This window comes from Cryptomeria japonica, chromosome 7 (assembly GCF_030272615.1).
Source record: "Cryptomeria japonica chromosome 7, Sugi_1.0, whole genome shotgun sequence".
NCBI lineage: Eukaryota > Viridiplantae > Streptophyta > Pinopsida > Cupressales > Cupressaceae > Cryptomeria > Cryptomeria japonica.
The window spans coordinates 195781482-195853570 of NC_081411.1; the positions used below are offsets into that span (position 1 = coordinate 195781482).

The 72089-nt window shown below is 33.0% G+C and overlaps 1 protein-coding gene across 2 annotated transcripts; it reads right to left on the reverse strand.

Moving 5' to 3' along the window:
- Positions 1 to 33815: 33815 nt before the first annotated feature.
- On the reverse strand, positions 33816 to 41211 carry LOC131056350 (uncharacterized). 2 transcript variants are annotated; one of them, XR_009108615.2, is made up of 3 exons: positions 40057 to 41211; positions 34775 to 35676; positions 33816 to 34640 (listed from the first exon to the last, which is right to left on the reverse strand). XR_009108615.2 is itself a non-coding variant. In XM_057990703.2 (2 exons), exons 1-2 carry the CDS (start codon positions 41047 to 41049, stop codon positions 34915 to 34917), a joined length of 1755 nt encoding a protein of 584 aa, XP_057846686.2. In that variant the 5' UTR covers positions 41050 to 41211; the 3' UTR covers positions 33816 to 34914. The 2 variants fall into 2 exon arrangements, 1 of the variants encoding a protein (XP_057846686.2); XM_057990703.2 differs by having other exon boundaries at positions 33816 to 35676.
- Between the last annotated feature and the right edge of the window lie 30878 nt (positions 41212 to 72089).

Consider the following 72089-nt stretch of genomic DNA (forward strand, 5'->3'; position numbering starts at 1 on the left):
TTCTCTATTGGATTGAGTTGGGTAAATGTTGCTTCTTTCCTGTGGGTGAGTTTTTTTTGGGTTTCCTTATTGAATTTCTAGCTCAGGAGAAGCATGTGAGCATGCCTAAGTATGAGAGGTGAGCTTCTCTATTAAAATTAGAAAACTTTGTGCCTTGTGCAAGTTTCAAATAAATCACGCGACCTTGCAATCCATGGGAATGACCTTCTCGCTTACGTTTTTATAGGAGAAGTGTTGGAAGAGTGGCTGAAAAATATGCGTTCTCAATATTTTGCAAGTATCTCATCAAAGATAAAATTAAAATAAAACCATGAGTTAGATTATTAGGTTTTCTTTTAAAAATGGGAGTAAGGTAGGGGTAGGGGTAGGGGTAGGGGTAGGTGAATGTTTCTTGATTCTCAATGTTCTATTAGATGAGTATGGGTATATGATTTCAAGAAAGTAATTTATAAATAAATTTCATACAATTATTTTGTGGTCTGTTGTTTATTAGATTAGATAACTCGACAGATTGTTAAATGATAAATATAAGTTTTAATTCTAATGTTTACATTACTTAGTATTTTGTATGTGTTAATTTTGAGGCATTATCTTAATGTTACAAAAGGAAGAACTTGTTATTGTTGTTCTACTTATAATTGCTCAAATTTAAGATTCAATTTATTGTTACAAACTAGCTTATATATATTTAATAATATATATAGAATTAGCTGAGAGATATCCTAGCTTGTATATATATAATAATATATATAAAATAAGCTAAGAGATATCCTTCTCAAGGTGTCTATTTTAATCAAATTATAATTTGGTTTAGTATTTTTCTTCAATTGGGTATAGATTTAAGGTCCAATTAAATACAATGTTCAATTAGATTAAGAGTTAGGATTTATTTTATTTTAATGCTTAATTTGGTTTATTATTGGAGTTAGGGTTCAATTAGGTTTACCATCAAGGTTCAATCAAGTGTTAGGGTTAGGATTTCAATTTGGTTTAGGGTTGGAGTTAGGGTTAATTTTTATTTTGTGTTCAATTAGATTTAGGGTTATGGTCCAATTTGGTTTATGCTAATTGAAACCTACCCTTAGTTAAAATTTAACCCTAACCCTAAATTTCAATTTATTTCTTTTAAGAGTATTTCATCTTTCCTTTCTTTAAGTACGAATGTTGATAAATTTATATAAAATATAATTGATTAAAAAAATAATAATTTGTATTGATGAGCATAAAATAATTTATAAACCACATTTATTTAACTCTAGATATATGAATAGAACTTTTCCATATCTAATTAAAATTATACATTGTTTCCATCCATGTCAAATTCACAATCCTTTAATTCAACCAAATCTGAAGAGAGGGTTGAGCATAAAATAATTTATAAACCACATTTATTTAACTCTAGATATATGAATAGAACTTTTCCATATCTAATTAAAATTATACATTGTTTCCATCCATGTCAAATTCACAATCCTTTAATTCAACCAAATCTGAAGAGAGGGTTTGTCAATAAAACCCTAAAATAAGAAATTACAGAAAAAGCTTAATAAGAAACAAAGATAATTCATCTCCTTCTAGAACAAATATATTTTTGTTCATTTTGACATTAGGGTTATGCCTAAAGAAACAAAGATAATGCATAAATAATGGAGGCGTGGCCAAGCTGCAACATTTATAAGATTATGGAAAAACTACAATAGTGGTTGAATTATATACTAATAGTAGCAATTCATTAGTTACAAAACACAACTACAAACTCAACATACAAAATAATATATGTCAAATTTACTCAAAACTCTTAGCTTAATAATAATTGTATTATTACACTAAAATCTCCTTTAATAAAAATTAGCTTTGAACTCATTAAAGTTTTATTTATCTTTTTGTGTACATAATTTTTGGTCTATTGAATAAGGGTATTGAATAATATTTTTTTATTTTTCTTTGTTTAGCATATTTTGTTTAAGTTATCTTTGAAGAGTATCATAAGTTGGACATTCATACTTTATTTATTTTTGAATGTTTGTATAAATTAGATGTTCAAGTTTCAAAACAAAAGATTTAACAAATATCAATTTACTTAAATATTAAGTCATGCAATAGTAAATTTATATTTATTTATGTATTTTAATAAATAATTGTCTTATTTTTATTGGTAATTATTTATTTTAAATGGTTAAGTTATTATTTTTTAAAGTATCTTGAAATATTATCACATACATAACACTTGAATAATTGATATTCTAACACCCTAAAAAGATTGAATACCTCTTAATATATCTTTATTGTGTTCTCTAATAAAAGCATAATTATATTACTATACTCAAAATAATTATAATGATAACAAAAAATGAAATGTAAAAATTATTAACTAAATAAAATAATTCAATATTGATATGTATAAATGTTCATTAGATATCTACACATTAACAAAAATAATTACTTTTGACTATTGTTACATTCAATAACCATCTAGAAATATTAGAATGCATAAACATTTGAAAAATTATAATGATAACAAAAGACTAAATATAAATTTTTCAACTAAATAAAATAATTCAATATTAATATCTATAAATGCACTTAAGATATCTATACATTAAAAAAAAAAAAATTGACTTTTGACTATTAAATTGTTGACATTAAAGAACAATAATTTGCATCACCATTTGAAAAATTAATATTCATTTTAACACATTGAAAAAATCCTACATGTGTAACCTTCATTACAAAGGGCTGAAGTTTTATCAAATTACAAATAGTTTCTAGAAGGTTGAATTTGATATAGTTTTATTATGGAGGAGAAGAAAACATGTTTGCCTAACATTGTATACTAAGTTCCTTGCAACATAGAGTAGTGCACGCAAACTAAGTAATACCTTAGTTTGTCAAACATGTGAGCTCGTTTCCTTCATTATCTAATTTAACTGTCGCTTAGGTCTTTAGTTGAGGCCATTCAAGCTTTTCTTTCCTCTGGTTCTTATCTACAATATATGCCAAGTCTCCTGCAACATACAGTAATGCACGCAAACTAAGCAACAACGCAGTTTGTCAAACATATGACCTGGTTTTGTTCACCATTTAATACCCATTCAACTACACCTTAGGTCTTTATATTTGTGGGAATCATCATTCACCATCGTCCATCTCCTTCACACATATTGATCTGTAATCAAGGCTTACAAATTCAATTCAAATTACATATTTATCTCAATTGCAAACAGAATTGCATGGCTATGTTCGTTAACCATTGAAATTACAGAGTTAGGTCCACTTAATCAGTTATCAACTTAATGACATACTAATTAACAATTCATGAAGTGAAATCGACATACTGAAATCAACAAAAATAAGTAGAAAGTAACAGAAACCAATTTGATAACGGAGTTCACCCCATGTTCGGGCTAGTCTCCGAGCTCGCTTAATTGCGACGCGGCTTATGCGAAGCTCAAAATCTTTGTTACGTCACAATCTGATCTTCAATTTGTAGATTAATCCTTTGCCATTTTATGGAAGGATTGTAGCATAACCGATACACTTTCCAATCCAGATTATTACAAAGAATCTCTAATTTGCATATACATAAACCAACATAATAATAAATGGAGAAAAAACATAATCCATTCGCAAACCTTTAATCTGCACACAGGTCCAAGACGCTTTCAACTTGCTTCTCCATTTCTTTTCAATCCTAAAGAATAGATAAAACTGTTGGGTATATGAAGCCCAACAGTCACATGGTCGTTTGTCTTCCCCAGAAGACTCTTCATTTCATATTTGATATATTTATATAAATGGCTGTGTGTGGACGTAGCCACTTAGTGGTGAACCACGTTAATCTTGTGTCTTGAGTTATTTGTTGTGTCTATTATTCTTTCTGCTGTTTTTTGTTCATTATTATGTGTTTTCTCTGCTCGTTTTTAAACTAACAATTGGTATCAGAGCTTAGGTGAAGTGATTGAGCAGAGATGGAAAGGTAGATAGATAAAGGATTGAAAATTCTTGAGAAGATGCAGAAGTTCGAAGTTAGAGAAATTAGTTGCTGGTATTGTGGCAAGCGAGGCCATGTCAAAAGAAATTGTTGGTTTCTCGAGAAGGCTAAAAGGAAGCCAAAAGATGAAGACATTGATCCAGTCATCGAAGATTTTCTTGCAAATTTAGACTCAGTGGAAAGTAAAATTGTACAAGCAAAAGTTAAAACAAAACGCCATGTTCATTGGTGGGATGGCTGGAAAAATGAGGAGACTTCGGCTGAAGAAGAAGAGGGTTTGAAGTATTCGTTGTTTGAAGATTTTCTTCATTTGACTAAAAAAGAGGATGCTGAAGCAAGTGAGGATGAAGTTGATGAGGTTGAGACCAAGACTTCGGAGGATTATGAAAAAAAAAAATTTATGAGGTTGAAGGAAGAGAATCTCCTACTCACCGACAAACTGATTTGTATGGAATAGAAGTTGATGGTTTTGTGTCGCATCATGAATATTGGAAAAGATAACTTTGAGAAAGAATGGGATTTTTCTGAAGAGACCGTATTTCAGCAAGAGGAAAGTGATGGGAAGCTCCTAACTGAGGACTCTTTCCTCACAAAAATGTATGCCTTGTTGATAGGAAAGCCTTTCTTTGGTGGAAAGAATCTACAAGAGGATTTAGGGTGCCTGGAGATTGAATATCCCAGGAGCACATGGATTATAGAGCTCACAGAGGCGGGAGAGAGCCTCTGGCTCAAGGCTGTGCAAGATCCAAAAGACTTCGGAAAGGTTGAGGATAAGGTCTTTAAGGAAAATGAATTTCAAAAAGAACAAAAGAGTGATGATTTATTGCTCCAGATTGCAGAAATAGAGGCGGAGTGGAATGCATTGATTGTAGGTACTGCACAAGTATCTGCACAAAATACAACAAATTCATTCAGTGAGGCAACCATGAGAATTGGGAGTGATGTTTGTAGGCTATTCACACCTGTACGAGAGTTTTATATTTGGGTATTAAAATTTGATAATGGTGATCTTCTAGATATTCTATTACGGGGGAGCACAAGAACAAGAGACTTTGATGGAGGAGTGTATTATGCATCTGTTGATAGTAGTGTTCCTGATTATGGATTACCGGATGAAGTAGTTAGAGAATATGTTTTTAACTCTGATCTGACTTGAGAAGATTAATTCGCACTATTCATGAACAGAGTTTGGCGATATTAAAATCTTCTCAAGAGCTGGTTGTAGTATGAGCCTTGGAATGGAGATGCAGGGAATGTTACAGGCTGTGCCAGTTGGACTTCACGGGGGAGATTGTTGGGTATATGAAGCCCAACAGTCACATGGTCGTTTGTCTTCCCCAGAAGACTCGTCATTTCATATTTGATATGTTTATATAAATGGCTGTGTGCAGCCCATACATGATGTACTGTGAAATTGGATATTGGTTAATAACAATCCTCCTTGCGTTTCTGGTGGACGTAGCCACTTAGTGGTGAACCACGTTAATCTTGTGTCTTGAGTTCTTTGTTGTGTCTATTATTCTTTCTGCTGTTTTCTGTTCATTATTATGTGTTTTCTTTGCTCGTTTTTAAACTAACAAAAATGACCTCTGTGAACAATACTTGGTATGCTGGATTACAACACTTGACTCATTTTGTTGAGTTTAGCTCAACGCTCAAGAATTTCGCTTAATTCTCTTTCCCTGAGAATGAATTGGCTTTTTACAAAACAATAAGACCCCCTTATATACATTTAAAAATGCTATTTAGAGATTACAACAATAATATTCCCGAAATCCCCAATATCGCCTAATTTTAAATCCTTTTAGATTTTAAATGAAATAAAAATCTTTTGAAAATCGGACTTATAGGTTTGTAATTATGGGGTTTGTTTTGTATTTCTCTTTCCCTTTTTCTTTCCTCTCCTTTTGTATAAATGAAATCCACCACCTCATTTTGTATAAATGAAATCCGCCTGGATCACATATTCTCTTTTGCTTTTCTTTCCTCTCCCTGTTATCTGCAATGGCTTCAAAATCATCAATTCTGCTTTTCTATCTGATACCCATCTTTCTCATAATATCTTCTTCATTAGCTGATCAGGAAAAGAACATGGTGTTTTACGTGCAAGAAACTACTGGGGGACCCAATGCTACGGTGGTTATAGTTGCTGGAGTTAATGGGTTTTCTTTAGCTTATGGATTCCGAACAATAATAGTTGTAGATGACATTTTGACAGAAAAACCTGAGCGCTCCTCCATGGGTTTGGGGAGAGTCCAGGGAATTTTTGTGGCCACTGGCTCCACCGCCTTTCATTTGGAGATTTCTGTTGTATTTGAGAAGGGGACATACAATGGCAGCAGCCTTCAAGTCCAAGGAGCAGGTAACTCGTTTGTTGGCCCAAGAGAATATGCAATCGTTGGAGGGACTGGATTGTTTCGATATGCCCATGGATTTGTTGTCGTCACCATTGTTGCATCCAGTGGCTTTGATATGACTTTCAAGTATAATGCTACTTTTCGACTAGATTAGAATATTTGGGATACAAAATATTAGGGTTTTGATCAATTATTGAATAAATTAGAGTGAATGTTTTAAGCTAGTATTTGGATTAAGTTATTTGATAAATGCAATGATATATGGCATCCTCATTCAACTATTCATTATATACAAATAAAGATTGTGCATTGGCGTTGTTCTTTATGTATATTCTATGGCATTGATTTGTATTTTCTTATGTGTTTATTTTCAGTCAATCGTCTCAGTCGCATGTTCTTCCTGCTGTGTCTGGTTTGTATTTTCAACAGCAAAAATGTTGCTTCTTAATAGACCCTTCAGTGTTTGGTTTTGTTCCAGCATATATGCTGTTGTAGCAGCCTCCTGATCTCTTGGTTTTTGGCTTTTTTAATTAAATTTGTTTCCTCCAATAAAAGAAAAGATTGAAAGATAATAGCTCTAAATAATTTTTTTATCATATTGTAATAGTATTGACTAATTATAAACAAAACTTTTTATTATTTTTACTTTCAAACTTTATAAAATAATATGCTCATAAATAATATGTTCATCAATTTAAACAATGCTTATTAAATAATAATATTAGTAAAATAAAAATTAATAATAATATGTTAATATCTCTTCTTGAAGTTGTCTCTTTATTAAGAATGATTGTACACCATTATATAGCTAAAGTAGAAAGAGTGAAATGTGATTGCACACCATACATAGCCCTAATGCACCTATTTTCCATGGTGTGTTTTTTTCAATCATTTAATACAAGTTTGTTTTGAAATCCTTAAAGATTTAATCTTTTTTTTTTCTTAATCTACATAAAATTTGGTGTTTAGGATAGGTGTGTTTTATGTAATTCTAGACAGCATTTGCAAATGTAGGATCATGATGATAGTTTAAAAAAGAAAATTAATGTGATGAATATCTCATAAATCAGACATAGTTCTAATGCACTTATTTTCTAAGTTTTGTAGTTATATAATTGATCAATCATTTAACACAAATCATCTTTGAACTCTTCTAATATTTATTTTTTATGTACATAAGTTTGACCTTTTGGATATGAAAATTATATGTAATGCTAGATAGTGTTTATGTATTTTTTTTGTTTAACATTGTGAAAATTAAATATCTAGAACTCTTTTCCTTCTTTTTGGATTCATTTTAATCATGGTGTTCTTTATGCAATGATTTGAATACAATTTGATTGTTTATGCACTTACAATTGACATATCTTATTATCCTATTTTGATTCACCTCCACACATCTAGAAACTAGTTCTAAATTTTCTATTTTTACCTATTTTCCTACTTATATTGAAATTATAGCATAGAATTATTGACTCTTTTTTTATACAAACATCCATTCTAAAATTCAAAAACTTAAATGTCATCTCCATCCTACAATCCATTATATAAAATCTTTGGTACACCCATTCTTTTAAAAAATCAAAATCCAAATTAAGTGTATATGACATCCTCACCCAACTATCCACTATCCATTATATACAAATTATAGTTTTCATTGTATACTTTTTTTATTGCTAAAGAATTTGAATGTTAATAGTTCTAAATAATTTGTTTATCACATTGTAATGACATTCACTAACTATTAAAAACACTCGTTATTATTTGTACTTTAAAAAATTATAAAATAATATGCTTGTCAATTTAAACAATTCTTATTAATAAAATATAAATTATTATAATTATTAATTTGTTATTATTTTTACTTTAAAAAATTATAAAATAATATGTTTGTCAATTTAAACAATGCTTATTAAATAATAATATAAATAAAATATAAACTATTAAAAATTATTAATTTGTTACTTAGGCGATTATCTATTAACAACACTATTATTTTTACTTTTAAAATTTATAAAATAATATGCTCATCAATTTAAGCAATGCTTATTAAATAATAATATTAGTAAAATATAAATTATGAATAATGTGTTAATATTTGATTTGGTATACTCATATTCTTTTTGAAGATGTCTCTTTATTAAGAATAAATGTGAAGCATAATGATAGCTACAAAAAGAAGAATGTACTCCTTAAAGATTTTATTTTATTTTTCTTAATCTACATAAGGTTTGGTGTTTAGGATAGGTTAGTTATATGTAATTCTAAATAGCATTTCCAAATATAGGACCATGATGATGTTTAAAAAGGAAAGAAACAATATTAATGTGATGAATATCTTATAAACTAGACATAGTTATGACACACCTATTTTCTATGATGTGTAGATATACAATTGGTTGATCACTTAATATTGAACTCATTAAACATTTATTTTTTATGTGCATAAGTTTGACATTTGGAATATGAAAATTATATGCAATTCTAGATAGTGTTTATGTAAATTATTTTTGTTTATCATACTTTTCAAAGTAAAAATAAAATTATTAAAATAATAAATAGTATATTTTTAAATGTAAAATTAAAATTTACATCTAAAAGTAAAATGATTCTTGAAATAAGTAATCTAATAAAATTAACTTAAAACTAAAATAAAATAAAAAATAAAGTAAACAATGTAAAGATGAATAAAATTTGAATAGATAAAATCAATTTTCTTTATATAAATAAAAATATAATCAACAATATGAATAAAATAATTTGTAACTGATTTAATAAAGTAAAATAAAATAACTCATAAGTAATTCTAAAATAAACAAATATTTTTTGACTAATTCTCTCCACATTTTGACATATAGTTATATTTAAGATATCTATACGTGTTCACATTAACAAAAAAATACATTTGAGTATTAAATTGTTGATATTCAAGATATTTTGGGGTTAACCCCGCAGTGCAACAGCAAGTTGCATCCCACTATTGATATTGGGTGTTCGATTCAAATCTTTGCCCAAACGTTGGTTTGTGCCCCCCACGTTGGTGTCCCTCTATTTGTGCCTTGTTGTGTGCTTGGACCGTCGTGTTGCTTCCTACCCTTGTGATTGGTGCTTCTCCTGCTAATGGCATTAATTCCTCATGATGTTTATTGACCTTGGACTACGACGCTGATACTAAGTTGGCAAACCTGACCCATGACAGAAGGATGACGGTCGTCCGGTGATTGGTATTCCTCGGTGCAAAGGTGTTGATGCCTTTGCCAGGTGTTCAACTGCCTGTTCATACCCCAAATAGATGGAATGATAATGTGTTCAAGTGGAGTGATAAGGAGTATATATGGAGTGATAAGGTGGATTGTTGAGAGATAAGGAGTGGGAGATATAAGGTGAATGGAGATAAGCGGGAGGCATAAGGAGTCTTGTGGAGTGATAAGGAGCAAGGAGGTATAAGGAGTAATATGGATATGAAGGATTGATATAAGTTGCATGAGACAAATATTGGGAGGCGTTAGTGCCTCAGCATGTTCACCATGGGTATGGGGTCCCCCATTGTGACCCCACTTGTTTATAGCTCCAATCAAAAGCGATTACCGATTAAAAAAAAGATATTCAAGATATTTTGATACTTATATTTCAACGTCTTGAAAAATAATTCCTTTCAACACTAACCTATTTATTAATCAAAAATCAGAATATAACATATATTTTTTTATTTTCAGTTAATTAATAAATTCAATCAAATTTATAGTTTGATGAGCGCATAAACATTGCCCAACATCATGGATTGAAGTTATATAAAATTACAAAGAGTTTCTAAAAACTTGAATTTGATATAATTAAGACTATTATGGAGTGAAAAAATAGCATGCCTAACACTATATATGCCAAGTCTCCTGCAACATAGAGTGGTTCACACAAACTAAAGAAACCTGGACTTTGTCAAACATGTGACCTGGTGTTGTTCATTATCTAATTCAAAACTACAATTTGTCAAAAATATGAGATTGTTTTGTTCATTAACCAATTCAACTATAGCTTAGGTCTTTATATTTGAAGGGATCAACATTCACCATTGTCCATCATTCCCTTCTCTTTCTTGTGGTTGTTATCTGCAATGGCTTTGAAATCATCAATTATACTTTTCTACCTGATGTCCATCTTTCATATAACATATTCATCATCTAATCAAGAAAAGTAATTAGTGTTTTACGTGCAAGAAACTACATAGGGGATAAATGCTAAGCTATTTGTAGGCGTTGGAGTTAATGGATCAGCTTCAAGTTTCTAGGGTATATTGAATTGAACAAATATAACTAGTATATTGAAATTATCTATTGTGAGTTTTTTATTTAGGGCAAATAGGTTTTGAGGGGACCCAAAACCCCTTACAACAAGTTTTGAAGGGACCTGAAATCCTTTGGAAATAACAGGATAGCATCCCATAAGAAAAATATTGCAAGAAGATATAATCAAAGATAAATAGTAGCCCACCGTCAATCAACCATCAACAAGGTAGCTAAGAACAAGAAAAGTCACCCAACAAACCTAAGCCATTAGATAAAGGATATCAACAACACAAGAGATAAGGGTTTTACAAGGCTCTCTTAACCTAAAACATGGGTTTTGGAAAGGATCCCATAACCTGATAAGGGTTTTACAAGGCTCCCTTAACCTAAAACATGGGTTTTGGCAAGGCTTCCATAACTGTATTACAAAGGATTAAACCATGAAACCCACAAACATCCTGCACCCAGCAATGAAGGCATCCAAAGAGCAAGAATCCACCTCTTCTAAAGAACTCTCTGCTTCAATAGGAGAGGATCCCACCTTAATAGGAATAGTAGAGGAGGAAACAATGAAAAGAGAAACCATAAGGCCTTCTCCAAAACTAAGCATCCAAGGTAGAGACCAACCACCAATGCACCACTTCCAACCTCTTCCCCAAGGCATATACCACCTCTATATGACCAATAGAAGAGGAAGAAGATAACACAAAGGAGCCAACCCCTAACCATGGCCACAAAAAACTACCCCACCTCAAGAAAAGAAGACTTCAACTCCAAGGGAAACAATTGAAGAAGGAACAAGGGTAGAGCAACATAAACCCTCAACCATAGGGCATAAGAAAACACAAGCATGACCCCAGAAACAAAGAGATCCCACAACCAGAAACAGAAAGAAGGGTCATCACAAACCCTGAGAGGAGAAGCCCTCAGAAGAACATGGGAAAAAAGACAGGCCCCCACAACCCCCGAAAAGGCCAGGATATAAACTCCAAACCAGACCAATGGTAAAAGCAAGAACACCTTATGGCTAAAGAAGCAAAGCTAGGCAAGCACAGTGCATGACTGAAGAACTCCCACCCACCACACAAGACCAAAGCTTTGAACCAAACCACCCCATAGCAACCACAATAGAGAAAGTGCTACCATCAATCGCTTGAATAGAAGGCAAAGAAATCCCCACAACCATAGGGAAGAAAAAAATAGCTTCATCCATGTAGCACACATCAAGACCAACACCGAGATCATAGGCGAGAGGAGCTAAAACTGCTGCAACAGAACCAAAAGAAGGGTGCCATAACAACATAAACCCCAAAAATATGGGGTTGCCCTCAACATGGGTCCAAAACAGGACCACAGGAACCATGACAACAACCAAAAACACAAGATAGATACTGTCAGAAGCCTTGCCATCATCCACTTCATCATCATCTGCATCTTCTCCCACATCATTGTCTCCTTTGATGCTACCTACAGAAACCATCGTTCGCACTCCTCTGGGCACCTTCCTCGTTTCAAAAGCTCTTAATTAGCTTCTCTTTGTTCCCAACACTTGTTACAATTAAGAAATTAGCTATTGTGAGTTAAAGCTTATGTTATTAAGAATTTTCTAATTAGAGATTTCTAGTTAGAGTGAAAGAGATTTATACTATGTAAGGAATCAATGGTTGTGAGTTATCAATGCATGAAACATGTTAAAATATATAATTCTATTAAATATAACTAGTATATTGAATTGAACAGGTGCTAGTAATATTCAAATTAGCTTTCTTATGGATAGATTGGGAAGGTAAACAAAGTTTTAGAATTGCCTCTTGGTTACATTGTATTCAGCCTAAGAACAAAGGTGGATTGGGTCTTCTAGACCCAAAGACACGGGGAATCTATTTAGCTACAACATGGATTGTGAGGGTGGTGTCAGGGGATGAACAATGGAAAATATTCATTCATCACCACATTGACAAGGCTTCTATGAAGAATAAATGGCAAGGTGTGGGGTGGCTTGATAAGATCTTGATGACTCCTTTCTTTCATGTTAAAGCTTTATTTCCTTTACATTCTATTTGGAAAGCTTCACAACAATGTTGCAATTTTTTAAGCTAGAAGAAGGATTCTTTACAACATGGTTTTAGTTTTGGGACCTCCTCCATATGGTAGAATAGGCTCGTGCAATATCATGGCCAGACGCTTGGTGTTAGCTTTCCTAAACAAGTTCATTGTTTATTCATGAAAGGATTGCAGCACTTTGGTGCTATTTGAGATTTTAAATCTCTTGATTGGGAAGATTGGCAAAATACTAAAAGTAACTTTTGTCTGAACAATAGATATAAGGGATTTGTGACCTTTGTTAAAGCCCTTGTCCCTTTAGATATCCTAATGAAAATGTGTACTCCATTGAAGTGTAATTTCTTTAAAGATTGGGTGTGGCTGGATCAATGCCAATTTTATTGCTTCCCTCTTAAGAAAATATATCTGAAACTCCTTCCTAATATGGCTCTTAATCCAAGACTTAATCTGAAATGGAGCTATAAGTTCCATGAAAGAAAGTGGAAAAAACTAAGTGCCCAAATTTGGAATTCTAAAGCAGATGCTAGTGCTCAAATTTTGTCTTAGAAACTTCATCATTTTAAACTTCCAGTTGGTGATAGATTGAAATGCTTAAGGATTATGCCTGCCAAATGCCCTTTTTGTCATCACACGGAAAGTTTGAAGCATTTTTTTTGGGACTATTGTGGCCAAGAAAAAATGGAAGGTTAGTTGTTCTCAGTTTCCAGCTATATTTGGTCATAGATTAGGTTGGAAAATGGATTTATTGGGTCATGGATTGTTTAATAATGTTATTGTTGATTCTATGAGACACACTATTTTGCTTTATGTTTGGAATAGTAGATGTACTGCTATGTTTTCTAATCATATTTTGCATCAGGAGAATGAAATATTGAAGTTTTACTCTGACATCTTTCTTAAGTTTGTGTCTCTTTGTTCTCAACTGAAAGATAATGACAAGTACGATAGGAAGTTGGAGGTGATCAAATGTCAGCTTGTGCGTCTACATGACAAATATATTTGGTGTGCCAAACAACTTGAATGTAATGATTTGTCATATGTATTTGTGCTCTTAGTCTTGGCCCTTTTATGTAAGTCTTCATCAGCCATGTTTTGGGTTGCCTATGTTAGTGGATCTTGTTGTTTAGATTAGTTGTTTTATTTTTATTTGTGGCTCCTTCTGTGGGCTGCTATTCTTTATGTACTTTTTTATTCAACTTCCTTCAATATAAAAAAAAAACTTACAATGTTAATAATTTTCTTATTACTTATAAAAAAAAATTCAACTTCCATTATCAACCTCATTATGTGACCTCTCCTTATTTTATCTTGTACAATGCCCATTCAAAAATTTCAACCTTATCTAATTTTATTTTTTTGGGTGTGTATGATATTAATTAACATAACTAATGAACACACATTTATCATTAAAGAGATGATGGATGGTTTGTTAGATCCTCTAATTAAGGCTTGGAAGAATTCAATCTCCTTGCAATCTTAAGTTCTTTAAAGTTAAAGGGTTAATTCTTAGGTTTCTATTTATTTTATTTGGTTATTAAATTTTATATTCCTATTCTTGAAATCAATAAAATGTAACGATTGATTTAGTAAATATGTCATTTTTTCAATCATATTAAAAATATTTGTATAGTTTATCAACATTTCTCTAAATCAAGTTCAAAACAAATGTATTTGAATTAGAAAGTATTATCAAGTCCAATAATGTATGTGTGCCTAAAATATCAATATGAATAGACTAAATATATGTTATCCTTTTTAAACCAAAAAGAAATTACCTTCAAATGTTATATCCTAATATTTTTTATTAAAGATGTGGGTATGATTTAAAGGTTAGCATATAATTTATTGATGTTAAGTGAATTAGTTTCTTGTTCATAATTTTTCTTATTTGTAACATCACTTTCCACCTATTTTTCTTGGTACTAATAGTTTACACTATAATAAGCTATTTTTTCTTGATACTAGTAATTTTATCTATTAACAACACTTTCTATTGCTTTTACTTTAAAATATTATAAAATAATATTCTTATCAATTTAAGCAATGTATTAGATAATAATATTGGTGAAATGTAAATTATTAATAATAGTCTCATGAATTTAAGCAATGCTTTTTAGATAATAATAATATTGGTGAAATGTAAATTATAATAATATTCTCATCATTTTAAGCAATGCTTATTAGATAATAGTATTGTTGAAATATAAATTATTAATAATGTGGTAATATCTGATTTGGTATACTCATATTCATTTCGAAGATGTCTCTTTATTGACAATGAATGTGAAGCAGGATGATAGCTATAATTCAATATTAATATCTTTTCATATTTTAAGATATTTATATGTGTTCATATTAACCAAAAAATACATTTAACTATTAAATTGTTGATATTCAAGAATGTTTTAGATACTTAAATTTCAGCACCTTGAAAAATAATTACTACTTGTAATATTCAACACTAACCTATTTATCAATTGAAAATCTAAATTTAACATACATACATACATACATACATACATACATACATACATACATACATACATACATACATACATACATACATACATATATATATATATATATATATATATATATATATATATATATATATATAAAGCCTGGCATATATGCACATGAATGATCAATAATTATATATATATACAAGAGTCTGATGAGTGCATAAACGTTTCCCAACACAATTTGAACTAAAGTTGTATAAAATTATAGAGAGTTTCTAAACACTTGAAATTGATATAATTAAGATTATTATGGAGTTGAAAAAAAGCTTGCCTAACACAAAATGCCAAGTCCCCTGCAACATAGAGTAGTGCACACAAACTAAGTAATACCTAATTCAACAGCAGCTTAGGTTTTTATATTTGAAGGGATCAACTTTCACCATCGTCCATCTTTTCCTTTTCTTTCCTCTAGTCGTCACAAAAATGTAGTCGGTATATAGTTCGTAGGAAAACTAAAATTTGTATATCAGAACGGGTTTTTGTGCAATTTTTATTGTTTCAATTTTCTTAATTCACCTCCTCAATACTTTAAAAACTTAAAAAATTTATCAAAAACAATTTTTATTGTTTCAATTTTCTTAATTCATTTCCATAATTTAAAAACTTTTTAAATTTATCAAAAAACAATTGTATAATACAAATTTGATGAAGATTTGTGTTTTTCAAGCAGTACATTTTTTCTGTGGAGAATAGCCCAAGTTCTTGCATACAGTGGCTCTAATAGTACTTTGAAGTATGATATTACTCTTCAGCTAGATTAGAATATTTGAGATAAAAAATATTATCATCTAAGATTATGATCACAGTCTATCAATTAGGTTTCTGATTTTGGTTAGTCGTCATTATACATGATAAAATTTGATCAGAGTGAAAAAGATTTCTAGAATGCAAATATTCAATGGTTGTGAATCAGTTTAAGGAACAGGCTCAAATATATATATAATTCTATTAAATATAACTGATATATTGAATCCAAGAAATACTAATAATGTTCAAATTAGTTATTATAAGCTAACACTTATGAGTTTGAAAATACACCTACATTTTAATAATTTTCTTATTAATTAAGAAAACAAATTCAACTTCCATTGTCAACCTTGTTATGTTATTTTATCATGAAGAGTGCCCATTCTACAAAGTCAACCTTCTCTAATTTTATTTTATTTACCTGGTGTGTATGATATTAATTAACATAACTAATAACACATGCTTATTATTAGAGATGATGGAGGCTCTCTTAGATCCTCTAATTTAGACATAAGAATTCAATCTCCTTACCATCTTAATTTTTCTAAAGATAAGATTAATCTTAGGTTTATAATTATATTAGATCTAATTTTTCTATTCTTAGATTCAATAAAAATGTAATGATTGATTTTGTAAATATGTCATTTTTTCACTCCAAATCTGATTCAAAACATATGCATTTGAATTAGAAAGGATTATCAAGTGCAAAAATGTATGTGTACCTAAAAGGTATCTTCAACATGAATAGACTAAAAATATGTTATCCTTTTTAAACCCAAGAGAGATTAACTTTAAAGCCTATATCTTGATATTATTTATTAAAGATGTGGGTATGGTTTAAAGGTTAGCATATAATTTATCGATGTTAAGTGAATTAGTTTCTAGTTCATCATTCTTCTTATTTATAACATCATTATCCACCTATTTTTCTTGGTACTAGCAATTTTACACTATAATAAGCCAGTTGAGTGGATGTGATTGGTTAAGTAAAGTTTAGATCATTATTTAATATTAGAGCAACATTTAGTTGTTTCTAGATCTATTGTTTGATTTATCAAATATAACATTAATAAACCCTATCCAAATAAGTCAATTATACAAATAGTGAATGGTTTTATTATAGTATAAATTACAACTTGATTGTAAGTACATACTAATATTGTTTTATATATTTAGTTGTATATCTTATGATGCCTTACACACCCCACCATTTTTTTTGTATAAAAATATGCAGAACTCTTCTTCTTTTTCCCTTTTTTTTCTTGCTTTATTTTCCTTAGAAGCTTGCTCTTAAGTCTTTTCCTTCATTTTCAAAATAATATTTTAGGGCTTTCAAGTTCCCTATAAAACTTTTGGTTTCTACCATGCTATGAGTCCTATTTGGAACCTAGAACTTGATTCCAACTCTATGTATGCATCATCTTTCTATTCATTATTTATCCCCAAGCCATGGGTTTTGCTTGGAATTTGGAACCCATTTCTAAGTTCAAATTTTTCTTAGCCCTCAACTCCAACATTCCCCATTCCTCCCCTACCACATCAGTTGTACATTTATGGTTCTCAAACATACTCTGTGAGAACTATTTATTTTCTTGAAGTTTTTCATTTCTTCAATTTGCATTCCTCAACTCTTTTTATGTCCTTGTGATCAATAACTTCCTCCAATTTATCATTTTCTCAGGATTTCCTTTAGTTGTTGTTTATTTGATACCTAGCTATTATTCATGCTCATTCTCCCACATTCAATTTTTTCTTTACAGATTCTTCGAGTTGTTTTGATTGCAAGATATGTCTTCTATTTTCTTCTTTTTTAATTCCTCTCTTCTTTTACTTGTTTGGTTACCACCCCCAAAGAATAATTCTTGTTGTGCCTTAATAGCCAACCCAAAATTTAGGTTTTTGGATAATCCCTTCCCTTGTTTGGTTTGTTCTTTTTTGTGGCTTTATTTTTCCTCTTGTTCTATGTTTTAGATTAGGCTTTATTTTTTCCTTTTTTGCATTATTTTCCTTTTGATGTCATGAGGTTTCAATATTACAACCTTGTGCTCTTCATCTTAGGTCCTAGAAGTCAAGTGGAACAAAGAACTTGGAACTTAGTTCCAAGTCTGAATTTCCTTCCAACTCCCATTACTCAACCATAATAAAAGCATGATCTTATCTCCTTCCGAGTCTTGAAAGTCGAGTGCAACCAAGAACATGGGACTTAGTTCCAAGTTTGAAGTCGATTCCAACTCTTGTGACTTGGGCTTAGTTATTCATTTCCCTTCATATTCTCACTAGGTCGATTGACTAGATTGGAACCTAGAATCAGGTTCTAGGTTCCTAATTTCATCCTCTTTGTTTCTATGATGTTTCATTTTGGTTCCTAGAACTTGATAGAAACTAAGGAGTTGGTTTTGGGTTTCAAGTTTCTCCTGTGACCTGAACCCTAATATTTGCAAAAAAAAAAATATTAGATTGTTTCCTAATAAAAAGATCTAACCACTTGAACTTTGTGATTACTTATGGGTAGTTTTTTAGTATTTGGAACCCCTTAAAGATAGTATAGCTCATGCCTTGATATAAGAAATTTATTAGGGTTTTTGGGTCTTTTCAATCTTGAATGCACAAGAAAGTTGGTAATAAATTTGATAGCAAGGCTACTCAGGCAATTGCTAAGAAATTTAAAAGGGTGCCTAACACCATGAAATACATGTTCCAAGGAGTAACTAAATTATCAAATATTAATTCAATAATGTTGGATATCTCAAAGATTGGTATAGATCACATTGACCTAGAGGATTTCCACAAAAGGACTTTTGGAGGAGGAGCTATTGCTCATTCCTAAATTATTGTCAATTCCATATTGGCTCACATAGCTAGATTCTTAACTACCTCCAATATCTTGATTTAATATTAGTTTGTGCGACACATTATCAACCAAACACTAACACTTCTAGGGATTCAAATGGAAACATCTTAGGCATTAGCCTAGACTTGATACCACATGTCTTTGCTTTATCCTTCAAGGCTATGCTCAAGAATTTCATGAAAGATAAATTTGTGGAGGTATTTGAGGAAAAAGAAGAACCAAATTATATTAGATTGTAATGCCCCGCCAGGAAACCCCGAAGGGATTAAGCCAAAACACAAGAATAGAGTGCAATAAATTTTTTTTTTTAAGTTACAACACATAAGATGCAACAAGATATCAAAGATTCAGATTACATAGCGGAAGACATCAACTAACACCTAAAGAGTTTCCCAACGAGATTACTTAAATTTCACAATTCACTTAACTCACACAATTAATCCAAAAGCTGAATATCTTAATAACGAGATAATTCATATTCAGGATAATTCCTTTCAAAAGAGGGAAATATAAATCACAAGCGAAGATTCATCATTAAGATCCATTCATAATCTTCATTCAAGCTTTTCATTTAAAATTACAAACCATACATCTAACATTCTAATACACTAGGATTTCATCATAACATAAGAGATCTTTCCAAGCATATTTAAATTCCTTAACAACAACTGAGTATAATTCATTACTCTAAGTTACATTCTTTCATATTCCAACTTATTGCATTTAAAAAGATGATTGCATACTAGCATCTACGATAAATCTCATCTAAACCACTTACGCATTCGATCAACATGGCATTCAAGAAAGAACTGAATATAAGCATTTATAGTTAATTCCAATTATCCACTTAACCATTCTAACATAAGCTAATCATACATGATAAAGCTGAATAAAGGAAACATAAGAGAATACATTCCATAACACCATAATGATCTCGGAGTTCACCCCTAAAGGGCTACATCTCCGGGTCTGCTCAACTGCAAGACCCCTCTGATAAATAATAAAGTTAAGAATACAATAGGTTACACCATTACAATCCGGCCATCAAGGCGAAATATAAACAATATACAAACGACCGCATCGGTCAATAATACATAAACGATCCCTGAAAAGAACAGGATCCAGCTGAACAAAATCAAGCTAATACAAAGGTCCAGAAGAGCATCCATAAAACTGAGCCATCACCACCCAAGGTCTAACATGAAACCAACACTCACAAGGGCAGAGACAAAAGAACGACCCACAAAGGTACTCCTAACAGGACAATACGACAACACTAGCGAACGTAGGGACAAGTGTCATCACACAACCTGGTATGGTTACCATGGCAAGTCTTCATAGGTCCCGGCCCCATACACTGGGTTACCCAGGCAACCTAATCCGAGCTTCCGGCCCATCCAAGCCTCATGTGGACCCACACATCCTCTTGTGAAGACAAGGATGGTGGTTTGCCATTTCAGGCCTTCTCACAGCATGTCGAATCTATGATAGCACTCGTCCCATGTGTGAGGCACATTATCTTATTTAGAGATTACATTCTAATCTATTTAAAGGTTATCACTTATTAGACTCACTTTCGACGGGTTACCCAGCAGCCACTTTGGGCGCGGCCCCCAATCGAAAGCCACTTTCCCATACGACACTAGACTAAACTCAGACGAACTCAAAACCAAGGAATACACATGGTCAGACGAACGGAGTTCAAGAAGGGAGAGACAACCATCAGTTCAAACACGACTCAAGGATGATCACTTACTGAACGTACTCTAACTAGAGACCTGACCAACAATGGTCAACCACAAATCATCATTCGACTCACACAAAGAGGATATGATCAAAACGACACTACCACAATACAACAGTCAACTCAAAAATCGAGGACTGAAATAGGTACCCCAAGTCAATCCATACGACAGGGTCCTACTAAACAAAGCAAAACATGCCATTTCATAATTAAAGGCGAATACAGAAATTAAACTCGCAAGGCAATAATCAGAAAAGACAATATTTCCTCAAATTGATTTAATCATTACAAGTCGATCAAGTTTTCTACAAGATCTAAATCAGCTTACAGTTATCCACCTTATCTAGGGATAGGTTGTTCTTGGTTTTCTAACTCTTGAAGGTTCAAAGCATCGAACAGACATATAAAGCCATAAAGAGTTTTTAAACCAAATTCATATTAATAAAACTCAAACAACCATTAATCTATCAATTAAGATATTTAATCTCCAACAAACATCATTAACATACTGGTCTAAAACCGACCTCTACAGTTTCGTATTATTTCTCAAGCCCAGATGCATTATACGGATCACGGAATATAAAAATATAGAAAGAGAATCTAAATGGAGATAATCATTTCCAAAGCATATCGTTTAAATTTCTAATGCCCAACGATAAATATTTCACTACTTTTTCAATTACTCAAATGATATGTTCTAAGATAATATTTAACAACATCAATTAGTAATTACATCGTATTTCAACAATCTTCCAATAACATATTATTCTCTATTTTGTTTTTAAACAATACTACCTTAATTAGCCAAATGCTCTAATCAGCTAGAAGGTAAGATCTAGATTTATTAATCCAAGATCAATCAGCATATAATCGATAATATCCAATTGCGAAATTACATTGTAGAACTTAATTAGAAGGGGTGCATAAATCATGAAATGAAATTGAATAATGATCAACTTATAAGCTCCGTTACAAACTGAATCAATATCAAATTAACATTAATCAAAATTAATGCCTCCTTAATCAAAATTAAGATCTAATTAAGACTAAGCATTAAAATAATATTTAAAATAACATATGCATTTTTTTTAATAAAAAAAGATACATTAAAAAAAATCATTTAACAACTATGTTTTAAAACATAACACGCATTTAAAAAAGAACAAGGCGAGGGCGGGCCGTGCCCTAGCCGCAGCGCCGAGAAAGCATCACGGGCGGCGCTCACGGTGGTGCCCGCAGGTGCCGCGGCGCCCTGCGGCCACCATCGTGGGCTGCAACCGCAACCGCTGTGTTTGCTGAGCGGGAGAAGGGGGACGAGCGGGGGAGCGGGTGGAGCTCCGCTCCCCGCCCTCCATCCCCAACCAAGGGTTTAAACAAAAATAAAACGCCCGGCTCGCTACAAAATATATTTTCTTTATTTTATTTTATTTTATTTTATTTTTGGAAACACAGTTCGGTTTTCAATAAACACAAAACGCCCACCACAAATATCTATAATAAAATTTCGATTTACCAAAAAAATTCGGTTTAAACAAACAGAGTTTGGTGTCATATTTTCTTGATGGTTTTCTCATCCTTAACAAACACCCAAGGGTTTCAAACGCCCAAAAGAATAGAGGAATTAACAACACCTCATATACATTTCTAGCCAAGCAAATAAATTTACTAAATCAGTTCATAAGCATGGCATTCAATGGAGGATCTAAAACCAAGAGCATGAAAACATTCAAACCTCCATTTCCATTTTAAACAATAACTAAAAAAATTGAGAATTGGATCCTACCTGATCTCGCGTTCCTGGCAAGATCTGCTGAGGAGTCCCAATCTCCAGCTACCAAAATCCTCCTTCTCCATCCAAAATCCCCAAATTCATCTCCAAAATTTCTTTCCAACCAAAATTTCTCCAAAATGTCCATTCTCCAATTTTCCCCAAATTTTGGGTTATATGGAAGAGTTGACCAAAATTCCATTTTTGGGAATTAAAATTTTTATTTACAAATAATTCTCAACATTTAATCCTTTTCTAATTACAACAACAAATCGACTTGCCTTTTCAATAAAAAATCGATTTCCTCATTAAATCAAATTTAATCTTTCTAATTTCAAAAGCCAACAGAATACAATCAATCTATTGCGATAAAATACAAAACTTTCTTTTTCAACAGCATATATAAAATGCATTTCATATTCAAAATTAGTTATTTAATCGAATTTACTCCCAATTTAAAACAAGCAATTCAAAATCAATGAAAATCGCATAACGAAAACCCGATTAATCTAGTCCATTAATCTCTAATGCACAAATACATATTTAACCAAAATAATTACTAAGGACTAATTAATCAATTTAACCATGCACACCAAGCACGCAAATCGAGAAGGTCAACCAAACAAACGACTCGCAAACCCAAACAAAAAGGGATTACCGACGACGACTGGCGATGCTCACTTGAGCACAACTAAGGTCAACTAGGGTCTTACGACCACCTAATCCAACTCTAAGGATTAAAAAGGTACACTCAAACCTACAAATCCAGGTGAAGACGAACCTCGCACTCATGCGGCGTTGTACCTGAAATATCCTGCAACCAAAGATCATACATGCATACATATATAATAACTTAATGAGAGCATTAGTCCGATACTAATATCACGAAATAGGAACACTGAATAACTTGCATACAACTAGTGTGAAAACCACATCAATAGCTATGCGTTAAATCAACATCTGACTATAAAATTAAATTACGATAAATTAATCAAGATTAAACCAAGATTAAACCAAGATTAGAGATTGATTAGGGTAGGGGTACTACATTCTCCCCCCCTAGGTTCCGACTTACTCCTGGAAGTCGTAAGGCTAGATGGAGAACACTTCGTACGCATCAGCCCTGAAACTCATTCAACAAAGATCAAATTGCACAAAGAAATATTTCCATAAATAAATGAAATGCTATTGCAAAATCCTTAACAAACGCCATTATCCATTGGCAAGATACATCTAAAACCATACATTCCTTACAATATTCTAGGAATTATCCACAATCATAGCAGAGAAACAAGAATTTTCTTCCTTTCATTACACCAAATTAAAACATTACAAAGAGGTAAACAACCATTACCATAATCATCTATCAAGCATGACAAGAAAACATGCCATCATGATCAATTTCCTTTACCAATCCATCTTTATCATAAAATTTTATTGAATAGAACTAGCTCAAAATATCAATTTCTACAACCAAATTAACTTTCATGAAATAAGAGCAACATAAATAACTCAATTGATTACACTTGCCAGGCATAAGAAAACCTTTCTAAAGACTATGTCCCATAACATAGTGACAAGTTAACACAATTTACTCCATGCTACAAATAATAACCATCCACATAACTGGAATGCATAACAGAAAAGGCCACATGTGAGCATGTCTAATGCTCGGTCCAAGGATAACATGCATGATCAGCATCTCTATGCCTGATCTCAGAACAACAATATGATCATAAATATCCAATATCTCACTCAAGGGCTCGATGGTGCTAGGCACACCATAGTGGTGCTACCTTCCATACAAGACCTCTGTGAATATCCCTTGTTGAACAAGGTGGTTAGCCTCCAAGAGATAGTCACCACACATAGGTAGGTAGTGGTTACTAGCTGCAACATAGCCTCACATACCTCCATCCTCAAGGTTCCTTGCGTCTACTTCCTCGTATACACTCATCCAAGCCCGTCTCCTACGTTCTTGGAGAGGAATTCACATTGCAACACAAGACCAGCATACGAAAACAACAAGGATAAACCGGTTTAGCCACCAAAGTACCAAAGATTAAAGATAATAATTGTCAATTCCAACAATAAGACAAGAAAATAATTTCCGGATTCGCAACATCAAATCAAGCAAGATCAAGATTGCAAGATCGTGGCTAAACTGTCAAGGTCAAAGTAAAATAGATTGCTGGCCCACAAGGAAATAAAGAAATAAATAAAAGAAATTCATAAGTGCACATTACATCACTACGTGACTAATAGCTAGCCACCAACGAGGAAGGAAGGAACAACTGACTAGCTATTGCAGTAGCTCATCATGTGGTGCAACATAGTCACACTATCCACATGGCATGGCGGTATGCACCTCGACATCACCCCGCATCACGTCGTCACGTGGCATGGCAATACCCCAAGTGGAGAACACACACAATGGATGTATCCCGCATGGTAGTGTACCTCACAGAAAAAGCACGTGCAAGTCACATCCCACATAGCGACGTATCTAGAAGGATACTCGCCGTAAGTCAGAGGTATACATGACTAGGGTCCACCCACATGCCCACCAACACATACTAACTGGCAGCACATGTGAATAAACCTACCTTTCATGAAGACAAGGCAAGGGATCCTCCAAATTACACCATCACTATACACAGGAATCACCATCCAAACTGCTCAAATAAGGAAGAGGAATAGGCTGACACACATAAAAAATTTGATGAAGTCGTGTGGTTAATTTAAGAATGTGGAAATTAGTTCATACAATTTCCAATATCAAGATACATTAGAATGACTAGTTTCTTAGGGACCCAATTTTTGTTACCCAAATTTTGCAATGATAAATTTGTATTACAAGAATTAACTCATTAGAATTTGGGAATCCAAAAAAAATTCATAGAAAAGCACAAGCTTGGAGTTTAGTTTTCTTTTTCTATAGACTTTTACACATGTCAAAACATCATTTGTACTAGGTCTTCTAAAGAAGAATTGTCTATTCCAAATTTGAAACTATATAAAACACGAACTAGGTATGACTCACATGAAAAGCAAAATATTCTTTTGGATCCAAGTTTAACCATAGGGCCATTATTGAAGGTTTTTTGGTTAACTTTCATAATGACTTTTGAGGTGAGAAAGAGAGGATTTCACAAAATCACCCTCAATAAAAGATATAGGAATGGGAGATGATCTTCCTGAAGACACTAGACTCATGATGGAAACCTCTTATATCCTACATACAACTTCAAAAATATTCATGGCATGCCTCATTCATTGATTAACTAATCTACATCTTAAGAGAATAATCTATACATAATCATTAAGAGCATACACATGTACTCTTGATTGGATCTAAATTTAGAAGAGACAATTGAAGAAAGGTAAGGAATTAAGAGAAAAGGAAAAAGAGATCCTCCTTTATAAGAAAGATAAAAAAATCAAGTATTCTAGGGTGATGTAAAGAAATTCTTTGAGAAGGATGAAAGGACTAAGGTGGCAATGGGTTTCGAGGTAATAGCTATTTTTGGAGTGGAACCATTAAGGAATTCCCATCTGGATCAACCTAGTGTGATTTTACCATCACCCTCTTTATACATAGATCAACTATGGAGAGCATAATTTTGCATATCTTTTTCTCCAAAGAGGACCCATCCCATCCTCTTGTAGGTCCTCCTTCAGATACACAGGCAACTATCATTCCAAGCATATTAGAGGGTGAAGTAAAAGAACAAGTGGAAGAGAAGTTTCAAATAGGAGATTCTTTTCTTACAAAAGCAATTATCCCCCATAAAACTAATAGGATCACAAGAGAGGGTTGTGTGTGGTGATTCTGAACAAGGTGTTGAGGATATAGAAGAACATGTGGATACAGTCCTAAAAGTCACTTGGAAAAATATCACAAAGGAACTCTCCTCAGCGCACTCCTATGCTTTCTCCACCTCCTTGTCCTCCACAATAATGTCTAATTTCTTCTCCTCCACACCTGCATGTACATTCTTCACATCAATAACAAGTCTTAGCACACGTCCCTTCCACTTCTAACCACCATAGTAGGGAACTATAGATAACACAATACAAAAATTGGCCCACTAGCCCAATTATGAATTGCTTTAGCTATGAAAGAGGAAAAAATAAGTTTCCTATTAATATGTCTATGTTAAATATTAGGTAGCAATCATCATTAAATGAATTTAGCAATCATCATTAAATGAATTCACATCTTGGATGTATACTATACCCCTAAAACATGGCATGGTACAAAATAATTCATTCTAAGTATTTACATTGAAAGGCTTAGCTTCATCTATCACAATATACCTCACTCCATCAAGGTCCTTTCACTTACAGTTAGGAAACCATTTAACCCTTTAGCCCAATTTTTCTTTTCCATGTTCTCGTCATAATGCATCAAAATATATCTTAATATTGGCTAGAGGATTTAGGTTCAAGAATTTCGTAATTCATTGTTTGTTTATAATGAACAACTCCTTACCCTCACAATTCAATAATTTTTTGGTTGTAACATTATATTGGCTATAGATAGCTCTTACGAGGTCAATTCTTACAAACATATAAGAGACAACTAATTTCCCTAGGTCAAATCTCCATATATTAGACATAAGGATAATTTTTTAAATATGATAGTACTAATAGAACAAGAATAACTCTCATCCATGAATAAGGATACTAGCAATTGTAATTTGTTCACTCCTATCAATACTCCTCCTTGAGAGAATACCTACACCTTGGGCATGTGCTTGGTTCTCTTGATTGAACCAAAGAGTTGATTAATGAGTTCTTGGTCTAGACTCCTCTTTGAAATTTTAAATTTGACTCATTTTGACAATTATAGATACCCAATTTAACTGAACAAAATTCTAAGATTTAAAACAAACATTTTCAATACTTGTAGAAATAATAAAACCAATTGCAACAATCACTCTTTCGATGACTTATATCTTCTTCTTTAGCCCTCGGCCAATTCGTCTATTTGTTTGAATATCCTGAGGCTTTAGTTACGTGTTTCAAGCAACTACGTTGTTCTACCACCTTTTGTATTTAACGTTCATAAAAGCTAACACCTTGCATGTTGTGCTATAACATCTCATTGTTTATTTGGATTTCAGTCGTTGATCCTTAGAACAAGTCAAATTAATGGATATCACGTATTACACTTTGGCATAAAAGCCATCAGAAAGAATTTAAAATGATTTTGTTTTTTGTCAAATTGCGATGCAAAGGATATGTGCCATGCAATGAGATGCCGACACTTGTCTTGGTCTGACATATTGAATGCCACCTAGACTTATTAAAACGTTGGGTTAATAGATATAAACCTTTTTAGTCGACCTGGTCATAGTTATGACACGTGTCAATATACTGTAGCCCAGCAGTTTTCAAATAAGCATCGGCATGAAATTGTGGTGTGAAGGGACTCATGCGATGCAAAATGAATTGGAGTCAACAAAAGTGTAAGAAAATACTTTGCTATTTTTTAAGACATTAAGGATGAATAAAATAAATAAAAATCCAATATAAAGACACCCATTAAAAAAAAATTATTTGAGTGAGATTGTGGAATAACTTAATATGGTTATGAAAATGAATGGGAGGAAAAGAGATTGAAACAAGTTCAAGGGAAGAAAATTTTTAGTGTCCTAGGATGGATATTGTTGATAGTATTGAGAATGTTGAGAGCTTTAAGAATTCATCATTACAAGAATAGTTAGAAGAATAGTTAGTTATAGATGAATGTGTCAAGAGGGTTGTTATTAAGGATATTAAAATCTTGCAAGTATAGATGATTTGAAGAATTTTTAGTATTTAAAGGGATAAGATTTTATCAATAGGGAAATAAATAATAATTGTCTTTCAATAACAAATATACATTCATGACGACTCCTGCGGTCCCTGCAGTTCCCACCCAAGCGTTTTCAAACCGCCCTACGTCTGCGACTCTCGCAAGCAATGCGAATGGCGCTTCTGTTGGGTTTGTCACTGCTATGCGTAGCCCTGGGGGTTACTTTGCGTCGTCTACCGTTGCCTCCCCTCTTCTTTCTGCGGCTGGTTCCCCCTTGATTGGTGCCTCAGTTCCGGTTTTGGACTTGGACGGCCATGCTACTGCTGCTAATGCTCAGGTCAATGGTGACTCTCCTCATACTGATGGGGCTCCTGACGACCCTCCTGCGACTGCTAATGCTTTGCCCAGACCTTCTTTTGCTGGGAACCGTAGCTTTGCTCATGTGGCCAGATCTGCTACCCATCCTTCCAAGGGGGTCCGTCCTCTTCCTTGTGCCAAGACTTCTCCTATTGTGGTCTGTGGCCAAGAGGTTGTGGAGAATATCGATTTCTCCCAACGCAGTGCTTTGGTCTACAGATTTGCTGGGTTTTGGCCTTCCCTTCCAGACCTTCATCATTGGGTGAGTGTTTCTTGGAAGCCTTTAGTTGCTTATGGCATTGAGCTTTTCCTGTGTGCTAAAGGTTTTTTCATTGCTTCTTTTACCTCTACTCTTGACCGTGATTTGGTGTTGGGAAAGTTGTGGTCTTGGGGGGATCACTCTCTCTCCATTAAGCCCCAGTCTCCTTCCTTCAACCCCCTTACTGAATCTCTATCTATTCGTCTGGTTTGGGTTCGCCTCCCCAATCTCCCCCTCCATTTCTGGGAGTCTTCTTGCTTTGAGGCTATCGGTAACTCCATAGGCAGTTTCCTGAAGGTTGACGATGCAATGACCTCCATGGGTCACTCTACCTTTGCTCGCCTATTGATTGATATTGACACATCTCTAGCCCTCCCCAGGGATGTGGTGCTTATGGTTGGGGATAAGCCTTGGGCTCAACTGCTGGATTATGAGGGCCTCCCCTTTCGCTGTCGACGATGCTTCTCAACGGGACACTTGGCTTCAGCCTGCTCTCTCTCTCCCGCCGCAGAGGCACTGCTACTTGGTGGAAGGACACTACTGAAGATCACTTGACAATTAATGCTTATGACTCTGTCTCCGTTGAATCCTCTCGAGATGAGGTGCCCCTTACTGTTGATGATGCCTTTGTTGAGGCTACTACTGTTGTAGACTCTTCCATCCCCTTGGCTCCTACACTCGTTGCTCCTGATCCTCAGTTTCGCTCTTCCCCTGACAATTTTGTCCTTCTTCAGCAACAGTTTGTTGTGTTTCTACAACATCAGGCTGCTGGTGTATTGTTGCAGCAGTCTGACAGTGTATTTGCGGGGTCTCCCTCGCCTGATTTGTCCTTGAATATTCCTAATGATAGTGTTGCTTGGACGGTTGTTTGTCAAAGGCGGAAAGGAAAATCTACCCCCCTTCCCCAGCCCCCCCTTCGTCAAGGTGTGGACTCTCCCCACTCTTGAGTTGGGTTGGTTTGTCGATAGTTTGACAGTGGGTTTGTTTGCCCTGTCTAACCTTGTTTGTTTGGGGTTTTCACCCTTTCTTGGTTCATTTTTTTCAGTTAGCCGTTCAGCTTTGTAAAGGGTTAGTGCCCTTGTTATCGTTGCTTTATTTATCAAAAACAAATATACATTTGAGTAACTAAATACCCATCTTAATAAAACCAATAAAAATTTGACAAATTTGACAAAGTAGATTAAGGAATATGACATATTCAAAGAAGAATTAAAAGGAAGGCTCGGGAGATCTAGTGTTCAAATAGCATGTTACAATAGGTATTGTGTCATTTAAGATTTTGGATCAACAACCATACTCTAAATGATTTTTTTTATTACAAGCATCACCATTAACGATGGGTTTGATGGTTTGATTCCATTTTCAAAACTACAATCTCTATAATTTTGTATAGATTATTGAGATAAAGGTGTTCAAAAAAAGTGCACAATTAAGAAAAAAAAAGAAAAAAAAAAGAAAAAATATGCAAAATTGAGAATCGATAGAAAGAGAGGACATTAAGGAAGAGGAGTTAAAAGACATATTTAATAACCTATCCATTAACACAATTGAAAAAAATTGAAAAAGGATAGGAGAATCTTGTATTATTAGCCGATAGGCTATTTTAACATGGTCATAGCCCACCGGAAGTGTCTCGCGTTGTTTTCCGACCACATATCCCAACTTCACGTCCGCTAGTTTCGTAATAAAAACTGCAGTTCCTAACAATGCAATCTTGTTGCACGCTTAAAAAAATGACTTTGACTCTGTTTGTGGAACCAAGGCTTTTCCCTTACCGTTTTCCATTTTCCTTAACCATTATGTTCATGTCCGCTTAGAACGATTTAATTTGCCAATTTTATTTGTCGTGGTTATGTTACCGTGACAAATTTTAATCCGAGTTTTTGGGGGTGAGAAAAACTAATGAAAAGGCATATCATAAAACTTACAAAGTCTGCACACAAAGAAACCTACTAACATTTTAAAGAAACCTTTTTTCCTTAAATTTTAAATTATGATTTTTTCCTTCTTTGGAGAACATTACTTTCAATTTTTTATTTTTAAGATTTTGACGATTATTAATAATTAATATTATTAAAAATAGATGTTATTTTTATTTTATTTTTTTGAAAAATAAAAAATTAATAATAAAGAAATCATTAATTAAAAATAGTTCAATAAATTTACAGTATATTATGAATTTTCAATTAAAATTGTATATTTAAAAAGTAATTATTATTTTTATTTTCTTTGTAAGTTTTAAAAATAAATCTCTAATTAATAAAACATTTATAATTAATTTGATTTTTAAAAATATGAAGAAAAAAAGTAACAAAATGTATTTATTTGTGATAATTATTTGTAATGTCAATGAAGTGATTTTAACATATAAAAATCTAAATGCAAACTAATTTAGAAATCTAAACTATACAAAATGTTTTACAATATAAAATGTTGTTTGTATGCAAGCTCTTTGATCATTTTGTAATAAAATTAAAAAGAAAAGAAAAAAATAGATACAACCTAAAAGAACTGCCTATTACAACACATAGTGAAACATAGCGAAGATGAAATCTAAGCACTTATTCTAGGTTCACAAGATTGTGGTGTTTATAAGATTCTAGAAACTCAAATTAAAGAAGGTAAAGAATTGATTCACTACAAAGTAGAAAACTAATAATTTTATGGAAATACTATGTGTCAAACTTAATGCATAATAATTTATTTTATCATAAAACATTGATTTAAGAAGGGAATAAAATGGTAGATTGTATTTTGCAACATGCAATTGATCATGGTACAAAAACATTAATGATTAGAACATGTGAATTGTTTTAAGGATTGAAAAACATTAAGAGATCATAATTAAGTTACTCATTTAAAGAACTAGCAAGCATATGAACATTGAAGATGATAACTTATAAGAGATTATATAGAAAAACATTTGTAAAAATCCACTAAATGTAAGAATTCCCTTCAATATCATTAAGATGTAATACAATATTAATATCTTAAAACAATCCATCAAAATTTGAAAAATATATTTAAATAAAATAAATTTTAAACAAAATAAGTTATTATCTATCTATATACTAATATCTGGAACTCAAATTAAATTTAAAATTCTTGAATGCTTTTGTCATTACAAAAAAATCTTGTTAGTATTAAATATGAATAAGATAATGTTGAGACATGGACCAAATAGGACTCGAACCTAGGACCTTCTATACACTACTAGAGTGCTCTATCACTGAGCGACTGGCCCCTCTTGGACCAGTCCATCGTCGGTCCGGGTGTGGCTTATTTCCAACACCAACACCCCCCCTTAAGCCACACCTCTCGTGTTCTTGGGGATCCTAGCCTGGACCTGGCTCCGATACCATGTTGAAACATGGACCAGCTAGGACTCGAACCTAGGACCTTCCATACGCTACTAAAGTGCTCCAGTCCATCATCGGTCCGAGTGTGGCCTATTTCCAACACCAACAAATAATAAAAACCTTGTTAGCTTTTACTTGTTTTCTCCATTTTTACAACAAATCCTAAATTCTTCCATGATTCATATACACAACTTAGTCTTCTATCAAATATGAATCACATAATAGAAAACTTGTTGGCTTTTAGTTATTTTCTCCACTTTTACAACGAACCCTAAATTCTTCCATGATTCATATACACGACTTAGTATTATTTAGTCCCCATTCTAGCTTAATCTTCCTATTTTTTTCTTATTCTAGCATATTTCAATTTTCCATCAAAAAACAAATTTATTTCATGTACACAACTCCACGAATATAAAGATTCATATGTACAAACATTTTGCATTATTCAATAGTTTTAAAGAAATTTATAATCAACCACATTTAGAACTTTAAAAAATTTAGTCATATATTACTATCGGCTAACCATTGCACCTCCATTTGATGCAAGCGCTAGTTTAATAAAATTTCATTAACCACTAAAAAATAATCGAAAATACCATCCCATAAATTGAAGCCACACCATGAAAATGTGAACCCCCTAACCTAGCAATAATATTTGGCATTAAGGAAGAGGAATTAAAAGACATGTAATAACCTATCCATTAACACAATTGAAAAAGGATAGGAGAATCTTGTATTATTTAATAAAATTTTATTAACTACTAAAAACCATTCCAAAATACCATCCCATAAATTGAAGCCATACCATGAAAATGTGAACCCCCTAACCTAGTAATCTTTGTGCCAAATAAGTTAAGGATGTCTAGTGAGGATATATATAAAAGACCCTAAAGAATTGAAGAAATGAAAACAAAAGGGTTTGTAATCGTGTGTGAGGAGTTATTGAAAACAAAAGGGTTGCATATCTAGGACACTCACATTTAATTAGTCTTGCCTCTTGAAGATCGTCATCATTACCAAAACAAGACTTAATACAAAATCCCCACAACAAGACTTAATACAAAATCCAAGTCACTCTATAAGAGACTATCTATGCCTAAGAGGAGGAGATTAGATGATCATGGAGAGTTGTAGGGTAGCTCTAGAAATTCTTCGAGTCTCAACAATGACAAGTCATTAGAACAAAATATGATGATACAAAACTTTCCTTCGCCCTCATAATTGAGGTTCAAATATCTATAAGGTCCTTGACAACAAATTGATGTACTTTGATCCAAGAATGTGAGGCAGCATGCTGAAGAAATGTCAGCTCGCAGACCTGTTCTCACCACAGTTACCATATGCATTCCCCAGAGATTCTTGCAACCCCTAATGATATGAATTAATGTAATTATTTTTGGATTAGATTGTGTTTGAAATTTTTCATCAATATTTCAGATCACACTCTGATCCAAAACGTTGACACAATTGTTTCTGGATTAGAATGTGTTGATATTTTTCATCAACATTTCAGATAACACTCCGCGATCCAAAACATTGATGAAAAAAATCTCTAACACAATCTAATCTTGAAACAATTGTAATAATTGACATGAATTACTTTAAGAACTTAAACAATCAACCCAATCTTTCAGAATTAGTGCTGTAACACCCTGGTACAATATCAACAGTGTCAAAGTAATGTGAATAATGTGAATAATGAAGTTCATTGTTTACAAACTAACAAATATTGGTTATGGCAAATATATTTACAGCATATCCACTAAGGTAATGCTGCTGATTAAGATACAGTAACCTGTCCTGTTTACTTCTGGGCATTGCAATTGAGTCATAGTCACTACGACCAAAAGACCATTTGGTCCACAAATATTAATATACATTCATTTCAACTTGAGAAAAAAACCATACAATTTTTTGTAAGAGCTAAAGTATTTCTTAAAGAAATTGGCAGCAGTGAAGGAAACAAAATCTCTATAATGTTTCGCTTGCTTACCAGCCATGCAAACTGGTGGTTGTGCTGTAATCCTGTATTTCAATTCGTAAATATATAGAGGATGGTTGTGCGGCCATTACACTATATTGTACAGATTTTTCGAGCATGTAAACTGTAATTTATATGGCTCTACCTGAAAAATTGAAATTTTGCCATCTTTGAAGTCCAAAACCTGCCTGCATGCTTATTCTCTTGAACAAATTATAATCAAACTGTAAGCATGTCTTAAATTGATTATTTTCCTCATAGAATAAGAACTAAAAAATTGAGGAATTTTGGGTTCCTGCCTTGTTTGCATTATGGGTAGTTGGAGGTTTCATAAAGTGTTGAAAAATATCCTGTCTGTGCCTCCAATCTTCAAATAAAATATTATTATCAAGTCTTTTTGCTGGTTTAAGTTTTTTTGAATGTAGAGAAAAAATATAGGCCATTTTTCAATTAATGCTTTTCACTGACGTGAACAATTCCCAAAAAGATTAACGCTGACCTGGGTTGTACGTTGACCTAGCTATTGCTGCTCCAATCCCACGTCCTTTTTCCTGAATGTGAAGCAGATATGTACAAGTTCACTATTTATTGTAATGAAGGGTACTTGCTATGATGATAGACATGATATTTTACATGTAGATAGTGCATGAAATTTTGAGTATTAAAAAATAAACTTCATTTTTACTTTCTGGCTTCCAACAAGATTTTCATTTATGATGATTAGATTGCACTTGGAATCCACCGTGTCCCTCCTTTTCCCAGAGTATGGAGAAGCTCACTGGCATGTTCCACACCCGACTTAATGGTGATTGGCAATCTTAGATGTTAAATCTCTTTAATGGCTTTAACTACAATCTCCATTTGCATTCCTCGACTACCCTTAACCAAAACAACATCACCCTTATTAAGTTTTTTCCTGATTTGTAAGGCAAGAGATTCTGAATTTAGGGCACTCAGAGTGCATAACTCAGAAGATGCCATGTCCACAACATTAACTGCTTCCATAAAATGCAAGCCAGCAACTCCTAATAGTTGAATACCTATTTCTTGACATATTTTTAAGATATCTGCATGGGCTTTTTTGCCAGATATTCCAAGTTCAAACATGTCTCCAAGAAGAGCCACTTTTCTACCTTTGCATTCTACAGAATGAAGAATATCAAGTGCTGCAACCATGCTCATTGGATTTGCATTGTAAGTGTCATTTATAATTGTGATTCCATTTTCAAAAGTTTCCATGCTTAACCGCATATTAACTGGGCTAAACTTTGACAAAGCTTTACCAACTTGGGTTAATGAAACCCCAAGTGAAACTGCCACTGCAGCAGCTGCACATGCATTCATACCTAGGTGTTGCCCAGGACTGGGAATTTCAAAAACTACTCTTGAGTTTGATTGTTGACAACATTCAACCCCTTCTGAGTCCCTGGATTCTGTTACTGATTTCTTGTGTTGCAAGTTATCCTTCTCTAGTTCAACATTTGCAGAGGAACAATGCTCTAGGGTAACCTGAATTGCATGGCCTCCTTGAATAGATTTTGCGGCTATCAGTCGCACATCACAACCCAACTTGCTCCCAAAGAGAACCTGTCATTCAATTAAAAGATAATCAAATCACAACAGTAAACATGCTTAAATAGAACAGAAAAGAAGCACAAAACTAAGAAAAGCAATACTCCGAGAAATATAGATTCTTGTGGAGTTCAGTATAGTGAAAAATAAACAAGCTACATTTTATCAATTGACACCTACAAAGCAATCTAGTTTTGAGAAAACGAATGCAAATTAAAGAAAAAATATTGAGGGCTAACAAGAAAAGGATTGAGAGAAACGAGTAATGAATTGGATCCTGAAAACTACGAACTGCCTGGTAGGGTATAAAATACGTAGGAATTCAAAGATTATTAGCATCTCAAATGGAAAAATAAATAAAAAAGGCAATTTTTTAATGCAGAATAAATTCTAAAGCATCAGCATGTGTCTCAAGACGAGTGTCAGTGAAAAAAAAAAAACCAATCTTTAAGTGGTAAAAGCGTATAGAAAAGCTGATCATCTTTCCTCTCTTTTCGCAGATACGCAGAGGAACCTGCCACACAATATATTGAAATTTTCAAAACACGCATACAGAAATCACTGTGTTATATCAACTTTTCTTCACCAATGTTTAAAATCTAACTATAGACTCCTCTTCAAGGGCGAACTGGAATATTGAAATTGATAGGTTTGCTGATGTCTTAGGTTTAATTTGTACCAAGAGGCACATTCTATACCCCACATCAGCTTGGACTTTTGGTGTGTGCAGCTGGATGAACGGATGGCTGAGAAGGATAATTGCAACACATGATTAGTCTGTGGTTGAGATTAAGTAGCTTCCTAAAGATTCCTCCTGTTCGGCAAAGGCATATGATATAAAATATACAGATTTCTCAGAAGACATAACATAGATCTATTTTCACACCACAAAATAATATTGCAAGCATGCTTAGATTGACTAAAGATCCACTTGAACCAAAATTGGGATGTTGTTGCATTGACTGTGTCTAGGTCCATCCTCACATTAAGGAAGTTGGGAGACCGTTTCAACAAAAGATTAATGAAAATTGTGCTGATATTAATCACGACTACATTAAGAGCTCAGCATTATCAGAACGTGCGCATTTTTATCTCATGACATTAATCTTGAAAAGGAATTTTTTTGGTGAAGTGAGCAATGCATGAAAAAAAACAGAGGGCAGCTATAGAATATAGCAAAGCATCCTAATTTAACCTCAATAGGAAAAAGGGACGAGAACATAGTAATTCTTGGAAAGTGGAAACCCAATATTCATATGATCAAAAGAAAACAACCAATATTTATAAATATAACTAATGCCTCATGTACAACTATATAATAATGTTGCCAGGCAATAATTAATGCCTCATATTATAATATGGGTTATCCATATAAGAAGTCTGTCCGTAATCTTAGCATTCAATCATCATATTGATAGACCACACAATGTGATCCAAAACGTCAATCCTTTCAGTCATGGATTTTTATAAAACAGTGTTCTCTTTAGACATTAAAGATTTATAACTTTCAATAATACAAAATAAAAATGAGACAACTATAAACAGTGTTTTTTCTGAGATTTGGTGAGGGGGGAACCAGATTACCAATACATAAAAGATAAGATTTGAATTCTACAATACAAATAAATTAAAATTACTCAAAAAAAGAGTTTAAACAATTCAATGTACCCTCTGGAAAGCATTGCTTAAGGATTTCTTATTGTGGGTTGCTTCCAATGCTTTAGTAGTTTAACGTTGACTTAAATATTATCTTAAACAGGGCTCTTAGTTGGCATTCAATAAAACTTTTACCACCATTAGTTTGCTGACCAGTTTCCATTCAACAGACCTGAATTTTGTTTATGGCTCTGTTATATTCCTTGCTTCTAACCAGTGAGGCCCTCCTCTCTACATTCTTTCATTTGTATAACAAAATGGATGCCACGGCGTTGATGTTTATTATTTTGTTTGTGAATGAACTTTCATTCAACTGGAGTTCGTCTGAGCAACAAGTATTCCCATTTTCTTTGCAAATGAACTGTAATCACATTTGACAAATTCAAGCAGGCGAGTGCTATCAAATTAGCTTCACTATATTTGGAGGGCTAGCTGGATTGCTCACTCTCCTCACTACTCTGTGTGAGAAGGCTTGAGTTAAATCACAAGCTCACTGCAAGCCCTCCATGTTTTCTATTGACTGTTTAAAAGCTACAGGCATGGGAAGATGCCCTGACATTTCCAAGATGCCAGGGCATGCCTAACTTTCACAGAAAATAAGGGGACATCCTAATTTTCAAAGGAAAAAAGGGTACAGAGAGGGTAAGGGGGCCCGGGGAGCATCTCAACCACATCCCTAGAATGTCAAGATATCGAGGATGGGTGTCTAGGCCCCGTGGACAAGTCCCTGGGAACACTGAATATAACACATGTAGTTGATGTAGTGATATTTTTATTAGTCATCATATAGATCTAAACAACATAATATGGCAAATTGTGAGATAAAAGATCTGTTTGGGAGAAAAAATAAATTGCATAGATCTTTAGATGAGGGTAAAATGGTGTGATAAAAGATATGACTGGGATAAAACATAACTCTAAATAAAAATATATGATGTTCGCAAAAACCACCCGTGTACACAGAACTAAGAACTGGTAAAGGTATACAGGGTTGGAATGTTTTGAATAGAGGTCATTTATCTTTAGAGTTGGCTCACAGGTTGGATCAGTTGGTTGAAGATGATAGGGTTGTGTAATGTTTTGCCCACTATTGGCCTGGTCGCCCTTCTTTCTCTGTAATTCTATTTGTGTTTAATGAATTTTACTCCTCCTCTTTATAGTAAGAACTGGTAAAGGTATGTTTAAATATAAACACATTTTCAATGCTCCCTACTGAAAATATGAAAAAGAAAAAAGGAGAAAATACAAAATATTAGTGCCAAACCACTTGAATATGTTAACAAATATCAATACGCCTGATGCTTGTGTCCTCAAGATTGACCCAATATATGATTGGAAGTTAGGACTAGCAAGGATCAATCTTAAATAAGGGTCTGAAACATGCCACGACGTATCCAATCTTGAAACGCAAATCCTGCCACCACTTAGTGTAAGCATATTTGGTTTGACACCTCGAGTGTTTTAGATACCTTATGGCACGTACAAGTTTCATATAATGATGGATCTGTGCTTGTATATAGCACTTCCCAAATGTTCTTACACTGTCGAGATTCGAAACATCGCGTTTAAATAGAACTATGTCCAGCTGATCAAAGTCTCCTAGTCAACAGCTGCATAGAGTTGGCCACAATGCTCCATTGTTGAAATTTTCTACATAAATTAAAAGACACTATCCTGATCAGCCATCTATGCTCTTTAAATATTTGAACATACTTCTGAGTTGCTTATATGCCTGGAATCATTCTTCTTTCTCAATATCCTTCCAAGATACTTCTAATTCCAAGCTTCGTGCTGCTCTTTTTGATGGACATGTCAAAACTATGGGTTGCTCCTTTTGTTATTATAGAACTGTATAACTTGAGCTTGCAATCAAGTTACACATCACAAAGTACTTGGTCTTCCAATTCTTCACAATTTTTCATCTAATGTATCTGTGATATAACTGGGAGGCAGATTGAAATATCAGATATAAAGCACTGGCCATGTTAATTTGAGAATCAAATTTGATATTTTTTAAAGAGGTATTCGATTGATCTAGTAATTGCTTATGAGCCTTCTAATTCTTTTAAATCTTATCTAGTAGATCCATGATATAACTGAGAGGCGGTTTGCATTACCAAATATGAACGAGTGGAATTGACAGTTAAATGGATCCAGTTCAATATTTCCAAACCAGGTGATCATCCAGGCGAAACAAAAATTACTACTGGGTCTTCTAATTCTACACGAGTTATAAGTAATTGACCACTGATACAACTGGAAGGCAGTTTGAAATACTGAATTTGAGCCATTGAACATGCCAGTTGAATGGATCGAACTCAATTATTTCAAGCCAGGCAATCCCGATTCTGGATGACCCGGGAACTACTCTTGAACCTTCAATTTTTTTACGAGATTCATATAATATGTCTGTGATATCAATGTAAGGCTGTTTCGAAGTACAAATATGAACCACCAGATATACCAGTCTAATGAATCCAATTTGATATTTTGAAACCTGGTGATCAAGGTGATCAATGAACTACTCCTAATCATAGGAGAAACCACACCAGCCCTGCAAACGGTAAATCCCAACACTCGCTTCTGGATAGAAGGGTTCCCCCACCAAAATGTGTCTGGCTTCTAAGAACGGATACCTTTCAAGAACTCTACTTCATAAAGTGTAATTATTATATTTACATTGAATTTGACATTTCCCTACAAAATAAAACTAAATTAAGAAGAAAAAGCAGTCCATACTCTTTGCACCCCATCTGGAAGGTGAAGGGCCATGACCAAAGGATCATCAGCATTTAATATACATATATCCCCGGACCTCGCCTCCAGAAAAATCTCGCCTTTAGCCCTCCCAATCTCCTCCAAGCTTGTGAAGTTCTCCATATGAGCAGGACCCACATTGAGCACCACTCTCACACAAGGCTCTGAAATCCTAGCCAGCTCCTGAATCTCTCCCGAATGATTCATCCCCAATTCCAAAACACAGGCTTTGGAATGCATTGGCATTGATATAAGAGTCAGAGGTACACCGATATGATTATTCTGATTACCTGATGTCTGATGAATGTGACCCAGAGACTCCAGGACAAGGGCAATCATGGCCCTTGTCGTGGTCTTTCCTGTACTTCCTGTAATACCCACAACAGGACCTTTAAATTTCTTCCTTGCTGAGGAACCTAATTTGTGTAGGGCTGTCAAAGTATTTTCCTCAACTTTCACGAAACCCCTCGGCCAGTTTTCACAAACCCTGTTTCCTACTACACCTGCACAGCTCTTAGCCAATGCAGATTGTAGAAATTGATGGCCATCAAATCTGGGGCCTGTAAGGGCAAGAAACCATTGACCAGGTTTAATGTTTCTGGTATCTGTGCATATGCTTCCAGGCGGACCTGCTTTAATAACCTGTCCTCCTGTTGCTTCAGCTATTTCTGTTGCAGTCAAGACAATACCCAGTTGGCTTTGTTCATCCAACAATCGTTCAAAAATGGAATAGGCGGGTTCTTTACATTTGAAGCTCTCTGCCGATGAAAACCCAGATGCTGATAAAGGCGAAGGAGATTGACCCACATTCCAAATTGCGTAGGACCTTCTGTATCGAGCACCATTGTGATCAATCCTCGATATGGGTGTGTTTTTATGCCACTTACTAAGCTTTCTAAGCCGATCAAAGGGAAATGCTGTGGCATGATGTATACCTCCTTGAACACTCTGAAAACAGGAAGGGTGAACAGACATGCGCGAACTCCAGCAACAGCTCCAGTTTTTAAAAGTATGTCCGATCAAATTCAACCTCTATGTGAAGTCACTTTGTAAGCGAGGATGTTCTAGAAGTATAAGTAGGTCTAGGGTTCTCTTTCGAAGGCTGTAAAAACTGAAACAGCCCAAAGCCTATACACCCAATTCCAAAGGTATTCAATATAACTAGCAATTGCACCTTAGTGTGCACATGCCCCTTAGTGTGCAATGGGTGTGCAATGGGTACACGCCAAATAGGTGTGGAAGGTCAATAGAGAGAGATAGGGATAGAAAGGGGGAGAGTTAGAGTAGCGTAGAGCATGAGTGAGGATGATAAAGATAGTGATAGAGATGGAGATGGAGGAGATAAATATATTAAGAAGAAGAGAATGTAAGAGGGAGATAATATTGTAGATAAAGATAGATATAGGAAGTGATATACAAAGAGGGAGAGGGGGAGAGATATAGAGGTATAGATATAGTGATAGAGATGGAGAGGATAAAGGGATGGAGATGGAAGAGATAAATATTTTGAGAGGAAGAGAATGTGAGAGGGAGAGAATAATATAGATAAAGATATATATAGGAAGTGGTATATAGTAAGGAGATGGAATAGAGGTGAAGATAAAGATATAGATGGAGATGGAATTGGAGAAAGAGAGGAATATGGAAAGGAGAGGGAGATAATGAAAGAGGGAGATGTAGAAAGATAAAAAATAGATATAGGAGGTGATATATACAGAGAGGTAGAGAGAGGGGAAGATATAGGGGTAAAGAGAGATACATATAGATATAGATGCTAAGATAGAGTGATAGAGACATAGATATACAAGGAGATATGGAAAGAGGGGGAAAGGGAGAGAGTGAAAAACATAAAGAAGTAGAGAGATAAAAAATAGAGAGAGAGAGAGAGAGAGAGAGAGAGAGAGAGAGAGAGAGTGAGAGAGTGAGAATAGTTGGGATAGAGAGTGGGAGAGATAGGGATATAAAGAGGGAGAGAGACAGGGGGTGCAAAGATAAGGATGGAGATAGAGATAAAGATGAAGGAGAGTGATATGGAGAAGTGAGGGAGTAATAAAGAGAGAGGAGAGAGGGATATATAGAGGTGGAAGAGATATATGTATACAAAGAGGGATAGAGAATGTGAGATTTTAAGATAAAGATAGAGATGAGTGATATAGAGAGAGAGGTAGATACAGGGAGAGATATGGAGAGATAACAAGATAAAGATAGAGGGAGAGATGGATGAAGAAATATGGAGAGATAGAGAGGAAAAGAGATATAGATATAAAGGTCTAGGAAAAGAGAGAGGGAGAGAGATGGATGGATAGAAAGGGATACATGTTTAGAGGTAGAGGTGGATAGAGGAAGATAGAGGTATGCATGATGATATGGTGAGAGAAGAAGGAGACAAATAGATAGAGAGAGGTAGAGGGATAGATGAAGATAGTCAGAGAAAGGGAGATAGAAAGGAAGAGAGATAAGGAAAGATATATATAGATATAGACAATGAGATAGAGTATTAGAGAGATAGAGATATAAGGAGATAAAAAGAAAGGGGAGGAGGTAGAGAGAGATAGAGAGACAAAAAATAGAGAGAAGTAGAGATAGAAAAATAGAGATGGAGGGAGAGTGAAATAAGGAGAGAGAGAGAGAGAGAGAGAGAGAGAGAGAGAGATGGAAAGATATGTCATATATAGAGAGGAGAGAGATATATATATAGATAAAGGGCGACATAGAAAAATAGAGAGGGATACAGAAAGAGATAGGGAAATAGGGAGAGAGATATAAACGGAAATCTCAATAAATAGAGAGGGAGGTATAAAGACATTGAAAGGGATAAGAAGAGAGGTAGAGAGAGATAGGGAGTTAGAGGTAGAGATATGGATAGAAAGAGATATAGAGGAGCAAGAGGGAGAAAAATAACTCGAGAAATAAAGAGATAAAGATAGAAGGGAATATATATGTCTACAGTGAACAAGAGATAAAGATAGAAGGGAATATATATGTCTACAGTGAACAAGAGAGAGATAGAGGAAATATTATTTCTAATGTGATAATTATTGTATGCTAAAAATGTGGGATCATCCTGCAAATGGAAGAAAATGCCTCAAACACACACATGAAACATTGCATTAGAGTTAGTAATCACAAAAACATGTTAGTGAACCAAAAACTCTCAAAATCATTCCATGCTCCTCTATCCCTAAAAATCCTTAAGATTCAAGGTGGCCCTCACTTGGAAGAGCACTTGATCTCTTAGATTTCAACCTAGAGAACGAGATTTAAATGATGATTCTAGGATCAAAATGAATGCAACTAAGATCCTAGTGAATGGTGAGATGATGATATGAATGAAAGCTAAGGATGCAAGATGAAAAGCTAGTTATTATCAAGATGGTGGAGATGATATGAGGGAGTTAATTCCAAATTAAAGATTATGATGAGCTAATTAAGATAGATGAAGATGAAAAAGTATGCAACTGATATGTAATTTAGGCTAAATGATCTAAAACCTAATGCAATTAAGCTAAATGTTATGATGCTAATGCTAGAAGACTTAGATGCTTGAAGATGGCAAATGAGCTCCTTGATAACCTGCAAAATGACTATAATTTCGATACACAAGATTGGGATCCTTGAATTGAAGAAATGAGTTCTATTTATAGGCAAAATAGAGAAATGGATGGTTGAGATTGAGTAATCTCAACAAGGGTTAGGATTGAAAGTTATCAATACATGGGAGAGATTCAATCCAATCCCAAGTTGACAAATGTCACCTTGAGAGGGCTTGAGAGGATGCTAAACAAACATTAGATGCTAAGCAAGCAATTAGGGATAACCTCAAGGAGTGACATCATTGGATAATGTCATTAACCAGGGAGGCATGTTATTACCCAAGAGGTAAACTCTTGTGCAACATGGGAAAATGGTTAAAGGGACAACCATCATGGCTAAGGGGTGCGGGCTTGTAAGAGGCATTAAATGCCTTTTGAAGACTTTGGAGGCTAACTTGCTCAAAGAGGAAAACCACTAGTGGTTTATGTAAGAGCCTTACATGTTTGGAAGACACAACAAGTTAGCTTGTTGAAATAGATAGTCTTAAATGCATTTTGAAGACTTTCTTCCAAATTTGGAGAGGTGACTCCCCCAAATTTAGGGAAAGGACATGATTAGGAGATTAGACATGATTAGGATGGGTTTAGGAGGTTTCTAGAAGGATGATTAGGGGAATAATGGAAAATGTAAGATTTTGCAAGTGGGTGAGGAAAATAGATATTTTAGCAAATTAAAATGGTTTAATTTAGCCAAAAGGGATGCAACTTGCATTTGTAGGATTTTGCAAGTGGGGGGACTATTCACAAATAAATAATGATTTATTTATTTGCAAAGGGGATTTTTCAATTAAATGTGAATTTAATCAAAAGGGGAAAAATGGATTTTAATCAAATAAATAAGATTTATTCAATCAAATGGCTAAGGGTACTTAATCAAACCTCAGTTTAATAAATAGGTTAGGATAGAAGAACAAGATTTAATCAAATCTTTAATTTGATTAAAAGGTCAATTAGAAGAATAAGAATATTAATTTAATCTTAATTTAATTAATTGGAAGAATTAGGGATAATTAAATGAAGAAAATTCACTTAATTCATTGTGCAACTTTTAGGTGTCGACAATTATAGTAAATTTTTACCACAACATCCTTATATTGGAATGTATTGCATTCCCTATACGAATTGAATCAACTAACAATGTACATTGATGGTCCAAGTTTGTGGAGATACATGTAAGATGATTACAATGTCTAAAGGTGATGGACTACTATTCATTGGTCTTATTTCTATTTTAATTTTTGCCTACTTTTTTTTACCAATTATTTTCTACTCGACAAGACATTGATATATTTTGTTGATGTTATATCTATACCACTCTTCTTGCAAAAAGTTCATAGTTAATATGAGAATGTGAACAAGTGTATTTGATCAATGTTGATGCTTACCTAGGTGGGACACATTATAGTTAGATCGAGATAGACTTACTTGGGAGAATTAATTAGTAGTGCCACCCAGATTTATTGTTAATCATGTGGAAAGGTCTCAATTCAATATTAAATATGGTCAACTGAACATCCAAATGATGGATAGATAGTGCGGTGTAAAGTCTATCTGCTTCCAAAGTGAAAGAGAAGAGAAAAAAAGAGAATGAAAGAATTATTAAATTTAATTTTAATAACATTTAATTATTATTTGTAATTTCATAAAAAGAGCATAAATCATTCAAATAAATTTTAAACTTAAATCTAAATTCATCATTAAAATTCAATGTCAAAATATATCAAAATCTAAATGATAACATTACAGTAATTAAAAATAATAATAATAAATTATCGTTTTATTAAATAATTAATTAATTAAAATAAATTTAAAATCAAAATTGAAATATTAAAAAAAAAATTAAGCAATAATTATAAATAATAAATTTATTTAAATAAATTAAAATTAAAATTAATTTTTAAAGTTAATAATTAAATAAAAATAAAATTATATAAAAAATAATAAAAAATCAAATCATACATAAAAATCAAATAAACATGATACATATAAAATTAAAACATAATTTCCATTCACTGACAAAGCAACCTAAATGGTTAGTTATTAATGTGTTATTTTATGTTTTTAAAATTTAAATATTATTTTAAATTTATTAAATATTATATATAGATTTTATAATCAGAAATTAAAAAAAAAAAAATTGAAGTGATTTTATTATTAAAATCATTTTTAATAAATTAAATGGTATTTTGGATGAAAACTAATTTATTTTTCTTTTTTGTATGAAATGATAAGATATTTGACAGTTACGATGAATTATAATTCATGATAGGGTAGTAGGACCTACATTTTTCTTTTGTGGTGATTATTTATTTAAAATTGTTTGATTTGCTTTATTTTTAAGTATTTGAAGGTAACATTTAGACTTTTTTTCCATATGTCTTTTCTTATCATTTATTGTGAGGGAAGAATAATATTTTTTAAAGAAAAATATTTTTTATATATTGTAAATAAGTATTGTGAAATATGTGTTAAGTATTGTAAAATGGGTGTTAAGTATTGTATTTGATTAAAAATTCAAGTCTAAAATATGTGTATAAGTAAAGATATTATTAGTAATAGTAAATGAATTTTCATCATTGTATAAGAATATTTAGTGTTTATTTATTTATTTTTGTTATGTTTATTGATTGTAAGTATGTTAATTTAGAGTTATTATATTATTTTAAATAAATTTTGTTCAATTTATTTAATTTGAAAATATTTATATTTAATATTTGGATTCTAATAAATTAAAAAAATAGTTTTATTCTTTTTGTTTAATTACTTATTAAATCAATAAATTTGATATTTATTATTATTTTTATTAATATTTGAATTTTGATATATTTTAACTTTGCATTTAGTTTATTCTATTTTAATTTTTAATTTAGATTTAAGTTTAAAATTTAATTTAATTATCTCTCTCTCTCTCTCTCTCTCTCTCTCTCTCTCTCTCTCTCTCTCTCTCTCTCTCTCTCTCTCTCTCTCTCTCTCTCTCTCTCTCTCTCTCTCTCTCTCTCTCTCTCTCTCTCCAAACATAACATGAGACTTTTGGTAGTATAGCGTATAGCCTATTTATCTTCTCAAATTCATAGGTTTTGTTTTAGTTGTGTTTAGATTCCTATAAGTGGATGCATAGTTGATTTGAAGCTATCACATCTCCATTGTGACCTTTGTTGCAAGAAATTGTTCGATTATAAAGAGAGCTCTCCTTAAAATTGCACTCTCGTTTGAATCAAACTATTGCAATCAAAATGCTACTTTCCAACAACCTCATAAATAATTTAAAAGGGAAGAGAAAAATTCATAGAATATTTCATACGACCACTGTTCTTACCAGAGTTTTTTTCCCATTTTTAGCAAACTATAAATTCTTTAAAATTCAATACTCAATTCACCCTTCCTTAGACTAATTTAAATTCTACATAATTGGAGTTATTTTTTGAAAGAAAAAAAATCCTTAAACTATCACCTTGATTACTACTAAAAGTATCAAACCACCATTCATGGCCTAACAAAGAAGTATAAATGCCAATTCTTCTAATAAAAATAGACTAACTATCTTTTTCATTCAAGAAATTCAATTTATTAGATTTTGAATCAATAACCAAATCTTCCAAATATATTATGTTCGATTAATTTTTGGAAGGTTTGATGCCTATATATACATTTATCTTATGCATGTTTATTAAACACTTAGAGTGTCTATCCTTTTCATTCAAGAAATTTAATTTATATGATTTTGAATCAATAGCCAAATCTTCCAAATATATTCATGTTAATTTATTTTTGGAAGATCTATAAATGTATTTTTCTTAAATCCACATCTTGGATTAACTATTTAAGTTGTGATCTCATAGACAACTAACATGTAAAGTAAAGGAAAATAAATTATCTTGATTTCTTTCCTTTGATGTTTCAATCATTTACACTTTTCCACAATTTTTCATCTTTTGACATTTTCAAGATTAACACACAAAATTAAAGCTAATGTTAATTCAATTTAGAATGTGTTTATTTACACACAAAAGTTATTAAAAGGGTGTGAGGTTGTACGGGCCTTTGGAGGAATTGACCTCATAATGTATTGTATCGATATTCAAGACCATATAATCAACTCAATATATTCATTGTCATGACATTGTATGTGAAACTAAAAGTAATTAATGGTATACTGTGACTTAGGACTCCCGAAGGTGGGAAACAAGTATAAACGAGAAAAGTGAGAAGGAAGATACAATAGATTAATTGCAACAAAGTCAAACCAAAAAATATTTTGTAGAATTATATATATTCAACAAAAAATTACATGTCATATGCAATTTCCAAGTATCTTCCTCTCTTGGAGCTTTGTCCACTACAAAATCCAAATTACCTATTAGTACAATTATGAATGACAATCCCTTATATGAAGCTTTACCTCTCTATCTCTATCTCTCCATATTTCTTTTACCATCCCCCCTCTATCTAGATCTCATTATCTATCCATTTCTCTCTACTACTCTGTATATGTTACTTTGTGTCTCTAACTTTTTCTTTCTCTATGTCTTTCATTTTCTCCATCTCTATATATTTATCTCTTCCATCTCTATTTTTCTCCCTCCTCTATCTCTCTATCTCTCCCTCTCCTTCTCTTCATATCTCTCTCTCCTCCATCTTTATCTCTATCTCTATCTCCTTTCCCCTCTCTCTTGCACAAATCCCCCTCCCTTGCTCCTTTTCTTCCTATTGTAAACATAACATGAGGCTATTGGTAATACAGCCCGATTATATTCTTAATTCAAAGGTTTAATTATCTCAAACTTTATCTTTTCCTCCCTCTGTCTCCCCCTGTTTTTCTCTCCATCTATATTTGTCTATCTTTACTTCTCTTTTTTGATCTACTTCTCTATATCTCTCCCCCTCTCTATATATATCCTTATATTTCAATCTCTCTATCACTTTATCTCACCATCTATATATATCTCTCTCCCTCTCATTGTTCCTCTCTTGCTCTATCTTCATCTCTCCTTCTATCTTCCTCTCTCCCCTTTATCTTTTTTACCTCTTTATCTCAATTTCTCCATATTTCTTCTCATGTCTCTCCCTCAATCTCTATCTTATTATCTCTCTATCTCTCTCTACCCTTATATATATATATATATATATATATATATATATATATATATATATATATATATCTCCCTCACTACCCCTTTTTGTGTATCACTTTTTGTTTTTATATAATTATATTTCTCTCTTCAGTCTATCATTCTCTACATGCCTTTCACTCTCTATATATTTATCTCTTGCACCTATATCTATCCTTCTATCCTCTCTCTCCTTATTTCATCAGCTCCTCTCCATATCAATTTCCCCCTCTCCTCCATATCTATCTCTATATCCTTGCATCTCTTTCTCACACCCCCCCCCCTCTCTCTCTATCTCCTATTGCAAACACAACATGACCCTACTAATAATCGAGCTTGATTATCTTCTTGATTCAAAGGTTGTGTTTCACTCATGTTTGGATCCATATAAAAAGAGGAATAGTTCATTTAAAGCTATCACTTCTCCATTGATACCATTGTTGCATGGACAACACCATTTGCTAAATAACATACCATCTAATTATCCTACAAATATGTATATAAAAATTAGACCAAAATTTTCCCTATTATGGAGATAAATTCAACACCCATATTTAAGGATTTTTGCCATTAAAATAAAGTAAAATTTTAGAAATATCTACCATAACACATGTAAGATGAGATTGTTTAGACAACTAATTAATTATATAATATAAAATGTGCACTTTTAATAATTTATATTTTATAATAATCAAAACAATTATTATAAAAAATTATTATATAAAATAAATATACAATAATTTACCTTTAAGTCCCCCCCCCTCTCTCTCTCTCTCTCTCTCTCTCTCTCTCTCTCTCTCTCTCTCTCTCTCTCTCTCTCTCTCTCTCTCTCTCTCTCTCTCTCTCTCTCTCTCTCTCTCTCTCTCTCTCAAATATGTCCTTAATATAATGTCATACCATACCTACATCCATTATAGATGAGTAGCTTAAACTTGGAGTAGTTGAACATTTTTGCACAAACAACATCATTTTCTAAAGGATCTACCGATTGATCTCATGTATTACACAAATGTATGCAATAAAATAGGCGAAAAAATGTTGAATTGACCTTCCACACCTTTTCGGCATACCCATTGCACACCAAGGTACAATTGCTAGTTACGCAATGGACAACCAGAGAGAAAAGCATTGCCAAGATCATTTTAATCGTCTTGCAAGCCTAAGGATCATTTTCAGTCATAGATTGTCTCATATAAAGAAATGCCTAAAAGAAAATGGTGAACGAAACCCTATGAAACCCTGATTACCTTTCTTCATATACGTGCATTTAGTAATGCATTGGGAGAAGTAATAAAAATTACCAAAATAAAAAATTTATCAACGGCGGTAGACGTCCCAATCGTCTTGCACGCCTTTAGATAAATGCACACCATTGATTTTATATTTCAGGTCGTCCATTCTCAGATAGGAGACGCCTTCGGCGTAACTAGTAATTGCATCTTGGTGTGCAATAGGTACATGGAAAAATTTTAATTAGGAATTTTTTGGTCTATTTTTTGTATACATTTGTGCAATACATGAAGTGGATTTCTTGATTTTTAATTAAAAAAATTACACAAGGTCAATTGTTAGGCTACATAGAAAATGATGTTTTTTTGTGCTACAAAGGTCTCGATTGAGAAGTGAAGTCACTTTGTAAGCGAGGATGTTCTAGAAGTATAAGTAGATCTAGGGTTCTCTTTCGAAGGCTGTAAAAACTGAAACAGTCCAAAGCCTATACACCTAATTCCAAAGGGTATGGTAGTCATTATAACTAGCAATTGCATCTTGGCGTGCAATAGGTACATGGAAAAAGTTTAATTAGGAATTTTTTGGGCTATTTTTTGTATACATTTGTGCACTACATGAAGTGGATTTCTTGATTTTTTATAAAAAAAATTACACAAGGTCAATTGGTAGGCTACATAGAAAATGATGTTTTTTGTGCTACAAAGGTCTCAATTGAGAAGTGACAGCTTTAAATAAATTTTGCATCTAGTTACAGGGATACAAACATGATTGGAATAAAATCTATGAATCAATAAGACAATAAGACTCTATTGCCAACAATGATAATATTTTATTAATATTAAGAAATCTATGATTCTTTTGATGCTTTTGATTTCAATTGTGTGAATTTTTTTATCATCAATGCTTCGAATCACACTCCTTGATGCATTGAAGTGTGATTTGAAACGTTGATGCGTTGAAGTTTGATTTGAAACGTTGATGAACTTTGTGATGCGTTGAAGTGTGATTCAAAATGTTGATGATAAAAAAAATTCACACAATAGAATCTAAAAGCATCAAAAGAATCATAACATGGATTTCCAATCCAGAAGCATCAAAAGAATCATAACATGAATTGTGGAAATCTAATAGCATCAAGAAATTTACGTTTTATTTTTCATTAATTATAAAGTTTTTTTCAACTTCTTTATATATTTAATTACTTTATTTTTAAAAAAATTAATTAAAAAACTTAATAATATTAATGGAGTTAGATGAGGTTTTTTTAAGATATTTTATTTTAAATATTATGAATAATGGAAAAGGGGGATAGGTTAAATCACCCAACGCCCATAGTAGAAATGGGCAATAACAATTTAAAATATTAAATAAGATTGCAATTTTTCATCATGTATTTTTTTTTTCAAAAATAATTTTGATTTAAAAAGTTGTATTAGGTTTCTAATTAATAATCTATAGATAAATATTTAAAATTTTTAATATATAATCTTTTTAATTCATTTCAAGATCATTTTATTTTTCTTAGCTTTTTTTAAAAAAATATTTAAAAATTATTATAATTATTTTAATTGTAAAAGAGTTAGTTTAAGTAAATAAAATAAATTTTAAGTGAATAAAATAATTGTATAAAAAATCACGAGTAAAAAGTATAAATAAATTAAAATTTAAAAAACTAAATAAATTAATTAAATTTAAAAAACTAAAACAAAATAAATTAAACTAGAGTAAAATAATTCTATTTCTATAATTAGAATAACTTTACATAAAGGAAATAACTGATTGTTAACATGTTTTAGATTGTTGTATTTAAGTTCTCTTATTAATGTGAATAACAAGCTAATTGACATAATAATAAGTGAAATCTTACTGAACATGCATCCTTTGTGCCAAATTGTTTATTATGAATTAGGTCGAAGAAAATGTTAGATTCCCATAAAAATATTTACCTTCATTGATTCAAGCCTAAAATAATTTTCTTTTGTTAATAGAGGTTTTTGATTAAAAAAAAAATTATAAATTTGTTGCAACTATTATAAAATGTCAACTATACATATGACTACACCAAATATAGATTATATCAATATTTGGGAACAATAAGATTGTTCATATAAATGAAACAAATAATGATAAATTAAATATTTCTATTAGAAAACAAATTCCATAAAATTGTTTTAATTATGGTTCTTATTGGTTAATACAGTGTAACTAATAAAACCTAACGATTCTTATAAAATATCTTCTTGCTTGCATAAACAAACAAACATGATCTAAAATATCTTAAAGTTTTCAAATATAGATGATTTTCAATCAACTAGTTATATTCACATTATTAACCTCTTCATCTCAAATATTTCATCTATATCCTATCAGCTAACCCTTGCACTCTTTTTTGGTACAAGTGCTAGTTTATAAAAAAAATTACACAAGGTCAATTGGTAGGCTACATAGAAAATGATGGTTTTTGTGCTACAAAGGTCTCAATTGAGAAGTGATAGCTTTAAATAAATTTTGCATCCCTATGAATCAAGAAGACAATAAGGCTCTATTACCAACAAGCTCATGTTATGTTTGCAATAGGGAGAGGGGGAGAGATAAGAATAAAAAGAGGGGGGAAAGATTGAGAGAGAGGTAAGGAGGCAAAAATAAAGAGGATCTATATATATATATATATATATATATATATATATATATGGAGAGAGAGAGAGAGAGAGAGAGAGAGAGAGAGAGAGAGAGAGAGAAGGGCCTCTACGATATATATATATATATATATATATATATGGAGAGAGAGAGAGAGAGAGAGAGAGAGAGAGAGAGAGAGAGAGAAGGGCCTCTACGATGATGGTTATTCATTGGTTTGTGTTGTGCACCATTCATACAGATTTGCATGCTATACTACACATATTGTGCCATGTTGTCAATGATGTCAGTGAGAAAAAAAGGAACATATTTTGGCAGAAAGATATTATGAAACCCTACTAAAGCATAATAAGGTAATCTCCTATAAATGGCAAGGATGGAAAAAATGAAAAATGAAAAAATAAATGACAAAGATGGAAAAATGGGAAACAAACAACCAAAACAATGAAACGGAAAAATGACAAACCATAAAGTGACAAAAAACCATCATTTCATTAAGTGACTCACTTCTAATCATATTAAATAATAAATATAAATAAATGCTTAACATAAAATATTATTAACATTTTAATCAATATTATATATTATTATATATTATAATATCTTTTTATTTAAAAATATATATTATATAAAATCTAATGTTAATAATAATAAATATAATTTTAATACAAATTTTGTAAATGAAAAACATAATTAAATACTAAACACATAATATATCTACTATTAAAAAATATAAAATTCAATAAAAAATAAAGCTAATAATTATATTATACAAAATATAAAATATAGTTTTAAAATTCCAAATTCTCGTTAAAGTCATGATAATAGACTAAACTAAAATTCAATAGATTTAGAATTATGACAATGTAGGAGGGGAATTATGATTTTACAAATACGAGGGTAGGAATGAGGACATGTATCATATTTAAATTGGGTGAGAGAGATTGAATACCTGGTACATTAGGGTGATAATATGAGAAAAATTCTGCATAAGTTACCATTCAAGGCCTACCCGCAATCAACCATTGTGCATTCACATCGAATGCCTTGTTTCTTTCACGAATGTGTCATCACTGTTGGAGTATTTTTGTTAGCGATCAAACGTACATAGTAAATGATAAGGTAAATGATGATGACAAAAAATTAATGAATGGACAGATTGTCCATCTCATGAAAAAAGGAGATGCCTTCGGCGTAATTAATTATAATTAATTCTATATATTTTAAGTTCTTAAATTATATATTGAATTTTGATTTTTTCAATTAAAATAGGTTAAAGTCTAGACATCTAGTTCCAAAGGGTATGGGTAGTCATTATAGTTAATTTTATATATTTTAAGTTTTTATCAAATTTTGATTTTTTTTTTGTCTTTAATGTGACTTAAGAGCTTAAAGGTATGGTTTCAACGTCTAGGTAAGTACGAAGAATGCAACATGATTCATTATGTGCACAATGATCGAAAAATGGTCATGTAGAAGTGGCATCTGATACCTACTTAAAGATGCCCCAGTAACAATGCATAATACCTCAAAAATCTGCACAACTAATCCAATCCATTTTCCTCTAATAACTATTTTTGCCAATACTTATGCAGGAATATCCCAGTTGAAAAACTCCTCTAAGTAAATATTAAAATTTTAAACTAAGGCGTACATGTGGACAGGTATTGGTACATGTGATATAAGGTCATTATGTATAGACTATTTGATTGTACTTTAAATAGGACAAGTTTTGTAGTATCAAGCTTCATGACTTATTTACTAGAAACTAGTGGACATAGTCCTTTATGCATGGCATTCAAAGATTGCAAGCTTATGAATTTTGTGTAGACCAATCAGAACCTAACATATCTACAAAGATGTCAACATAGGTGGAAACATAAAACAAAGGGATAATTTGGATATGCACTTTCACATGTCTTAGTTCTTCTAAATACCAAGCAAAGTTTGTGTAAGAAACTTTAAAAGATAAGATAGGAATGAGGATGAGACTATTTTTCATTAATTTCCTTTTTGCAAAAATAAGATTGATGGATTTTAGTGAGACTCAATTTGAAAAGAATTGTATAAATTACCACTATCAATTATGACACCAGTGAACCAAAATTAAGCACAATTGTTACTTTTTCATCATGGCTTATTAGTATTTATTATGTATTTTTGTATTCAAAATTTGTTACTATGATTTTGCTATACCTAGTCTTGTGTTCACTTGTAATTCTTTTAGATTTTCATTGATTTTATAAGTTTAAGAGGAGGGCATTTGCGCATTACATTTGGATTCATATTATTTGGAGTAAATCTTAAACCCATGTTTGTCAAAGAGTGAAAATCGTAATCAAAACTTTAATTGTATAGTTAATTGGAGTAGTGTCATTTTGAATGGTGGCAGGAAGGTAGAAATGAGCCCTTCTTTTGTAACAAAATCAAATGTTTGTAGTTTTTAATATGCTATATTGTGATTAATTAGCACCTTAACAAGTATATTAGGAAAACTATTCTCTATTCAAGATCTATAAATGACTTGACTTGCACATATTACAATCTTTTTATTTAGATAATAGTAATCATGAAAGTATATCCAATTTGTTATTTTGAAGAAAAGATGCATCCTTATTCCACATGCTTCTTTTTTTATCATTCTTAATATGGGTGTGTGCAAGATCATGGGGGTTTGATGAAAATTTAGAGAGAGAGAGAGAGGGTTTGATGAAAATTTAGAGAGAGAGAGAGGGGGGGGCTAGACAACTTGACATAAAAAATTGAGTAGAGAGAGAGAGAAGTTAGGCAACTTGACATAAAAATTTGAGTAGAGAGAGAGAGAAGTTAGGCAACTTGACATAAAAAATTGAGTAGGTTATTAAGCAAATTGAATTTGGTTTCTAGGATACTACTTTTTTTTCCGAAAAAAAACTGTAAATCTATTTGGTGAAAATTTGAAATTTTAATGCAGTAGTACTAAAATTTCAGAAAAAATAAAATAAAAAGTAGGTGTATGTCCACAAAACCTAAGTACAAGAAAAAAAAAATTGTTAAACTTTCAATTTAAGTAGAGGACACAGGATGTGCCACATTTTTTTTGTAATTTTTTGGCAAGTAAATAATTAACTATGAATTTTTTATTAGAAATTTTTAAAAATATAAAAACTCATATGCATACACACCATAACTTAGTCAAAACTTTATGAGATTCAATTTTTTTAATTTTTTTTCTATAGTATGAAAATCATGGAATTTGAAGCACCTTTTGGATTAGAAAAATATGTAACCATTTGAAACTTATAGATTTTTTTCAACCAACCAATCAATCAAGACTTTGGTCATAATGCATGTAATATATCAATAATAATAATTATTATTATTTATAATAATAATTATTTATTAAATTCAAAACAAGTCATATTTTATATTGGTGGAAAGCTTAACAATTTACCTAAAAATATCTTTTTGTTTCATCAAATTTGGATTAAAATAAATAAAAAATCATCAACCACATGGGTGAAGTCTAGAAAACCAAGGGAAACTCTAGAACACATTTTAATTGTTGACTTTTCAAGTTTGACACTCCCAAGTAGAGGGAAATCCTAAGTTTGTAAATTTTGTCAAAAAAAAAAGAATATCCTTCCCTAATGGATATCTGTTTCAAATGAATATTTGTTTGTAACAGATATGTATTTATTTTTGCATGTTTTTTTTATTGTATGTAAATTTATTTGTTATAATTAACTTGTTATATCAACTATATATTTTGATAATTAATTGTTAGTCTATAATATACAAGACATGAGCAGAGTGCCTTACTAGAGTGTAGTTGGAAGTTTGATGTATGCTATGGTATGTTCTAAACCAAACATTGCCCAAGCAATGGGAGTTCTTGCCAGATATATGTCTAATCCTGGTAGAGTTCATTGGGATGTAGTCAAAAGAGTCTTCAGATATTTGAAGGGCACCTTAGAGTATTCTTTGTGTTATCATGGTAATTTGGTTGGAGATGTGATTTCTCTTGATATTCATGGTTATGTGGATTCAAATTGGGCAAGTGATATTGATAGCAAAAGATCCACCAATGCTTATGTGTCTACTTTATTTGGTGGTGCAATTAGTTGGATAAGTAAGCGATAGGTTGTGGTTGCTTTGTCCACTATAGAAGCAAAGTATATGGCAGCTACTCATGCTTGTAAAGAAGCCATTTAGCTTAAGAGACTGTGTTCGGATCTTGGAATAAAACAAGGTACATTGATAGTTCATTATGACAGTTAGAGTGTGATCTGCCTAGCTAAGAACCTGACATTTCATGCCCAAACCAAGCACATTGATGTTCAAGTATCATTTTGTTAGAGATATGGTCGAAGATGGTAGGGTGGAGTTGGTTAAGGTAGAAACTTTGATGAATGGTGCAGATTCTTTAACTAAGGTTGTGAGCATAGAGAAGTTAAGATGGTGTTCTGAATCTATGGGCCTCATGGCCTCTAGCAATTAAGTTATTATGTTTATACTCCCTTTGCTCTTACAAGGTGTTCGACAAGTGGGAGAATGTTGGGAAAATGGTTTCTCAACCTTGCATTACATGAGGTTACTATTTATAGTAAGTTTTTGTTTCAGCATGAAATGGTGCGAAATTCTCCCCAAAGCTTTTGGTTGGCTAGATAAACATGTCAATAAATTTTCATCGCAAGATCATAGCTAGTTTGATAGATATTAAAGTTTATGTTTTTGGAAGGTGCAATGAAAGGTTTAAATTTAAATTTGAGGACTTTAGACCCTCCAAAACACCCTAAAAAGTGGTTGTAACTGGCATCAATCGAACACCCAGTTCACAAGTTATGGCCTCTAGAAGTTTGGACTCCTGAAATAGGAAATATAAATTGCATCAAACACATAAATGATTTGTAAAAGGGAGAAACATGTGTTGATGTGTGTTTTGACACATCATAGGGAATCTATATTGGAGATAAGGTTGGCTCTACTTTATTGGGTGGTTTTAACCCATGGTTTTGTAATACTATTTGATGGTTTCTTGTATTGTATCTATTAGTATTTTGGTATGGTTTTGTCATTGATGTCAACACCTACTAACACTTATCAACTCTGGCACTTTGGAGAATCAGCAACATTCACCGGCAAGCAAGTGACTTATGCACAGTCACCGGTATCTGGTACACCGGCAGGATATAATGTTCATCGACACTTGGAATAGCATGGAAAATACCTGGTTATGTCGAAGACATCGTTTGGACACTTTGTCTTGGATTTTTGGTCATTGGCATATTTCGTGTTTGCATATTTGTTGTTACCGGCAAATAGGTCCAGGATATACACCGACAGGTTTATCTTTTCCATATCAGCACAACATGCTATGGAGATGTCTTATTATTGTTGTAAATGCATCAAGCCGACATGTTGAATCGGTTATTGCATTGGACATTGTTTTATTTGTAAATTGATTTTATTGTAATATCCTTTAGAGCCGACCTACTAAAATTGGTCTTAGGTTATGATAAAAATGTAAGATCTTATTTGTAAGATCATGTGTGGAGTGCGAAAAATAATTGTGTGAAGGTATATGTGATAATAAGCAGAGCTATACACACAGACATCATTTGAAGGTTGAAGGAGAGTTTTTGTGAAGACAATCAGAACTACACCGGTACTAAATCCAACATAGAAAGATGATAATTTGAGCAGTACATCCTTATTGGATTTAACCATCCAATTGTAGTCACCCCCCCTACCCCCCCCTCTCAGTTGTCTCTGAGACCTAACAATTGGTATCAGAGCTTAGTCCTCTTTTTGCAGAAGTTTAACAGCCTGAGGAGATCCAATGTCTACCAACTATTTTAGGAAGGACAATCCTAAACTTGATGGAACCAACTATGGCATATGGAAGATCAGAATGGAGACACATCTGAATTTCATTGGAAAGGAAATCTGGGATGTTACAAAGAATGGCTATACAACTACTACAACCAGTCAGCCTAAGCCACCAAACTTGGCTAAAGATGAAGAAAATGATTGCAAAGCAAGAGAAGCACTTTTGAGCGCATTAACAGATCAACAAATCATGGGATTATTAGATAGATCAACTGCTAAAGCTATTTGGGATCAATTGGAAACACTGAATGAAGGAGATTCCATAGTCAAAATTGCAAAACTTGAAAGCTTTCGGGTCAGGTATGAAAATATGAAAATGGAAGAAGATGAAAGGATTTCTACTTTTATGGAAAGAGTTAATGAAATTGTTTTGGGTATTAAATGTTGTGGAGGAACCTTAAGTGAAGATGAAATTGTTTCAAAAGTTTTAAGAGGATTGCCACCGGCATATAAAATGAAGGTTACTGCTATAAATGAGTTAAGAACAATGCCTAATACATCAGTAACTAGGGATACATTGATTGGAAAACTTTCAGCTTTTGAAATTGAGGAATTTGGTCATGTTGCTACTATAAAGACAGATTTAGCTTTTAAGGCATCAACATCATCTACACCATCATTTGACAAGTCTGATTGGAAAGCCTTTTATGCAAGAGAACTTGAGGAAAGCAGGAGAGAAAATGAAGAACTTGAAGCACTATTTGCAAGGAAAATGCCTAAAGGTCCAGTTGGAAGTAAGTATGAAGGTAAATCACCCTTTAAATGCTTTAATTGTAATAAGATTGGTCATATGTCTTCTAGATGCCTTGATAGACATGCTAGACTAAGAGAAGAATCTAGGAGAACATACAAGCCTAACCCTGAATATCAGAGATACAAATTTAAGAAGAATAAAGATAAATCTTATTATCTTGTTGATGAAGGAGGGACTGATGATTCTATTGAGGATCCGACAGACAATGGATGGGTTTTTGTTGCTATAACAAAAGATCAACTGGCACCTACTATTCAACCGCTAGAGTAGGTCCTGGCAGCTAAAGTTGAAGTTAAGGATGAATGGATCATTGATTCAGGATGCTCACATCATATGACTGGTGATAAAAGTAAATTCTTGAATTTTCAGGAATATAATGGAGGTCTAGTAAGATTTGGAGATGATAAAGCTTGTTTGATCAAAGGTAAAGGTACAATATCTCTTGATGGTAAGCATAATACTGACAATGTTTACTATGTTGAAGGTTTAAAGCATAATCTTTTGAGTGTTGGTCAATTAGTTGAGAAAGGATTTCAGTTACAATTCAAAAATGCAAAATGCAAAATCATGAATAGAACTGGTTTGGAAATTGCAACTGGTAATCAAACTAGAGGTAATATATTTCATTTGAATAATAGTGAAAAGACATGCTTGATTGCACATATTGATGAAAGTTGGCTATGGCATAAGAGACTCTGTCATGTAAATTTTGATTCCATGGTAAAAATCAGTACTACTAAGGCAATTAGAGATTTACCTAAAATTGTCAAACCTCACAATACAACATGTAAGGAATGTCAATTTGGAAAACAAGTTAGAGCTACTTTTAAAAGTATCCTAGAAAAATCAAATAATGCTCTTGACTTAATTCATATTGATTTATGTGGTCCAGCTAGAACTAGAAGTTTGCAAGGTGATAGATATTTCATGCTAATCATTTATGACTACTCTAGAATGTGTTGGGTTACTTTTCTCAGAGAAAAATCAGAAGCACTTGGAAAATTCAAACTGTTCAAAGCAATGGTAAAGAATGAAACTGGTAAGAAAATCAAATGTCTGAGATCAGATTGAGGAGGATAATTTACATCTAAGGAATTTAATGCATTATGTGAAGTAAATGGAATCAAAAGACAACTATCAGCACCCCAGACACCACAGTAGAATGGAGTCGTTGAAAGGAAAAACAGAACTATCTTGGATGCAGCTAGAAGTATGTTATCAGAAGAAAATCTACCACATGTGTATTGGAGAGAGGCAGTAAGTACATCGGTCTATACATTCAACAAAGTTCACATCAAAGGTGAAACCGGTAAGACCCTTCATGAACTATGGTTTGGTATTACTCCTACTCTTAAATATTTCAGAATATTTGGAAGTAAATGCTATATTAGAAGGGATGAGTATATTGACAAATTTGATCCTAGAAGTGATGAAGGAATATTTATTGGTTATTCATCTAAGAGCAAGGCATATAGATGTTTTAACAAAATATTAGAGAAAAATGTTGAGAGTACAAATGTGAAGATTGATGAACAATTCAGAGGAACTTCAAGGTATATAGACTCTGAACCGACAACAGAGATTCTAACAAATGAACCTACATTGAACCCACCGGTACAGATTGAAGATCAAGTTACACCAATATCATCTGAAAATTTCATAGTAACTGAGGAACAGTAGCAAACGAAGACACCCCTGTATGTAAGACTAAATCACTCTGAAGATCAGATAATTGGGAACAAGAATAAAAGAGTTTTGACAAGAGGAAGACTGGAAAATGAAGAGGTATGTCTTATTTCTCAAATTGAACCATCATCAATTAATGAGGCATGTGAAGATAAACACTTGATTAAAGCTATGTAAGAGGAACTAGAACAAATTGAGAAAAATAACACATGGACATTAGTTCCCCGGCCTAAAGACAAAAATGTGATTGGAACAAAGCGGGTATTCAGAAACAAACTTAATGAAGATGGTAAGGTAATCAGGAATAAAGCAAGACTAGTGTGTAAGGGATATTCTCAAAAAGAAGGAATTGATTATAATGAAACCTTTGCACCGGTAGCTAGAATTGAGGCAGTCGGATTATTTTTGGTTTTTGCAGCACACAAGAACTACAAAGTATATCAAATGGATATTAAATGTGCATTTCTGAATGGAGATCTTGAAGAGGAAGTTTACATTGAACAACCTGATGGATTTTTTCTTTGATAGATAACAAAGATATGGTTTTCAAGTTAAGGAAAGCTTTGTATGGGTTGAAGCAAGCTCCAAGATCTTGGTATGCAAGATTGGATAAGTATCTTTTGAAGATTGGTTTTTCTAAAGGTAATGCTAACAGCAACTTATATTATAAAGTGACAAATGATGACATCTTGGTTATAGAAGTTTTTGTTGATGATATAATCTTTGAAGGAGAAGATGGATTATGTAAAGAATTTTCTATTGAAATGCAACAAGAATTTGAAATGTCTATGATTGGAGAAATAAAATTATTTTTAGGATTGCAGATTTCACATACTGATAAAGGTATATTCTTGAGTCAATCCAAGTGCTTGAAGGAATTATTAAAGAAATATTGGATGGAGAACTCTAATTCGGTAAGCACACCTATGACTACAAATGACAAATTATCACTAAGGGATGAATCTACACCTGTTAATCCGACTAGGTACAAATCTATGATAGGAGGTTTACTGTATTTGACACAAACAAGACCTGATATCATGAATGCGGTATGTATTGTTTCAAGATTTCAGAGTAATCCTAGAGAAAATCATGAATCAGCAGTAAAAAGGATTTTCTGGTACTTGCAAGGCACTACAAATCTTGGATTATGGTACCCTAGAGATGAAAACTTTGAATTATGTGCATACACAGATGCAAATTCGGCAGGAGATGTGGATGATAGAAAAAGCACCACCGACGGAGTATTTTTTCTTGGAAGCAGATTAATTTCTTGGTTGAGTAAGAAACAAAGTTGTACATCTTTATCAACAGCTGAATCAGAATATGTTGCAGCAGCAACCAACTGTACACAGGTACTATGGCTTAAGCAAATGTTGAAAGACATAAAAGTAAAATGCAAGGAACCTATTACTATCTATTGTGATAACACTGCAACAATTGATATATCTAAGAATCCGGTATTACATTCTAAAACCAAACTTGTTTCTATCAAACTGAATTTTCTAAGGGAAAATGTTGAAGCAAAAGAAATTAAAATGGTTTATGTGAATACTAAAGAGTAGATTACAGATATTTTCACTAAACCTCTGCCTAAGGAAACTTTTGAATATCTCAGAGACCAGCTTGGGGTCATACCCCGACTGGTAGAAACTTAGACAGTTGATGATAGTCATCAATCGATAGAAATAACAGAGAAATCTTTTACTCCAACTTTGATGAGAAAGCTACTTCTCGGGGGGAAGTAGTTGGTATAGTGAATTGGTTGGTATTTTGTATCTGAAAAATGGTCTTTATATTGCTTTGGCATTTGATGTCAAAGGGGAGATATTGGTATGGAAAAACACAAGGAAAAGTCATGTCACTCCCAGGGGGAGAGATTGTTACTTTGGGGAGATTATTGGTTTTTGGTATTTGGCATTTCTATTTTGGCACTTTGATGGTTTTTCCATCTTGTGTTTCCATCAATTCCAAAGGGGGAGATTGTTGGTATTTTGGTATGGTTTTGTCATTGATGTCAACACCTACTAACACTTATCAACTCTGTCACTTTGGAGAATCAGCAACATTCACCGACAAGCAAGTGACTTATGCACAGTCACCGGTATCTAGTACATCGACATGATATAATGTTCACCGACACTTGGAATAGCATGGAAAACACCTGATTATGTCAAAGACATCGTTTGGACACTTTGTCTTGGAGTTTTGGTCATTGGCATATTTCGTATTTGCATATTTGTTGTTACCGACAAATAGGTCCAGGATATACACCGACAGGTTTATCTTTTCCAAATCAGCACGACACGATATGAAGATGTCTTATTATTGTTGTAAATGCATCAAGCTGACATGTTGAATCGGTTATTGCATCAGACATTGTTTTATTTGTAAATTGATTTTATTGTAATATCCTTTAGAGCCGACCTACTAAAATTGGTCTTAGGTTATGATATAAATGTAAGATCTTATTTGTAAGATCATGTGTGGAGTGCGAAAAAGAATTGTGTGAAGGTATATGCAAGAATAAGCAGAGCTATACATGCAGACATCATTTGAAGGTTGAAGGAGGGTTTTTGTGAAGACAATCAGAACTACACCGATACTGAATCTAGCATAGAAAGATGTTAATTTGAGCAGTACATCCTTATTGGATTTAACCATCCAATTGTAGTCAGTGTGACTCCTAATTGTGTTTGAGCAGTGAGCTCTAGGTGCTTGGCCTTTCTACATGTGCAGACTATTGGCATTTCAGTAGAAAGAAAGATTGTTGATATTCAATAAGGATATTGAGAAGGTTGTTGAAGATTATTGATATAATTGAAGAAGGATGATAACTATCTTTATAACATTATTTTGTCATTGATGTCAAGAAATTGATTATCTGATTTAGTATGATGTTGCCATATCTTGAGAAGATTGATTAGAAGAGAATTAAGATGTCGGTAAAAGACACAGAAAGAATGTGATGAATAAGGGGAGAAATAAGTTATTCAATGGGCAATTATTACCGAGTTAGACAACGATGAGATCATGATGTTTAGATTGTTTTGATATCCTACATATGTTGTTGATTGTAAGGTTAATACTATACTATGTCATCGAGCAAAGAACCTAGTCGGTAAACCCTAAGGAACCTAGTTGGTAAACCCTAAGGTTATCGATATCGGTTAATGAAGGCGGAATGTCTACTGTGTAAAGTTTAGTATTTACTGAGTTGCAACCAAGTTATGACAATGCGCATTGGATGGATAAAAGCATCATTAGTGAAGGACAATGATTAGCTAGAGATGTATAAATGATTGGTATGTCGTGCATGAAGTTTGTTAAGGATCTATGGCAAAGGAAAATCAGCAGGAAGATCTACAGCGCAGATTGAACCGCAATAACCTTGTGCAAGTTCCTAGAAAGGACTACAAGTTTCGAGGCAAGGTAAAACATTTTTAGATCAGAAAGATACATTAAACCTGGTCAAGTTTGAAGATCTGATGGCTAAGATTGATCATGGGAAATGTGATCAAGGAGATTTAGCGGTTAGCAATTGTTTATAAATAAGGAATTGTTAATAAACAATGTATGCAGGCAAGTGTAAGCATAGGGATGCTAAATAGTGATTACCGAGCACAGAAATTTGAAGACTTGTTTGAATAACAGAGTAGAGAGCCCAATAGAGGGACAGGATAAGTCCTATGACTAGATTGTTTTGAGCAAATAAGAATTTGCTTTAGCATTTTAGATGTGAAGTTGCAGATATATTTTTATTACTGTTATTTTATAAGTGACAGGAAATCTCTTAACCGAGTGGACTTAACAGTCTTATTTGTAAACCCTCTAGCAAGGTAACATTCTAAATGAGTGTTTGAAATCCTTTGACAAGGTCACTTCTAACAAAGTGAAGATCCTAACAGATTTGAGGGAAATCCCTTAACCGGGTCACATCTAGCAATGTGTTTGTAATCTTTAACAGGATTTGCTTTTAACCGAGCATACTCTAGAAGAGTATATTTCTTAGTGGGTCTGAAATCCCACAGTGGTTTTTCCCTATTTGGGTTTCCACGTTAAATCTGGTGTTATGAGTGTTGTGATGATTATGTGTTTATGAGTTTGCATGTTTAGCAGTTTTTGGTTATATTGCTGAAGTATAAGTTACCGAGATTGAATCTATTGATTTCATGGAAGATTAAGTTTGTATGATTCACCCCCCCTCTCATCTTGTTAGCTATTGGCATCTGTACTTTACTTTTAGTATCAGAACTTACAATTGGTATCAGAGCTTTGGACTCCGGAAGAAAAATTTAAAGGTACTTGAGGCAAAGATCCGAAGATGTATAAAAGGGATGCACCGAAGCTGAACAAGTCAAGTTTCTCCACATGGCAGAAAAGGATGAAGCTGCATTTATCAGGAATTGGAGAATATACAACATATTATCTAGAGAATTATTACATTGCACCGAGCACCAACCCTATGACCTTGGAAGAGTAAAGGCAAAGCAAGAACATATTCAAGCTATGATTGAAATAACATCAGCATTGACCGACTGAGAGTTTAATGATCTAGAAGGCTGCAATGATGCAAAAGCAATGTGGACTAAGCTAATATCTGTGTATGAAGGTGATGAACATGTTCAAAGAGAAAAAGTAGATGGTCTAAGAGGACAACTTAAATCCATGAGAATGAATGAAGGTGAGAACATAACCCAATACAGTATAAGACTAAAGGAGATTGTCAATCAAATTAAAGGAGCAGGTGGAACTATTGAAGAAAAGGATATAACAAGTAAGTTGTTGAGAACCCTTCTACCAGCTTATGCTATTCGAGTCTCTGCAATCAATGAATTGAGGTATGTACCTAACATGTCAGTTTCTTTGGATGCTACTATTGGTAAGCTACACGCATTTGAATTAAGTAATTTTGATAACAGTGGGTCTTCGGTAAATAAAGTAGAATCTGCATTCAGTTTTTTTCATATTGGTGAATCTGATGATTACAATGATAGAATGAGTAAGTACTCTGAAGGAGATCACAGTGGAGCAAGTGAAAGATTTTGCAAGAACATGGAAAAAGTGCACAAACTATATGAGGAAATCAAGAAGCAAGAAGAGTTTGAAGCATTATTAGCCAAAAGGTTACCAAGAGGAAAAGGTAAGTATAAAGGAAAGCTACCTTTAAAATGTTTCAATTGTGATAAAATAGGACATATGGCTTCTAACTGCCCTAACAAATAATCTAGTGAAAAAAGAGAATACCGAGATAATAGGCAGAAATACAACCAATACAGAGGACACAGAGACTTCAGAAGGAGAGATAGAAAGACATGTCTAGTAGCAGATGAGGAATCCAACGATGACAAATCTGATGAAACTGATACTGAAGAAGTTGTTTATGTGGCTATTAAAGATGGATCTGATGAAGAAAGGTATGAAGAAAAAGCCCTAATATCTCACATAAATAATAATGACTCTTGGATCATAGATAGTGGATGCTCACATCACATGACAGGTGATAAACACAAGTTTGTTAAATTAGAAGACTATGATGGAGGCTATGTAAGATTTGGTAATGATGATGGAGGCTATGTAAGATTTGGTAATGATGCACCATGTCTGGTGAAAGGTAAAGGATCTATAACACTTCTTGACAATGCTAAATGTGATGATGTATACTAGGTTGAAGGATTGAAATACAATTTGTTGAGTGTAGCACAGCTAAACAATACAAGATACCAAATAGAATTTTAGAAAGGAATTGTCAAAGTTCATGACAAGCATAGAAAGTTAGCTGCTACCGGGACACAAACAAAAGGTAATACATTTCATCTTGACTCAACTCAGAACAAGTGTCTTTATGCAAAGATAGATGATATCTGGTTATGGCATAAAAGGTTTTGTCATGTAAATTTTGATAATCTAATCAAAATAAGTAAGAAGCACCGAGTAAGAGGTCTACCGAGTCTGGAAAAACCTGAGAATGCTATGTGCTGAGGATGTCAGATGGGTAAGATGACAAGATCAAGCTTTACAAGTAAGTCCTACACTTCTAAAGGAATTTTTAGATCTAGTACACACTGATCTGTGTGGTCCCATGAAAGTTCAAAGTTATTATGGTGATAAATATTTCATATTATTTGTGGATGATTACTCAAGGATGATGTTAGTTATGTTTTTAAAAGAAAAATCAGAAGCTTTTCAAATGTTTAAATGGTACAAGGCAAGAGTTAAAAATGAAACAGGAAGACAACTGAAATGTCTTAGATTTGATAGAGGAGGAGAGTTCACTTCTGATGAATTTAACTTATTCTGCAATGATCATGGTATAAAGAGGCAAGTATCTGCACCAAGAACACCTCAGCAAAATGGGATAGCCGAGAGAAGAAACAGATCAATTGTGGATTGTGCAAGAACCCTGATGATAGAAAAGAGGGTACCTCAAACATTTTGGAGAGAAGCAATCAGCACTACAGTTTACACCCTGAACCGAGTTCAACTAAAGAAAGGAACTATGAAGACACCATATGAGATTTGGTGTGACAAGAAACCTAATGTAAGTTACTTTAAAATCTTTGGAAGTAGATGTTATGTTCACAAAGATGACAGAATTGGAAAGTTTGATCAGAAAAGTGAAGAAGGAACATTTCTTGGTTATTCTTCTAGAAGTAAAGCATTTAAATGTCTAATCAAATCATCTAACAAAATAGTAGAAAGTGCAAATGTGAAAATTGATGAATTTGCAGAAAGAAATGATGAAGGAAATTCCAAAGAACCAGAATATTATGAAGAATTTGTTTATGTTCAACCGAGAAGTCCTACCGAGAAAGCTGCTGAAGAAAATGAAGATAATGTCCAGTTACTGAGTGATGAAGAAGATCATACAAAACCTACCGAGCCTATATTAGCCAAATATGTCAGAAGACATCATGCATCAAGTCAGATTATAGGAGATAAGGATAATCCAGTGATGACAAGGAACAAACTGAGACAGAACACATGTCTGATATCTGAATTTGAATCGAGAATAGTAAAAGAGGCATTTAACAGTGAAGATTGGGTAAATTCTATGACAGAAGAGATTGATCAAATCAAGAAGAATGACATATGGACACTGATACCAAGACCAAAGGACAAAAATGTAATCGGTACTAAGTGGATTTTCAGAAACAAGCTAAATGAAAAAGGTGAGGTCATTCGCAACAAAGCAAGACTAGTTTGCAAAGGTTATGCTCAAGAAGAAGGAATAGATTATGGTGAGACTTTTGCACATGTGGCTAGACTTGAGGGAGTAAGAACATTGTTGGCATATGTTGCTTTCAAAAATTTCAAGGTATATCAAATGGATGTTAAATCTACATTTTTGAATGGTATACTAGAAGAAGAAGTTTATATTGAACAACCTGAAGGATTTGTTGAAGACAAGAGTAAAGATCAGGTATGCAAATTGAACAAAGCTTTATATGGTCTGATACAAACACCTAGAGCATGGTATGAAAGATTGCACTCTTATTTGATCAAGATTGGTTTTATAAGGACAAGTGAAAACAACAATATGTACATGAAGAAAGATGAGGACAATGGAATATTGATCTCAACCATATTTGTTGATGACATTATATTTTGTGGAAATGACTCTCTATGCAAGAATTTTGGAAATGAAATGTACAAAGAATTTGAGATGTCACTAATCGGCGAGATAAAGTATTTTATAGGTTTACAGATACTGCAAATGAAAGATGAGATTTTCATTACTCAATCCAAGTACATAAAGGAAATCTTGAAGTAATTTGGAATGGAGGATTCTAAACCAGTAAGTACTCCTATGACTACTAACTGTAAACTATCAAAGAATGATGAATCTGCATCTGTTGATGAGACACTTTATCGATCTATGATTGGAAAATTGCAATATGTTGTGCATAGTAAACCAGATATAGCACATGCAGTAGGTATTGTAGCAAGATTCTCTGCAAATCCCAAGGAAACACATATGACAACAATCAAGAGAATTTTCAAATACCTGAGAGGCATTGAAGATTATGGCTTAGTATATGAAAAGAAGAATAATTTTTATTTAAAAGTTTATACTGATGCTGATTGGGCAGGCAACATTGATGACAGGAAAAGCACAAGTGGTGGAGCTTTCTTTTTGGGAGAAAGACTAGTAAGTTGGCTTAGCAAGAAACAAGGATGTATTTCACAGTCAACAACAGAAGCTGAATATGTTGCTACAACATTGAATTGTACCAATATAGCATGGATCAAACAACTATTGGAAGGTATAAATGAGAAAGTTATCGAGCCAGTAACTATATTATGTGATAATACTAGTGCCATTAACATTTCAAAGAATCCAGTAATGCACTCTAAGACAAAGCATATATCTATAAAGTATCATTATCTCAGAGAAGAAAGTTGTGCTGGAATATATCAGTTCAAAGGAGTAATTAGCAGACATCTTCACAAAACCATTGCCAAGGGACACTTTTGAGTATCTCAGAAGCAAGTTAGGGGTCCTACCCCTATCTTCTACTCACTGATCGAGTTCGGTGAAAGCATCAATTTGATGAATCTACAGAATATTATGTGTGGATTGATGTTGATTTATGCACTTTAGAAGGTTTTCTAAAGGTGTGCAAGAAAAAGTGAATAGAGACAAGTTGTTGTGACCGAGACTGAGATGATACATAGCAAGGCAAATCACTTCACAGAGGAAGAAATCATGATTTAGTTCTTTTACTTTTTGGCATTGGTGTCAAAGGGGGAGAAGACTAAATGGTTGGAAGACTAAATGGTTGACTAAATGGTAAAACCCTGAATGATGAAAATACCAGAAGACTAATGACAGGGGGAGATTATTGCAACATGGAGAAGACTAAATGCAAGAAAACAACTCAGAAGCCTAATAACAAAGGGAGAAGACTTTAGAAGATTTTAAAAGCTCAAGGATAACAAGAGAAGTCTAACAACAATCTGAATCCGAATCAATTTGAATATCTTGTTGGTATTACCATTTAATCGTTGGTTTTCCCATCAATGCCAAAGGGGGAGATTGTTGGCATTTCAGTAGAAAGAAAGATTGTTGATATTCAATAAGGATATTGAGAAGGTTGTTGAAGATTATTGATATAATTGAAGAAGGATGATAACTATCTTTATAACATTATTTTATCATTGATGTCAAGAAATTGATTATCTGATTCAATATGATGTTGCCATATCTTGAGAAGATTGATTAGAAGAGAATTAAGATGTCGGTAAAAGACACAGAAAGAATGTGATGAATAATGGGAGAAATAAGTTATTCAATGGGCAACTATTACCGAGTTAGACAATGATGAGATCATGATGTTTAGATTGTTTTGATATCCTACATATGTTGTTATTTGTAAGGTTAATACTATACTATGTCACTGAGCAAAGAACCTAGTCGGTAAACCCTAAGGTTATCGATATCGGTTAATGAAGGCGGAATGTCTACCGAGTAAAGTTTAGTATTTACCGAGTTGCAACCAAGTTATGACAATGCGCATTGGATGGATAAAAGCATTATTTAATGAAGGACAATGATTAGCTGGAGATGTATAAATGATTGGTATGTCGTGCATGAAGTTTGTTAAGGATCTATGGCAAAGGAAAATCGGCAAGAAGATCTACAGCGCAGATTGAACTGCAATAACCTTGTGCAAGTTCCTAGAAAGGACAAGAAGTCCCGAGGCAAGGTAAAACATTTTCAGATTGGAAGGATACATTGAACCTAGTCAAGTTTGAAGATTTGATGGCTAAGATTGATCATGGGAAATGTGATCAAGGAGATTTAGCAGTTAGCAATTGTTTATAAATAAGGAATTGTTAATAAACAATGTATGCGGGCAAGTGTAAGCACAGGGATGCTACATAGTGATTACCGAGCACAGAAGCTTGAAGACCTGTTTGAATAACAGAGTAGAGAGCCCAATAGAGGGACAGGATAAGTCCTATGACTAGATTTTTTTGAGCAAATAAGAATCTGCTTTAGCATTTTAGATGTGAAGTTGCAGATATATTTTAATTACTGTTAATTTATAAGTGACATGAAATCTCTTAACCAAGTGGACTTAACAGTCTTATTTGTAAACCCTCTAGCAAGGTAACATTCTAAATGAGTGTTTGAAATCCTTTGACAAGGTCACTTCTAACAAAGTGAAGATCCTAACAGATCTGAGGGAAATCCCTTAACTGAGTCACATCTAGCAATGTGTTTGTAATCTTTAACAGGATTTGCTTTTAACTAAGCATACTCTGGAAGAGTATATTTCTTAGTGGGTCCGAAATCCCACAGTGGTTTTTCCCTATTTGGGTTTCCACGTTAAATCTGGTGTTATTAGTGTTGTGATGATTATGTGTTCATGAGTTTGCATGTTTAGCAGTTTTTGGTTATATTGTTGAAGTATAAGTTACTGAGGTTGAATCTATTGATTTCATGGAAGAGTAAGTTTGTATGATTCACCCCCCCCTCTCATCTTGTTAGCTATTGGCATGTGTACTTTACTTTTAGTATCAGAACTTACACAGACCCCATTTGTATACACATACTATTTGCAGTAGTATCATCTGATTGTGGGTAAGGTTTCCCACTGTGGTTTTTCCCCTTACAGGGTTTTCACATACAAATATTGGTGTTATGTGTTGTGGATGACTTTGTTTTTTTGTTTCATACATTAATCTTTATCAGTATTACAATTAACTGATAAAACTGTCTACCGGCATAAAAGACTGGTTTACCGGTATTAATCATTAAAGTTGGTAAAGTTGTTTTTGGTTTGAATTTGTTAGACAACTGATTCAGCCCCCCCCCCCCTCTCAGTTGTCTCCGGGACCTAACAGTATCTCCTATATATGAGGTGTGTGAGATAGAGGTTGTGTGTAAGAGTCTTATGGCCATTGAGTTACCTCTGAGTATCAGATTAGCGGTACTCATGTGAAGAGCTTGCTCTGCAAGTATATTGTAATCTACTATTGATTGCTAAATAATATCTCAAGTTTCTTTTAGAGTGTGGGGTTTTTCTCCCAAAAGGGTTTTCCCCACGTAAATCACTATGTTGTTGTATTTGATGGTATGATGAAAGAACAAGGATCTGGTCAACTACTAAGAGGGGGGGGGCTGAA

Bases quoted from the DNA above. Each gene is read 5' to 3' on its own strand.
- LOC131056350 (XM_057990703.2), bottom strand. From the start codon at position 41,049: ATGTCTGTTCACCCTTCCTGTTTTCAGAGTGTTCAAGGAGGTATACAT. The intron at 35,677-40,056 runs GTATGGACTGCT...ATTGAATGACAG, and splicing joins TTCCAGATGGGGTGCAAAGA to GTTCTCTTTGGGAGCAAGTT.